General features: G+C 37.0%; 1 protein-coding gene across 1 annotated transcript; it reads left to right on the plus strand.

The window, feature by feature from the left end:
* The first annotated feature begins 452 nt into the window (after positions 1-452).
* On the plus strand, positions 453-32,714 carry LOC5566097 (peroxisomal carnitine O-octanoyltransferase). Its single transcript, XM_001650405.2, has 4 exons — positions 453-1,116; positions 30,788-31,714; positions 31,785-32,212; positions 32,352-32,714. The coding sequence occupies exons 1-4, from the start codon at positions 865-867 to the stop codon at positions 32,599-32,601; spliced, it is 1,857 nt and encodes a 618-aa protein (XP_001650455.1). The 5' UTR covers positions 453-864; the 3' UTR covers positions 32,602-32,714.
* The last annotated feature ends 39,375 nt before the right edge of the window (positions 32,715-72,089 follow it).

Below are 72,089 nucleotides of genomic sequence, written 5' to 3' on the forward strand. Positions count from 1 at the left end.
CAACGAACAAGCAAATGGTGATTGAGTGTGTAGCTAACCGAATAAAGACTTTTGGTAAAGACTCATATTGCGAGCGATGTTTACACGGTCGGCAACTTGCAAAGAACTTGAATATTTATTTTACTGATGCTTCAGTAACTCTGTTTACGGATCGGTAAATAATTTGTTACTGAAATCTGTATTTCAAGTTGTTTAAAGTTTCGTAAAATTAAAGTATATTACGAAATTCGGCAACTTTTCTTAAATTTTACTGATAAATATTAAGCTTTACAGGCATAAACCAGTAAAAAATATTGAGCTGAAACTTTGGATTCAAGTGTGTGAGTATCTTGCACGAATTTCAAGACGAGCATAGTTTCGGCGAGATGTATTTTCTTACTCTCTACCGCACATGTGAACATTTTTGGCAACCCTGATGTTATTTCGTCGTTTGTTTTGTTTTCATTGTACGTAACAGCTCTGACTGCTGGAATTGATTGTACTGAACATTGTACCGAACAGGTAGCATTAAAAGTTGAAGTTGTCCACATTTAGGACGGCGTTTATTTGAATACCATTTTCTTTTGATACATGTATTTGATTCTGTAATGTACAGTTGAAACTCTTAGCCGATCAATTACTGGTTTTGTCGTTGTACCTAGGTCAAACTTCCATTACTGAAAATCGAAAAGTCATTGAGGGTCACATCGATAAAAAGTGTATTGTGTGTGTCGACGCGTTGTTTTTTTATTGCTGAGTAAATTCCAAAGTCCACTGATTCCTTCAATCAAAGACTGAACGCTACTTCACATTGGTTGTTAAGTTTTGATCATTCTACTACAACTGGTTGCCTGTATTGATTTTAAAAATAGTGTTGCTTCTGAAATGAATCGTGATACCATTTATCATTTGCAAGAAGGAAGTAAGGAATCTACTTTCTGCTACGATGAATCGCTGCCTGCTCTTCCGTTGCCGAAACTGGAGGATACTCTCAAACGGTACTTTGAATCATTGAAACCATTCGGAACTGCTGAGGAACTTAAGCACACAGCGAATATTATCGAAAAGTTCAAAAATGGCATTGGCGCCGAACTACATCGTTGCCTTGAAGAGAAATCCAAACACGAGAAGAACTGGGTAAGTGAATGACCATATGATTCAATGCGTAGATATGTAATATATTTTAGGAAAATGATAGCTTTAAGATTAAAATGGTTTAGCATTCAAACTGGCAACTTATTTTGGTGGTACAGTCAAACCTCCATGAGGAAATAAAATAGAAATGGAATAGAAATGCTATGGAAAGCTGATTGAGGGAACCGTCATAGTAACCGATATCGATATCGAGTCATGGAATATCGACTCATGGAGGGTTCACTGTATTATTTTTTGGTGCTTATTTTACACTTCATAAAAGCCCTAAATTGCATCCACTGATAAATCTATCAAACATGATCAGAAAAAAAAAACAATCGAGTTTAACATTTTGATGGGACTGGGCAGGGGGGTCACCTAAGAGTGGATCTTTTTTCTCCATGGCTTATTTAAAAAAACAAGTAAGCTACAATGAAAACCGGTTGAAGGACCAGTATGGTAGAAAAGGCGTTTTGACGAGCAATTTTCAAATCATGACCCATCTCGTCCCGTATTTTTTGCACGAGGAAAGATGGGTGAGCCCACATAAATTTATTTTTTTCTCTAGTAAAAAAATCATTCATTCATCATATTCTTCAAGATTGATAAACGCGAATAAAATATGGTACAGAAACAATTTACAATAAATTTATTATAAAACCTACACTGAAATGAATTTTATTGTAGAAACTACTGAATCCATGGTAAAATTAAGAACAGCACCAACGATTTTCAACCGATTACATTAATCTGTTAACTCTACCAAAACATAGTCAACATCACTACACAAGAAAATATATTCTGTTAATTTAACCAGAGTTGTTGTATTTATGACTAGTAACATTGTAGATTTGACAAGTTTGGCATTATACTTTTGATCACACTGTGTTGTACGGTGGGTGTCACGGATTGAAATACAATGCTTTGTAGTCAAGGTTACTATGGACATTAGAGTGATGCAAATTTTGAAATGTTTGCTCCCCTATGCTTAAACGATTTTAATGATGGTAAATAGCATCCTCTCAAAGTTTGAAGTGATTCGAAAGAAATTTGATTGTGCACACGCCATTTGAAGTTTATATGGAGATTACTATGGAAAACGCCAAACTTGTGTGTTCAGCCCTCTATCTCTTCGTCATAATATTTTATGGAAAAGTGAACACATTCTTCTAATGTGAAATCCTCTCAGCTACAACTTTGCCGAAGACCACTTTTTGATTGGACCTCAGGATAAATTGTTATTCATCATCATAAAGTTGGTTTGCTTGTAGTATGCTTCACCAACTGTTCGGCAGGCAACAGTGGTGCTCCTGGCGGGAAGAATAGATCAAAGTAATCCAGACTACTATGTTCTACAGCAAAAAGCAGTGTTGCTCTGAAAGTAATTGAATGATCATCTCAGCATGATCTAGACTTTGTTACCGAAAATAACAAATTATCCTTACGTCCCATCGTAATGTGGTCTTCGGCAAAGTTGTAGCTGGGAAGTTTTCACATGAGATGAGTGTGTTCACTTTTCCATAGATTATTATGGCGAGCAGTTAGAGGACTGAACACAAAATGTGTGCCTTTTCCATAGTAATTTCCTTATAAACTTCAAATATCGTGTGCACAACCAAATTTCTTCCGAATCGCTTCAAATTTTGGGAGGATCATTTTCATCATAATTGACATCGTTTAAGCATAGGGGAGCAAAACCTTCAAAATTTGCATCAGTCTAATGGACATAGTCAAATTTATTGCACTGTTCAGTGATTTTCACCAGATTATAGTAATTTTAACAGATTTTTGTAACGATAAACGAGCTTGAATACATAGGTAGATAGTTAGGGATTTGTATAATTATTATTATCCCCCTTTTCAATTTTTGACCAAGACATGATAGGTATACTCCGGTCGAAAAAAATTTTTCCTATGTAGTTTGATTGTGTAGGTACTTATCTGGTGTTAGTATTTAAGGTAGAGAGATGTGACGATTTCTTCAGTGGATACGAGTAACTGACACTGAAGAAGACTGCAAGTGGTAGTCGAAATACGCGTATCTGTCAAAGATAAGCATTTAGGAGCGGAATTAAAAGGTACACGGTACTCCATCTACTTTAAAGTTTCTCTATTTGAGATTCTGCTCAGAGGATTCGAACATTCATTAAAGAGATTTTTGTAGTCGGTTGAAAATCGTCGGTGCAGTTCTTAATTCTACCATAGATTCGGTAGATTATACAACACAATTTGTTTGCGTGTACAAACTTTTTATTATGATACCGTTCAGCCCCGCTAATTTGAAGGGTACCTCATGCAAACCATCGGGGTCCATTTTTAATACGAACATCTGAGTTGTGTACACCACGATTTCGTTTACCGTACCATGCTTTGACAGCATGTTTACAAATTATAGTCAACATAATCTCCTAATTATTGACAAAACATAATGGCAAATACTAAGAGACGATTATTTTACAAGTTTTTTTTTCTAAGAACATTAATACGTTTTAAAACAAGTTCAAAGGTTGCATCTCTATATAGAATAAGATAAAAACAGGTAATTGCTAATGTTCATAGTCAAACAGTGTGATTTGCTCGTCTTAAACTGGGGGAAAAGTGGCATCCGTAGAAGCAAACAGTTATTATCATAAAAACACAAGCCCGCGTACAATAATCATGCTGTGTGGATTAAATTATTGAGTTATTACTGTTCACAAAACATCTCTTCTGTGTCGATATCTCAAAAAGTGATATTCAAATTATTGCGATCAACGAAATTCTTGGTAGCCAGAAGCGAGAGCGTCCGGAAGAGCAAATTATCTCATTGGGCTAGGACTTTCAAACTTGAATTTTGCGGCGCCCTAACCTTTCGTTGATCCTCTTTTTTTTTTTTTCGTTCGCCTTTCATTTGCAGGGACTCGGATCAACAAGAGCACCATGTCCACGCTCAACGCGCATAGCTATTCGATATTGAAACAAATTGTTTGTTTTCCGATATGAACTGCTCACGGGACCTGATTTTTTTTGCCATCAAGATATCCTCGGAACCAATGGCAAAAAATTATCAACCACCGATCCAAAGTGCTTGCCGGGTGCTGATTTTCAATTTATTTATCTGACAATCTGTAAACATTTTAATTTCGAAATAATGACTGACAAATAAAATGTTATAGAAAGGGTAAATAAGCTATTTTCTTGATCATTTTCTAAAGTAAACAATACTGAAGCTGATGGTTTATAGCATTCAACTATGCAAATAGTAACTAAAACTGTTTGGATTGTGCTGTGTACTACATTTTGTACCATGCACATAGTAACAGATACTATAAAACGTGGTTTGAAAACACAATGCAAATTTAAATAAAAGCGACATGGTAAAATAAACCCTTGTCAATATAGATTTAATAACATATTATTTTCAGTTGAAATCAAGTGGTAAAAGTGTTTTAATTTCACCCTTGATGTAGTTACTGTTACCATATGATTTTTATCAGTGTAGATACGTGCTTCTGGTTAGCTCTTTTACTGTTTTGTTTTGATTCTGCGTTCCGTTCCACGGCGTTCCATGAGCTAAATGACGTTTGAGCCATTTTTAATCTGAACGACGTGCAAATTAGCGGTGTACAGATTAAAAAGTGTTCAGATTAAATGTGGTCAAACCAACGGGGGTACCCGGTAGTAATAGGGGGAGATCCCCTAGCACCGCACACTTAAGCCTCTTAATTAATATTTTAAAAATTCTGTTACCCATTTATGATAAATATTATCATTTTTGTAGCGTACCGAAATAAATTTGAAAATATAAATATGAATTTTGACTTTACATTTTTACGATGTATTTTAGTACCGAAATGGCTAATCATAAAAGTGACTCCCATTATCGGACAAAATCTGGAAATGGCTCGATATCTGTAAATTTGTACATCATCGAATGTTTTTACTTCAGGGATAGTATTTCATTGCCAATTTAATGAATTTGCAACATTTACAAGAAAAATTTGAGTTTTACTTAGTCTGCAAGATGTCCATAAATGAACCTTTAGCATATATGACGAAAAATAACACTCTTTAAAATGTTGTTCTAAATGTTCAATCTTATTTTTATTGCATGTTTGATGCTGGTGTAAAATTCACAAAGATAGCACATAACAAAGTAAGTTGTCCTAAAATAAGCCACAGCTTGTAGCTTGTCCACATTTAGTTTAACCCGTATAGACCTGAGTGAAAGGAAAATAACTAAAACTCTCACCGCTCAGCGAATACTTACCGGATTTCAATTATTTTTTTGTTAGTATACTAGTACACATATCTAGTTTCGAAAAGTGATCAAAGGATCTTGGGAATCTTACTGTGGCGGGAGTTATTCCGGTCACTGGGTCAGGTCGGGTGCCAAGGGTTCTGTGCTTCTGTGCCCCTGGAGGTAGGCAAATTTCAAGTCACAGATTATTTCAGGAATCGGCTATAATGTAATGTAGTCACTATATCAAGGAGCTTTAAGAAAAACGCTTCAGCGTAGACCTTTTGAGAAACTAATGAATTGAATAACCATGTGTTCTGCATTTGATTTATCATACAAATGGCCATTAGCGGATCTACGGAATGCCTCAAATTTATGATAAAGTGACCCATTTGTGTCTTAACATATTCGTCAAGCTTATGGGAACGCATTATAGTGAATAATTGTTTTTGATCTCTACTTTTAGATAATTGAAACGGTCTTGTATCCAACAAATCTAGAGCCGATTCTTCAGGACACTAAGTCCGAGTGGCCACATCCAGTACATTCTAAAAGGTGCAGAATGTAATGTTTAATGGGTTTAAGGGAAATCTGTCATTTGGTTTGGAAGCTTTTTCAGAGTTTCGGATTTCAACGTAAAACACTTTAAAAAGGATTTGATTTGATTATGATGTTTGAATGACAGTGAAGTTTGAGTATGCGTATAGTGAAAGATTTGTCATGTGTATGAATTTGTAAGTGTACACCCGATTCTGTTTTTGCACGGATTTTTTTTTACACGGCCGTGCAAAAAAAGTTTCCATACATTTTTTCTGCCAAAACCTTATTTTTGCATGAAACGTCGAAAAATTGTGTTACTTGTTTTGCACGGTTTTTGAAATTTTGAACTGAAAACTTTTTTTGCACGGTACGCATCCCTTCTGGCTCCAGCTGTAGTTCGACAAACTCCTCCAGTAGATTATATGTTTGGTAACTCGGGTGCTTCGATCATGATAATCGATAGAATCGGTCTATGGTAAGAAAAGTATGAACAATATCGACTGAACTCTACACTTATATTTTAATTAACGTTAAATCAATACAAGAACCACCTAATGTGGTCACTTCATTTGGACGATTTCTTCTTCTTCTTGGCATTTACGTCCTCACTGGGACAGAGCCTACTTCTCAGTATAGTGTTCTTATGAGCACTTTCTAAAGTTATTGACTGAGAGCTTTCTTTGCCAAAGTTGCCATTTTCGCATTCGTATACCGTGTATCGATTATACTCTATGCCCAGGGAAGTTAAGGAAATTTCTAGTACGAAACGATCCTGGACCGACCGGGAATCGAACTCGGGAATTAAACTTTTATAAATTTTTGCTGGCTTAACGAAATTCCTTGATTAGCAATCAAAAGACAAGGTATATAAGGGTCATGTCGTTTAATTACTGAATCCAACATTCCTGCTCAAATAGTTTAATAACTGTTTTAAAAGAGAACGTTGATTTCAAGCAAATCTATAAATAGGGGTACTAGAGAAAACTTGACGTTATTTGCTTTCCGCTTGGATCGCATCTCAGCTGGCAACAAATCGGCTTTCTCTGATCGGGCGTGCTTCTCAGGCACAGACATCGATATCGAAGAACCCCCCCCTGTCGTGTCTTGCTTCGCTCAAATCAAACTGACCGCCGTTCGACCGAGAGAAGATGCCGTCCGAAGCCAAAGCCACCACCACTGCCGCCGCCAAGAAAAAGAAGAGGAAGCAATCCACAGGACAATGAAATGGTTTGTGGCCGCCATCGCAGTCCTAAACTGTGATTGTGGCTGGCATTCGAGAAGAAGTAGGAGAAAAAGAAGGCAGTTTCTAAGCAAAACCCCACCAAGTTTCAAAGACCGCCGTGATGAAGAAGACCCCAAAGAAGCCGCCACCGCAAACCTCAGCAGGCGAGGAGGATTTTAACCAGTGCGTCGTCAAAATGTGTCCATGTTACTCGAATTCAACAATTCAATTTCAGGGCAAACAAGTGTGTACTAAAGAGTTGTTTGTGTAATATTTCCTAATGTGTAAATTACTACTTGCTATAATCTCTTAATTCATCTCGTAGCATCATCCAATATCTGATTTATTACGAATAATCGACAATACGGCAATTTGAGGATGTTTCCGATGACGTGCCGTCGGGATGCAATAACAGCATAATGTTCATCTTGTATATTCCTTGACAAGACATCAATTTTATACAGCTTATTTCCTATATAGCCTATTTCTTCGCTTTCTGATCTGGGAAATAAGCTGTATGAAAACCACAGGGATTAAGTCGGAATCCGGAAACGTAACTCAATCTTGACCGATTCCACATACCCGAAGATTGGCAGCTTTTCGGATCAGCCGATCATGAGGCTTCTTGTAATGGTGCCTAACCGGATTGTATCTTGACTTTACTGCCCATAACTGCATGTTTGTCACATTCGACATTTTTGACAATTTCAGGGCTGGTAGCAAAAAGTGGTACCGAAAAAAGTTATTTTAGTGACCAGATTTGAGAAATAAGTGACTAAAAAGTGACTTTCGATTCTCGAAAAAGTGACTAAAAGTGACTTGAAAATCAAACCATAATCAGTTTTATTTCAATTCTATTACACTGTTTTACGATCAATATCCAATATGATAGGTAATATTCAAAATGATCTACTGCAGGTAGTATAGGTCTAGTTGAGTATCAAATTTGGACATTTTTATTGTACTTCCAAAATTTCAAGATATTGCCTAAATTGTTTTCAAACAGGAAAATTAACATTTAGGTACGTAAACAATCCTTTTTTAGAAGATTTTCGTTCTTTTCAAAATCGTATGTCTTTTACATCACCCAAGTATTTTATTTCGCAAATTTCAATAAGAATTTGGAAAATTTGTGAAAACAAATTTTTTATCATTTGGAAATGTAGGGGAACTTACGTATTCTCGGCAGCTTAAGCCTATGCCGTGCTTCTTTTGTTATTTTCTCGGACATCAGCAGACAAATTCCGTGTTTGTCTATTTACATTTATGCGTTGCTCAATCCTCTATAGATTCACACCTACAGACTTGTCAAAATGCTTTTGGAAACGTTTTTAGAACGCTGCGAACATCCCTTGTCATTGTGACTATTGTCGGCAGCCTCAATCTCTTCGGCAACTTTCCCATAACAACTGCTGGTGAATCTCTTCGGCAGCTCCAAATCAGTCGCATTTTGTGGCGTGCTCATTTGAATTGATGACATCTCCGGCGATATCGTTTGTTTTGTCTCGGAAATCTCGCCAGCGGGAAGCGGGCAGAACAAAGAATTATCTGAATGTTTCCACTGATGTGTTTTGATAGAAAAATACTGTATATTTGGCGTTTGAAATTTGGTTGCCGATAATAGTTGAAAGGTGCCGAAGCCGTAAGTCTCCCTACATCCAAACTCGCATAAAAAATACATCTTAAAAACCGCTAAAATTGAAACTGTGTAGATCCCAAAACTTTTCTATGACTTCAAGTCGATAAGAATTTAAGATTCAGTTTAGAAACATTATAAGCGTATAGATGAAGTTCCGTCAAATGTAATATTCAGAGAAGAATTCTTTCTATTTAGCTTATTATATTCTTCTTTAACGCTTCTACCAAGTATGGTCAATAGCGTCGGTCATTCAAAGTTGATTTTCTATAATGATAAAAAATCAGGTAAAAGGAAAGGTATGGGGTTTTAATGTTACACTTTTTTATTAAATTTAGGGGAGGGATTATAAGAGTATGTTTAAAACTACTAATTGAACTTTAACACTTTACTTTTTGCAAAAAATAAAAATACTAATTACTAGTGATTTTATTATATTATTTTATTTTTTTTTGCAAAAAATGAAATGATAAAGTTTAATTAGTAGTTTTAATGTTAATGTACAAGAGTTTATGTGGACACTTTCAGTGACGAACTGTTCATATTTCGATAAACTAATTCATTTAAGTAACCTGTCCACCGTTGTCATGAAAAAATGCATATCAGAATATATTGTATATTTAAAATAAAAGCATGGAACGAGCTCACCAAATTGATCATCCATCCCTGATTGAGCAGCTGTTTATTCAGCATGCTCATTTCACAAAAGTAAAATATCACTCCGGCGACGCGAAAACCTGAACTCGTTTGCACTCAGAGCGCTTGCAAACAAAAACGAGAAAAAAAAAATTCGGCGCGCGACGACACAAAAAAAGTTTTTTTTTCTGGTGAAGATGAAACGAAGCCATAACACAAGCCCTCAAGAGCACAAAACTAGAGAACCAGACAGCGGTTCAAGCTGAAAACCTGATCGATAGATCATTACTCATCAAGCTCTCAGCCCGATCCGCTGTTCACCTCTCCAGACCCGTGCTCCTGAAAATTTGGGGTTTAGTATCGATGCATCTTCACCTTCTGCTTGGGCTTTGATGAAGCACTGCCCAGCAGAACGCGTGCTGAATTGACTTTAAAACGAAGTGATCGATAATGGAAGATAAACGTCTAATTATCCACCACAAGGTACAAAAATACTATCAAAAGGAAATGCACGAGCTACTAAAAAAACTAAACATTTAAACCTTTACTTTTATGACAATGAACTTACACCATACTAATAATAACATAGAAACTATTACAAATTACGTGGAACTCTATGGAAGGTTAACTTTATTCCAAGCTTTTTTCACAGAAAAACCATGACCAAAATTCTGATACTGACATGAAATTTATTTGACCTTACTTAAAGCATAGCCTAAATTAAAAAAAAAAGATTTATAATTTTCTTATGAAAATGTAGCTTAAAATAGTTGAAAAAAGTGACTTTTTGACAAAAAAAGTGACTTTAGTTGAAACGACTTAAAAAAAGAGACTTTAAAGTGACTGGCTTAAAAAAAGTGACCAAGTCACTAAAAAGTGACTCGCTACCAGCCTTGCAATTTCGAGTTAATACCCGGGAGAGTCATCAAATGACTAATACTTTCGATCAACTTACTGAAATCTGTGAGATTGTCTAGGAAATTCGATAAAAATACCAAGTTTTTTTGTCACATTGGCATTTGTAACCGCATAACAGTCACATTGAGATTAAACATGTGCGTCATAATGCAGTAGCAACGAAATTTCTATCAGAATTATTTTCTGACTATTCACCCAACATGCGATATGAGTTGTACAAAATTTCAGCCTCAAATAAGGACTTATGAATTCTCAGTGATTTTTTGAAATTTTACTGCCCATAACTGCATATTTGTAACATCCGACAAAAGTAGGCATTGAGTAAATGGAATACCAAGTGTGCATTTTATGGCAGTATGGGAGGAAACTAAAATTTCTAAAAATTACCAGGAACTCAAAAGTGCTTATTTGAGGCTGAAATTTTGTACAACTCAAATCGCATACTAGGTGAACAGTCAGAAAATAATTCTGATAGAAATTTAATTGCCATTACATAACGAGGCTCATTTATAATCTCAATGTGTCTGTTATGCGGTTATAATTACCAATGTGACAAAACAACTTGGTATTTTTTTCGAATTTTCTAGAACAATCCCACAGATTTCAGTAAGTTGATCGAAAGTATTTATCATTTGATGACTCTCCATGGTATTAACTCCAATTTGTCAAAAATGTCGTGCAGTTATGGGCAGTTTAGTTCCCTCCCATACTGCCATAAAATGCAAACTTGGTATCCCATTTACTCAATGCCTACTTTTGTCAAATGTTACAAATATGCAGTTATGGGCAGTGTACCGATGCTGCGATTATCACGAGGAGCTCTTACTAGCTCGAAAGTTTAAATGAAATGAACCGAATCAGTCGAAAGTAGTATGTTTTACACAATTTGAATAGCAGACGATGTTCCTCCCTTTCGTATTCTTTGCCTTCTTCTGATCGACCAATCTGGGACATAAGGTATATGATGTTGATGTCTTGGTTAGGGATTTACATATGTTTGAAAATTCATGGACGCGTTCAGATGGACAATTAAACATTATTTCAATACTTTACTATAAATGGAAAAACACGAATATTATGCCTTTGAGCAAATTTTAAATATTTCTTATCAATGTGTGTAAAAGTTATGGAAATCGGAATTCGAAACCCAATACAAGTGATAATAAGACATTTGCAATGGATTTCTTTATTGAAACTAACATGTAGATCAATAGATGCTTATTACAACTGGTCAAGAATCAGTTTAGTGAAAAGTAGTTGCAATTTTAATACATTTCCCAATTTCCGTACTCAGGAATTTAGGAAGTGTTCCCCCTTTTATATAATAAATCAACGATGCTGTTAGAAATGCCATAGAATGATGAGTACTATGATGTCATTACGGTCCGACGGCGCTGCAGCGGCGTCCACGAGTAAATTCTCAAATTTAATGAGATCATATGGGATAAATTATGTGAACCAAATCAAGTTTTGTAAAATACCGCTAGATTTAGATCATGATAGATAAATCAGGAAATATTATTCAATAAACCCTTGTAACAACGTTTGATGGCCCTGAAAAGCCGATTGAGCTTATATGCTGTCACAGATGAACAGCACTACGGGATGTTATCTGTTGATTGCCATGGTTGAACAGGGAAACCCCAACGAAAGTGTATATGTGAATAAGTTCTCTGTTTATACGACAAACCCGCTGAGTATTTCATGAGTGCACAACAGCAACATGGTAGCGGATCACAGGGATTTAGTTGAAATCTGGAAAGGTAGCTCAATCTTGAAATCTTGAGCGATTTCATGAGCCAGACGCTCTATAAGCAGCTCCTCGGATCAGCCACTCAGGGAGCTTTGGTATTGGTGCCTAGCGGGCTTGTCTCTTGGGGGCGATCCATTAATTACGTAAGGGTTTATGGGGGGAGGGAGGGTTTGAGATTTCTTACGCGGCATACAATTTATTTTTAATTTTCATACAAAAAATCTTATCATGGGGGGAGGGGGGGTCGAAAAATCCCGAAAATTGTCTTACGTAATAAATGGACCGCCCCTTGACTGCATTACCGATGCTGAGTTTAGCACCAGTCGAAATCTGGAAGCGCAGATCGGTCAACCTAGAAATCTGGAGCGATTTCACAAACCAGAAGCTGGATTGGCAGTTTGAAGATTAACAGCTCAGCAGGTTTCTACACACCAAAAAAATCTTAGATTTACACGTAACGTTATTTTAGTTTCAATCATGTAAAGCCATCTCTCATGTATTATTCAATGATAAAACCTATAAACACATCTATTATATACAACATTGCACAGTGGTTTAGGAATCACTTTTACGCGGAAAGATGCATTTTGAGCTTTAGAATGAAACATTAGACAAAAACGGTCTTCTACAAAGTTGTTTGTATTAGTAAGGTCGTTTGTTTGGTGTTATTGAAAAATAGGGTGGACCACTTTTTCGTAGAAATTGTGTAACTAACTTTCTTATTTGTAGAAATTATATTATACATGCTTCAGAAAAGTCGTAAACCATTCAATTTCAAGCAACTTTGCCAAAAAAAGTTTTTTTGTATCTCTTAAATTGACCGATTTAGAGCTATTTTCCTATGGTGACATAGGGTGGTCCGAACAAAACTGGTTTTCTGGCTCTAGAGTTTTCAATTCAAATTTCTCATCAAAGTAGTCTATGAAACACTTTTAGAGCTCTAAAAAATGCGTAATTTGGTGAGTGAAGAAACTCGCTATCTCCTTCCGTTTGGGAGTTATTGTTGTTTTTCTCTCAAAAACATGCCTAATTTGATTGTGAATATCTCTGATTGGGGCCAATATAAAAAATATCTTTTGACGGCATTGAAAAGGCAAAATAAAATTGTATATTATATCAAAAAATTACAGATGTGTTATTTTTGTAACTCTAATAAAATGCCCTGAAAAACGAAGGATTTTTATCACATAAACTTTAATAATTTTTGAACTAAAATAGATATCATCAATATTTTTGCATGAAAATTTGCGTTTTGTTAAGTTCTTAAAGTCGTTCATAGACCGCTTTGACGAGAAATCTGTAATAAGAAAGATAGGGCTCTAAAACTATTTTGAAGATTTTCATGGTATGTATTTCTTCATTATTTTGCATTTTGAACATGAAAATAAAATTTTAGACAAAAATGATCTTCTACAAAATTGTTTCTAAAAATGTTAGCTTTCATACTGTGTCATTTAAAACTAGGGTGGCCCACAATATCACACAAATCATATATTCAACTTTTTTATTTGCAAAAATACTGGTATATACTCTAAGGCAAAGCGGTAGAACTTGAAATTTTGACCAACTTTGCCAAAAAAAGTTTTTCTGTAGCTCGAAATTTGTAGAATCTTGAGCATTTTTTCCTAATCATCGCAGGGAGGTCCAACAAAAAAAAGTTTTTCAACTCTAGTTTTTTTAATATTAGTTTCTCGTCAAAGTAGTCTATGAACGACTTTTGAAACTTAACAAAAATTTTCATGCAAAAAGATTGATGATATCTATTTTAGTTCAAAAGTTATCAAAGTTTTTGTGATAAAAAATATTTGTTTTTAAAGACATTTTATAAGAGTTACAAAAATAACACATCTGTAATTTTTTAATATAATATACAATTTTATTTTGTCTTTTGAATGCTGTCAAAAGATATTTTTTATGTTTGCCCCAATCAGAGATATTCTCAATCAAAGTAGGCATGTTTTTGAGAGAAAAACAACAATAACTCCCAAACGGAAGGAGATAGCGAGTTTCTTCACTCACCAAATTACGCATTTTTTAGAGCTCTAAAAGTGTTGCATAGACTACTTTGATGAGAAATTTGAATTGAAAACTCTAGAGCCAGAAAACCAGTTTTGTTCGGACCACCCTATGTCACCGTAGAAAAATAGCTCTAAATCAGTCAATTTAAGAGATACAAAAAAACTTTTTTTGGCAAAGTTGCTTGAAATTGAATGGTTTACAACTCTGCTGAAGCATGTATAATATAATTTCTACAAATAAGAAAGTTAGTTACACAATTTCTATGAAAATGTGGTCCACCCTAATTTTCAATAACACCGAACAAAGGACCTTACTAATACAAACAACTTTGTAGAAGACCGTTTTTGTCTAATGTTTCATTCTAAAGCTCAAAATGCATCTTTCCGCGTAAAACTGATTCCTGGACCATAGTGCATTGTTACCAAATTCCTTAATATTGAACGCGAAACGCCTTCTCTCAAAAAATGTTGCTTGCAAAACGGCTCGATTTACATGATTTTCCCGCTGAAAATTCAATCATAAATAATGCACATGGAATGACACGCCGTCGATCCATCCATGTGCATTATTTTTGGCAGAACATTCAACGTGGAATCATGTAAACTGAGCGATCTTGTTTTCAATTTCACTTTCAAGATGCAAGAAATTATGCAACATTGGCGAATGTTGGATGCAAGATCATGAAATGTTTCAGTTTCACTCAAGTTTGCAAACATTCCTGAACGCGATGAGGCAGTTTACATTATATATCGTTTAATGTCAAATGATAATTCGATTCACATGATAATCATGAAAGTTTACGTGACATGTAAATTTAAGATTTTTTTGCTGTGTAGCAGCGAGGTACTTCTCGCTAAGCAAGTTCGGAGGAGCTCTTACCAGCTCGAAAGCGGAAATGGAATGAAACTGAATCATGTTTTATAACCTTAGAAAAGCAGATGATGCTTCTCCCTTTTGTGCTCTTCGCTTTCTGATCGACCAATCTGGGAAATGGGTATGTGCCAATAATGTGTTGGGCTTAGAATTACTTGAAAATTGCGGAGAATTCTAATGCGTGAGAAATTGATCAATCATGAATTGTTGGAAGGGTTTACATCGACTAAATATTCAATACGAGCTATTGATAATCAATAGTTTTCTTTATTATGAAGGTAAATTTCTGATCCATGGGTGCCAAAATTATTACAATTGTTCAATGAGAACGTCTTTTCAAAAGCATTCGAAAGATGTCGCAATTTTGTTACATGTGATAATTTTCCTAATCAAAGTGTTTCCACAAAATATGGAACATCAAAGACGCTGTTGGAAATGCCACTCTAGTTTACAATCGTTGTGAAATGCTGAGCACTCACCCCGACAGCACTGCAGCAGCGTCCGCGAGTACAACCTCAAATTGTTGAGTAGGCCGTCCCTTATTTTTCGAAAATGCGAAATGTTATAAGTTCGTCATTGTAAAGTGCTCGTTTCTGTAAGAAAAAAATTAGGTAAAAATTTTAAGTCCGTATGTGGACGCTAAGTGGTCCCCCAACGACCCTAAAGGTATTGGGTGTAAATGATCCCCGTGCGCCAAATCGAGCTCGCTGCTCTAGTGTACGCAACATGAGTACGAAAAGCCACTAGTAACAGATTGATAATCAGCATAGAATTTTAAGATAATCAATATTTTATACTGTGGATATCTTCATAACACTGCATGCTGACATAAAATCATAACTACTAAGGATCGTTCAAATATTACGCAACGCAACAGAGGGAGGGAGGGGGTCTTCCATAATGTTATGGTCCATACAAAAATTTTAATTATTTTCATACAAAAGCTGTTATGTGGGGGAGGTAGGGGCTCTAAAATTGTCAAATTTTGAGTTACGTAATATTTGAATCATCCCAAAGAAAACAAACTACTATGCTGACTATCAATGCGCGCAGGACAATTTGTTACTGGTGGCTCTTTGTATTCATGCTGTGTGCACTAGAGCAGCGAGCTCGATTTTGCGCATGGGGTTTTCTACGCCTAATACCTTCAGGGCCTTTGGGGGAGACCACTTAGCGTCCACGTACGGACTTAAAATTTTTATCTGATTTTTTTTCTTACCAAAACGAGCACTTTACAATGACGAACTTCTAACATTTCGCATTTTCGAAAAATAAGGGACGGCCTATTGTTGAGTCATAAATTATTCATGACAAATGAAATTTTGTATGAAGCTGTGAAATTGATTCAGGAATATAAGAAGTCATAAATGAAGTCGGAAGTATTTCTCTCTTAACTCTTTTTCACTTATTTGATGGCCCTGAAAAGGGCCGATGGCCGATGCTTTTACAGATAAATAACACTGCGGGATGTTATCAGTCGATTGCCAAGGTCAGACGGGGAATCTTTAACTCAAATGTATAAATTTGAGCAAATTATTTGCTTATACGACGAACCAGGTGAATGTTTCGTGGCGTGAATGGCGCACAACAGAGACGGGTAGTGGATCACCGGGCTCAAGTCGAAATCTGGAAACGTTGCTCTCTCTTGAAATCTTGAGAGTTTTCACTAGTCCAACGCTCGCTTAGCAGCTCCTCGGTATTTGTTCCTAACGGGATTGCTTCTTGACCACCAAAGCTGAATTTATCACGAGTCGAAATCTTGAAGCGCGGGTCAACAGCTCCTCGGCCGATGAAATTTGCGGCGGCAATGACGATGGCTGGGTGCACGCAAACAAGCGGTGAACCACAAAGTGAGAATGATTCACCCGACCGCGTTCACAGTTCGACCGCAAATTCTCCTGTGCACTGCTTCCTCTTCTTCTCCTTGGCGGCGGCAGCGATGATAGCTTTGGCTTCGGACGGCATCTTCTCTCGCTCGCTTGACAGTTTGGTTTGAGCGAAGCAAGACAAACGGGGGTCCTTCGCTATCGATGTCTGTGCCTGAGAAGCACGACCGGTCAGAGCAAGCCGATCTGTTACCTGCTGAGATGCGATCCAAGCGGAGAGTGAAAAGCAAATGACGTTAACTTTTCTCTAGCACTCCTAATTATAGATTTGCTTAAAATCAACGTTCTCCTTTAAAACAGTTATTAAACTATTTGGACAGGTATGTGGGATTCAGTAAGTTAACGACATGAACCTTTGATGTCTTGTCTTTCGATTAAGGTGCTAATCAAGGGATATCGTTAAGCCAACAAAAAGTTATAAACGTTTAAAATATTTCATGCCGTAACGTAACGTTCTTGGTTTTGAAATTCCAATTTCACTCCTGTCAGAGGGGAAAGACGTAGTTCTACGTCAAAATCGGAGTGTATACCCAGAATTAAGTATATAGTCCATGGATTATAGTGAAATAGTACGCCAGCTCAGTCTTTGTCGTACCATACTAAACCACATATTGAGAATGTTTAAGGTCAACTCAACTCAAGTCCCACAAGTTAAGTACATTGATGTTGGTACTCCATTTGTAAGTAAGAAAATTGCGTAGCTCATCGATCATTGTCACCCGATTTTATTAAGAACACTAAGCTGGCATTGGGCTCTACCTCAGGAACGAAAGAAATACCAGCCTTGTGCTCAACATACGTTTTTTGTCAGTGTGTCTTCTATAAGTGTTATACAACTTGAACAAGAACTCAATGAAAGACTGAATGGATATAGGAACTCTATTATCAGCTTTTCTTTCGCCAACGAATAGATAACAGACTAAAAACAAGTATGCAATTAAGATAAATGAATTACTAACGTTGTGCTAGGATACCAGCCAATAGAAATCAGTCTGCAAATAAAACTACAACATGTTGTCTGTCTTAGGAGTGATTTCAGTCAACATGATTTCTATTATATTCGCTACAGAAATAGAGTCTCCTTTTATAATCGATGTTATTCATCAATCATTTCCCGAGGAGATTAACAACCAATTCATAGAAGAAGTTCATCAAAATAGTCAGTTTTTATCCTTATCAGCTGACCTAGAGAGAAAAATACAGAATCATGTGTCGTCAGTACGACACTATCTTCCAACTACAACAGCCGTTGATAACTTTTTGAAGCAATTCCATTCAAGTCAGCTAACCGAAGTGCAGAACGCATTGAGAGAAGCTCTAACTATTGGGTTGACAGAAGCAAATAAAGAAAAACCAGCTGTTAGCAAACCGATACCGTCACCTCCAATCAGCCCTCAACGCTTGCAGCAGATACTACCGGAAAAGCTTCAGCGGGAAATATTGGTGGAATTATTCCTGCGAGGTGGCCTGGATCACCTATCGCCGAACCTTCGCAGAAAAGTTCATGCGGAATTGGAACAACTCCGAAATGCGTATACTCCGCCACCAGACAGCAAAATTGAAGAATTCATTCAACATTTCCCATCCAACATAAGGCAAGACATTCGTGACGTAGTAGCAGAAGCCAAATCTTCGGGACATTTACCCCATTCCAACGATAATCTAAAATTAGAGATTAAAAACTTTCTACAAGGCAATGAATTATCAAATGAAAAGATGTAAGTTGTTCCATGTTCATGTAAAATAAAAAATTATATTAGGCAGAGTTTGATTTTGTTTGAAATTTGAGATAAGTTATTCAAATTGTACACTGTGTTCGCAACATTGCAAAAAACAACATAACTGACCAATTTATTGGAATCCTTCTCGTATTGAAGATATATCTTCTTGAAGACAAAAAATAAAGAGCCTTTGGTTGATTTGGGAATATTATACTTTGAGTTTAGGAAGGAAGCATGAGGAAAAATGTTCCATTGTTGCAAGTACAAAGCTAGGACAGGACGTGACAGCTCAATTAGGACTGCCCCGTTGTTTTTCAGTCGATAACCTTGACGATACAAAAGCCAGTGTTACCAGTATCCATTTTAAGCAAATCGTGTTAACAAATTCAAAAATCAAGGTTCATAATTTGATTTTTGCGTGCACGCTTCACTCATTTAGTGCAATAGAGGATGCTATATTTTTAAAACTCAGGTTAAAATTCAAAACCAGCAATATTTTTAGAGAGATTTGGCCCAAATTCCATCATATTGGTCTCAATTAGCTATTTTTTATTTATTTTCACATTGTAGGAGCACATGCTTTGAACATAACATCGAATATAAATTGATTTGAAACTAAAAGATTTAATGAAAAATTTCTAAACTTTTGATAGATACTCTAATTTATAAACTAGCAACACGGCCGGACTAGCAACAAAGTGCCCTGTTGCAATCAAACTCAACGATGTGAAAGTAGGCCTTTGACAAAACGACCAATGAGAAGTGGTCTTTTTGACAGGCAAATGGTTTCATTTTTGTACTTTGACCTGTCACGTCTTGTCTTAGGTACAAAGAAAACATAACTAAACATTTTTGCAATCTACTACAAATGACACGTAGGCTTCGTTTCTTAGCGAAGAAGGCCTGTGTCACCCGAAAATAATTTTTTTGGATACCCGAACATCTCTTTCAATGCCATAATTTTCATAAACAGAAACTTTTGAAAACAGTTTACCTTCAGTTCAATAGTAAACTGCGTGAATATCTAAATTTTCTGGCAACTCATTCATTTAACTGATCACTCACGACATCCGGCATTTATTTCCAACAGAGATAGAAGATCATTGGTTTACACTAGAAGTCATATATTTAGCACAGTTGTTTTACAATTATTCCTCATCACGAGAAACATCATTATCAGCGTTTGGAAGCTGATATCATGCTGCAAGGTTTTCATAGATTATACAATTCAATACCTTTTTTTGGTATCTTAAAAAAATCACTGTGACTAATGAACTGAAATTGAACAATGCACCATGAGATAAGTTATACATATATTATAATTCATCTTCCGAATCAGTGATAGATAACAAGTAATGGTATATATATTGCCCCGGTTCCACAAGTCCAGTAGTCAGTTTCAAGGCTCGAGTTTAACAATGAAGTTCATTGCGGTATTCCTGTTGGCTCTAGTGGCTGTAGGTAGCTGCGGCTCCGTCCGGAATCGTTCCACCCGTTCGGTGTCGCAAGAGACACTGGACATGGTGTTTGACGCATTTGTGTACACCTACCGTACGATCGTTGAAAACTATCCAGCAGATCTACTTCAAGAAATTGTCCATGAAGTGCTGGAAAATGATGGTGCATTCAACTTTTCCCCGGAACTTCGTGCCAAACTTGATGACAAACGCGTTGAACTGAGCACTAAACTGAAGGTTGTCATGGTGGAAATTGCTGCTAATGGAGAAGCCCTTCCGGACGAGATCATGGACAAACTGCACGAATACTTCGACTACGGTGTAGACTACATGATCTCTTTGACTCCGTTTGATTTGATGGAAGAAATCACCAAGGAGGTTTTGGCTAACGGAGGTGCATTCGACTTCAGTCCGAAGGTTCTAAGTATGCTCGAAGACACCAAAGTAGTGTACAAAGACGGCAGCAAGAAGCTGTTGGACTACGAGTTTGAAGTGTTCGAAGGTTTGATCGACCTGGAAGACGAATTCCGTCAAAAAATCTACTCAGCCATGGATTACATGGTTGATCGTTTCTTCGATGCCATTCCATGGGATCTTCTAGAAGATACCGTTTACTTCGTTCTTAGCAACGATGGTTCCGTTGACCTCTCGGACGAGCTGTGGGAACGGATTGAATCCACTAAAGATGACCTTCGCGAGCAACTGCGTGAAGCTTTGGATTATGTTGAAGAGCTTCTTGGAGGTGAAATGAAGCGTGTACTACTGAAGTAATGAAGTAATGTGACATCACGTTCTATTTATATGTATAAATTGGAATAAAAACTTTTTGCATCTAAAAATGGTTATTATTTTACCTATGTTGTGTGTTTTTATTTTAAAGTTATTTTTTCAGGAGCCTATTGAAAACTAGTTGTTTGGTCATACGTTGTATTACCAAGAAATATGTGATTGTAATTTTATGATTAAAGTCACTGTAAGTGTAACAACTATTATTCAAGTTAACGAAGTAGTAACTTTTGGTTCAAACAAACACATCAGAACACAACATTAACATAACTGTGGATAAATGTCAACCCAATGATCGGTTTTCGAGTAAAATGTTTCTTAACAATATTTCCTGAGATATCTACGTGATCTATTGGTATGATTGTATTAGTAACTGTTAATGAAATAGTAAAGAAATGAGTGTTCGCTGCCAACTTATCCAGTGTGGACACATTGCAGACTGGTGTAGAAAGCTTCGTACTTCGTACCCGTCGCATTATGGTCTGTGAATAAGATTGACGAGGCAATACGCTTTACGGTAGGGGGTCGTCCATTTATTCACAGCTCGAACAAAAAGTCGATCTGAATCCATAGAGACGGGACACCCCGGGCTTGAAAGTATAAAAAACATAATGGCGTTTTCAGAATGTTCGTGTCTGCCCAGGTCGTTTTAAAGATATACAGAATTCATGTGCCATATTATGTTTTAAACTTGACATTCAATATGAAGAGTTGTACAAAGATTGGCATGGACTCCCCCCTTTTTTGTACCCTCCTCATTTTTAAAGTATCGCAAATGATGGATTATTTGATATAAATGGTTGAAATAAGCAATTTTAGTGATACTACAACCCACCAGCTATCTCTCCAGAAATATCATGGTTTGTAAAAAACCCCTTGACCATACTGTGGAGCCGTCCATAAATTGCGTGTTCATTTTAGGAGGGGAGGGTATTTTCAAAGGTTACGGTTCACATGAATAAAAATAAAAAATTGATGAGTCCACAAGGGGAAGGGGGATGAAAAATACCAAACACATAACCACGTGATTTATGGAGGATCCCTTGCAGGTTATTTTGTTCCTTGTTTACTATAATGAATTTAAGATCTAACAGACTGACGAACTAAATTCTTTTGTTCTTTTGACTTTTACTGTGCGCCGTATGATGGTGCTGTCTCGCTCACGAATCTATGACAAAAGGTCGAAAGACAAACGGTCGAAAGGACAGAAGGTCGAAAGAAAAATGGACGAAAGGACAAAAGGTCGAAGAACAAAAAAGAAGGGACAAAAGGTCGAAAATCTTTTTTAAAAGAAGGAAAAATTTCCCACCATGGAAATCAGTTTCGACCTTTTGTCCTTTCGACGTTTTGTCTTTCGACCTTTTGTCCTTTCGACGTTTTGTCTTTCGACCTTCTGTCCATAAACCCTCACTCACGGGCTACGTGAAAACAGAGCGCACAGTAAAAGTCAAACGTTTTATAGCATACATAGGCTCATGACAATACTTCATTTGGTCACAAAAAGTGCATTTATTTATTCTTCACGGAGATCTACAATTCATTGAGGTAATGGTAAAATTAATTTGCAGCTATATTATCTTCTGCTTAATTTTTTGTACATCACCTTTTTATACTTTTGCTACAATGTAAGTTTAAATTTCGGATTGAAAAAAATGAAATGGTTCATGATATCTACTTTTTATTGACTTTTTTTTCTACATGTATTGAAAAACGAAATGTTTTCGATCGTTGTTCGATGTCCTTAAAATCTTGATGTGCTCGCTCGCCTTGCTCGTCTGAAAAATTTCCAAGATTTGAAGGAAATCTTTCAAGGTGACAAATCAAAAAATGCATTTTCAATATAACATGAATGTCTAGCTTGTTATAGCTTGCCTACATGTTACTTAAAAGTTATTTGTACTTATGACGACAAAACTGAACGTTTGTCGTCATAAGTAGTCTTGAGACCTTTCTCAAGTGACTATAAATCCCCTGAAGAGATCAATCATTATGAAAAAGAAAATCTGGAGGAAATTACCAAAACCCCACTCAGTGCCGTGTGCCAAAAGTGGGGTCATGGTACAAAAATTGCCGCATGGATGCTAAATGCACGATTTGCTGAGGTTCTCCTCACGCTAAGGACGTCTGTCCAGTGAAGGAAGATACCGAAAAGTTTATATGCGCAAATTGCGGGGCAATCATAAGTAAAATTTTTGGGCTAGCCCTTCGCGTAGGCGAGTCGTCGAGGCTCGTGCCTGGCAGATGAAAGATAATATCCGTTTCGATGACGGTCTTTTCCGGAATTTCCCTGGTAGAGTTTCAAACAATGCTCATTTTTCAGTTAACGATCGCTTGATTAGGAATCATACCCATCAGGAAGATTATAATCATGCTCATTCACAAACTAATATAAATCCGTCGGGTAGCCGTTCGAATCTTTTATTTCGAATGTATCTACCCAAGGAAAATCCTTTGCCAATATCGTAGCAGGTAATTTGATCCCCATACCATAAGTACCCATTCTAATTGTTTCAAATCAAATGAAAAAAAAAACCCTGTCGCCACAGGAAACTTCTACTCCGCCTCTTCGTCTACCGAAAATTCTAACGGAAAATCATCAGATAATGTGCCCACTTCAAGTGATATGTCTGCCTCTGATTTTAATCTTCTAACTGAACAATTGAATCTACTAATTGATGCAATGTTCAAAGCCACCACTATGACTGAAGCAGTCCAAGTAGGTGTAAAATTTACAAATCAAATTGTTATTGGATTACGTTTTTCTAATGGATCCAAATAATAATTTAATTATTTTAAATTGGAATGCTCGTTCTCTGAATGGTAAAGAGGACGAGCTGTTTAATTTTCTTACAGCTAATAACGTGCATATAGCAGTTATAACTGAAAAGTATTTGAAACCTGGATCTAAACTCAAAAGAGATCCTAACTTTTTTGTTTATCGTAATGATCGACTTGATGGGGCATGTGGGGGAGTTGCAATCATCATTCATAGGCGTATAAAACATCAACTGTTTTCGTCATTTGAAACTAAATTTTTTAAAACTTTAGGTGTTTCAGTTGAAACACAGCTTGGTAAATATACTTTCATAGCTGCCTATTTGCCTTTTAAGTGCTCTGGACAGCAAGTTAATTTGCTCCAAACTAACATGCGAAAATTGACTCGCAATAAGTCAAAATTTTTTGTCATTGGTGACTTTAATGCCAAACATCGGTCATGGAATAATTCTGAAAGTAATTCCAAGGGCAGAATTTTATTTGATGGGTGCTCTTCAGGATATTTCTCAATTCAATACCCTGATAGCCCTACATGTTTTTCCTCTTCTAGAAATCTTTCTACGATTGATTTGGTCTTAACCGACTCTAGTCATCTTTGTAGCCAACTGATTACTCATGCTGATTTTGATTCTGATCATGTCCCTGTTACGTTTCAAATATACCATGAAGCGATTCTCAATCCTATCAGCTCCACTTTCAATTATTTTCGAGCCGACTGGAATATATATGAAACATATATTGATTCTAATCTTGATGTTAACATTTTTTTACAAACAAAACTTGATATTGACAATGCTCTTGAAACTTTAACAAATTCCATTGTTGAAGCCAGGAGCATTGCAATTCCAAAATGTGAAATTTGAATCCGTGATTATAGACGATGATTTCAAACTCTTGATCCGCCTTAAAAATGTGAGGAGAAGGCAATTTCAACGCACTCGCGATCCTGCTATGAAAATTATATGGCAGGATTTGCAGAAAAGAATCAAGAAACGTTTTGCACAATTAAGAAACAAAAATTTTGAAAATAAGATTTCTCAATTGGACCCTGGCTCTAAGCCCTTTTGGAAATTGTCTAAAATTTTGAAAAAACCTCAGAAACCAATACCGGCATTGAAAGACGAAAACAAATTATTACTAACTAATTGCGAAAAAGCTCAAAAACTTGCTATGCAGTTTGAAAGTGCGCACAATGTTAATTTAGGACTTACTAGTCCAATCGAAAATCAAGTTACTCAGAACTTCGAAAACATTCTCAATCAAGAGAACGTTTTCGAAAATGCCTGTGAGACTGATTTGGAAGAAGTGAGAACTATTATTAAAAAATTCAAAAATATGAAAGCTCCTGGCGATGATGGAATTTTCTACATCCTCATCAAGAAACTTCCAGAAAGTAGCTTATCATTTTTAGTTTATATATTCAACAAATGTTTTCAATTAGGGAAATTGTACCAGTTATGGCTATAGTGGTTCCCTATTTGGCCATATGTGTTTTCTCGAAAATATTCAAATTTTGAAAATTTTTGAATGTTTAAACATCAAGATTCATTTGATATTAAACTACTAAAACACACAGAATGATTAAAAATTTGAAAATAATCAAATTATCACGTATGGCGAAATAGGAAACCATTATGTCCATAACTGGTACACCTACCCTAGCATATTTTCCTGACAAATGGAAAAATGCTAAGGTTGTTCCAATTTTAAAACCAGACAAAAATCCTGCAGAAGCTTCTAGCTATCGTCCAATCAGTTTGCTTTCCTCCATCAGTAAACTTTTTGAAAAGGTCATTTTGAACAGAATGATGGCCCACATCAACGAAAATTCAATTTTTGCCAACGAACAGTTCGGATTCCGCCATGGACATTCGACCACTCATCAACTTTTACGTATAAAAAAATTGATCCATTCCAACAAATCTAAAGGCTATTCTACTGGTCTTGTTCTAGCCATAGATAAATCATTCGACAGTGTTTGGCATGAAGGCTTGATCGTTAAATAAAAAAAACTGTAATTTTCCAACATACATTGTTAGAATCATTCAAAGTTATCCGTCAAATCGTACACTTCAGGTTAATTATCAGAACTCCAGGTCTGAAAGACTTCCTGTAAGAGCTGGTGTTCCTCAAGGCAGCATTTTGGGACCAATGTTATACAATATTTTCACATCTGACTTACCTGAGTTACCTCAGGTATGTCAAAAATCCTTGTTTGCGGATGACACAGGCCTCTCCGCCAAAGGACGAAGCCTGCGTGTCATCTGTAGTCGATTGCAAAAAAGTTTGGATATTTTTTCTTGATAATAAACCTTCGAGCTGTTTAGTGGAATACTTATAAGTAGATGAAAAAACCGAATTTAGTATTATACCATTTAATTCCACTATAGTTTGTATCTTTTAACAGATACGCGTATTTCCACCTCAACTGTAAGGCCGTCTCCAGTGTCGTGTACTAGACTCGACTTCAGAAGTCGTTGACATTTCAGTTTATTTTGATGCTCCAAATATATGCATGAAATAGTTATTTATGCAACAAGTTGCAAAATGATGATTTTTACAGCACGAGTTGTACGTTTATCCAACGAGGCTCGCCGAGTTGAATAAATACAACGAGTGCTGAAAAAATCGAGTTTTGCAACGAGTTGCATACAACATTTTTTGCTATTTCGAAAAATGCTATTGAACTGAATGAACTCTAAGCATGAACAAATATTTAAAGAGAACCCACATGGGCATACAGCCATGCGTAGTTTCAATTCAGTATTTTTCAATCACGTAGGCTGTGAAAGAGTAGTACCCATGAATGTCTCATATTGTCTCACTCCCCATAGGTATCATGCAGAGCTATACTTCCTATTGGATGAATGAACAGGTAAGACATCGAGGACAGTAGCTGACTACAAATGCTGGACGATCCGATCCCACATCCCACCTGTGTCGGAACTAGATCGCACAACGGGCTTAGACTCTAGTGAAGTGACTCGCCGTGTAAACCAAATGGACAATCACTTCACTCGAGTCGGAAATTGTCACCTCGCTATATGATACCGCCGTGCGGGGTGACATTGGGCCTAGGGGGTGACTTTGACCGCCTCTTTCGATGCATCTCATGGCTAGTAGAAACTTCGTAAAACTAATCTATGACCATCTATTAGTGATTTAGATTGTATTCTTGAAGCTTGACACATTGTTTTCATTATTCTAACATTAGCTTGCTGTAAAAATATTGGCCCAAAGTCACCCTTATGGCCCAATGTCACCCCGCTCGACGGTACCGACAATTCTCACCTCACGCCGATTCTACGACCGGCGCACAGTGCGTTGCTGCATAGACAAAAATCAAATTTCAAATTATTTTATCCGACAATATTAAGTATCCACAAGTGTTTATAGATAGCATCTGTTATTGAAACATGTATTTATAAGCTATACAATGCACTAAAACTACCACAACAAGCGTCGAAAGTGACAGTTGTCGGAGTAGCAGAAAAACTAGATTTTGTCGCATGTTTTCAGCAATCTTTCAACTAGCATGGAGAGTGTTGAAACCAATATATTCATTCAAAATCTAAAAGAGAACATGACTGAAGGGTGGTAAAGTATATTTGATGTGATAAGAATACCAGTTTTTACTTAGAATATGAGAAATCGACACGTTGAGTTGGCTATGAAATCAAACTTATAGTATTTCATGTAACTTGTCTTATCGATTCAAAAAAAGTTCCACCGAGTTCCACCCCAAATCATGCACAGACATGTTTCTTAGAGTGTCCTCTAAGAGGTCTGAAAGATACAGCTGCAACTCCCTGCAACTCTTTGAGATTTTTATCCATATTTAGGTATACTCCTTAACCAGCACAAGTATGAAAATGAGTTGCTTGTGATAAAAATCCTAAAATCTTGCAACATTTTGTGGTCTCGACTCAATCAGACATTACACCAGAGCAAGTTTATGCTTAAATAATTTATTTCAAATGTGATTTCGAAGATTTTATTCAAATTTTATATTAAAACTGAATAATTGAAAAAAATAAATCGACCTTTTTTACTTGGAGGCGTATAAGTCACTTTTGCAGCTACGAGTGAGAAGTGACATATTTGCAAATAATTTCTTACATCATTATGAGCAATAATAGTACAAATTGCTAGGTTTTCCTTGGAAAATAATGAATTTGGCGCTTGGGACAGTTTTGCGATTATATGTCATTTATGCAAATTGTAGCTTTTTTGAGCAGAAACAACTTTCCATTACATACCAAGGTGCTCAAATGGCTTGATCTTCCAGTTTTGATTTTTGTCCCGCATCTTCATACATTCAACGCACTGTGCGGCGACCCCAAGAATCAGATACAATTGTGCTTATTCAGTGCGGCATGGCGAGATGAGTCGGTGAGGTGTCGACTCGCTTCAATTTGATTAACATTAGTTGCCTCACGTCACCCGAGGTGAGAACGACTCATCTCGACTCACACGCAGCGCAGAATAAGCATGGCATGAAGAGACTGGGTTATTAGGTAGACGCCTACCAAAACAGTACTGAAAAGAGCTACTTTTCAGCACCAAAAATAGTGCTGAAAAGTAGCACTTTTCAGCACTGTTTCTTTCGGTAGGAAAAGTAGGCCGTTATGTTGATCAACTCAACTTAAGGGGCCCAGATAGCCGTAGCGGTAAACGCGCAGCTATTCAGCAAGACCAAGCTGAGGGTCGTGGGTTCGAATCCCACCGGTCGAGGATCTTTTCGGGTTGGAAATTTTCTCGACTTCCCAGGGCATAGAGTATCTTCGTACCTGCCACACGATATACACATGCAAAAATGGTCATTGGCATAGTAAGCTCTCAGTTAATAACTGTGGAAGTGCTCATTAGAACACTAAGCTGAGAAGCAGGCTCTGTCCCAGTGGGGTCGTAACGCCAGAAAGAATAAGAAGATGTTGATCAACTTCTCAATGAAAGGTTGATTGATTTGCAACGGAATCGCAAAAATACACTCAAATTTACAACATATTTTTAGCTGTGTAGGCAACAGTGTGACGATTGACGGGACTCGTTCAAGGTGGTCGGATCCATGTTGAAGGCTGATAATAACGTAAGTCGTGAAATACGAATGCGATCGTTTAGCCAACTACGGCTTCAGAAGATTCAGCTTTCAACAATTGTTCACTCCCACATCAAATGTACCATATACAAGACGCTTATGAGACCGATAGTCCTCTAAGGGCATGCAAAGTTCACCATGTTGGAGGAGGACCAGTACTGCCCATAACTGCGTAACAGTCACATTCGACATTTTTGACAAATTGGAGTTAATACCATGGAGAATCATCAAATGATAAATACTTTCGATCAACTTACTGAAATCTGTGGGTTTGTTCTAGAAAATTTGAAAAAAATACCAAGTTGTTTTGTCACATGGGTAATTATAATCGCATAACAGACACATTGAGATTTTAAAAGAGCCTCATAATGTAATAGCAATAACATTTCTATCAGAATTATTTTCTGACTATTCACCTAGTATGCGATATGAGTTGTATTCACCTAGTATGCGATATCAGCCTCAAATAAGCACTTTTGAGTTCCTGGTAATTTTGAGAAATTTTAGTTTCCTCCCATACTGCTATAAAATGCACACTTGGTATTCCATTTACTCAATGCCTACTTTTTTCGAATGTTACAAATATGCAGTTATGGGCAGTGTATGCTTCGGAGGTTTTCGAACGCTGAATTCTTAGGACAATTTTTGGTGGCGCACAGAAGAACGATGGGTAGCGGCGAGAGATGAACTATGAACTTGCCCAACTCTACGACAAAGTCAGCATTCAGGTGGGGAAAGCTGGAAGAATACGATGGGCAATGCATGTTCAAAGAATGTTGAACAGAAACCTTGCAAAAATGTTATTCGCTTTGCATCGATATGTACAACATTTGTCGAGCGTGGGGCAAAACCGAGGATAAAGTGATTGTTGATTCAGTGTTATCTGTTAGATGTTAAATAAATTAATAAAATGAAGAAATATATGGGTTGCATGAGGACGTTGGTAAAAGAATGTAAAAGGAATGAAGATTTGTAGTGCTTATTTTGTGGGACTTAACATCTAATTTTTGGTGAATGATGCAGAAATATTTGTGAATTAAAATTTCTTTATTTCATTTAGTAGTTTATAATTTGCATTATTTCACTGCTCATATCTATGATTAATTCGTGTTTTCAATATGATTGTCTGGGGTGACCATATTCTTTGGGAGGTTCTTCATTAACTGCTGTAAGTCTTCCCACACTTCTGGGTGTGCCGAAAGAAATTCATACATTTGTTTTACAATGACGTTTCGTTTGGTATCCACTGCTTGTATCCATGGCTTTAAAATATCTGGCTTGGGCTTAGTATCAACTGGCATGGAACTATCGTCTCCCTCTGGTATTTCCGATTGCTGCGGCAATTGACCGATTAGCTCTTGAATCCTATCCCAGAAAACTGTTCCGTCCAATGATGGTGCAAAGTTGTCGTAGTGTTGATGTATCGAGTTCTCGATGTCGGCTTTCACTTCAACGTTCACCGTAACTATGTCACCAACTGTATTGCCCGAGATGGTTTGATCGCCTTGAACTAGTGCCAATAAGAGGCAAGACAAAATTGCAATTAAAGAGTTCATTTTGATTGAATGCTTACCATTATAACTTTTTCCTCATTTATATACGGTACTTTGCAACTATGTGCATTAGGGTGGGTCAATTTCACATCAATATTTTTTAGTTATAGTCGGTCATGTAAATGGTGCCACATTTTGGGGACGAGTGGTTTTCTGGTCGATCCTAGCATAGAGCAAAATTGTAAAACTTACCTGCAAAAAAAAAAATCGTTGTTTTAGTTTCAGGCATTTGTGGTCTTCAAAAAATCAGGAGAACAAAACGGTCATCTGCGCTGAAAGCACTAGCGCATGTCCAATCGACCAAATTTGCACCAAACGCTTAGTTCTTCAGATTTTTGCTACTAGAAATTAAAGATGAGGATTCGTTCTACATTCAATAGTTGTTATTATCATCATGAAAAATTAAATATATAATGTCATGCTTTGATTGCTGATGGTTTCAACTTTTGTATAACAGGTGACCCACCCTATGCACATAATTGATGTGATAATCAAAATAATGCTGAAATGATGGCTCGATTGTTTATTATCATTTATCTGAGATTGATTGATTATTTTACTCTCCATCTATTTTTGATCCAGGTTGACAAATGGTGGGAGGATTACGCCTATCTAACCTTGCGCATGCCACTGATGCCGTATTGTGTAATGGCACAACCTTTGATATTCGAAGCCGTAGGACTTGACCCTATTCCGGAGAATTTTTTGAAAAGTGCTGCCATATGCTGTTCCATCAATATGCGTTTCTGGAAACTGCTACGAACGGAAAAACTGCGCCCTATTGTTAGCGTCGATAAGAAGACGAAATTTTCTTCAGATCTTTATAAACGATTATTCAATACGGTACGAACACCGGGCCTAGAAATGGATAAAATAGTAAGCTACTTCAAAACAGAGAAGGAAGGCCATTGCCCTTCGCATATATTGGTAATCTACAAAGGAAGAATGTTCAAAATTGAAGGTCTTTTCGAAAATGGTGAAATTTTGGCGCCACAAGACTTCCTTTTATGTTTCCAGCAAATCCAATATCGTGTAGACAGTGAGAATGTCAACGATGCAGATGTACCTGTATTAACTAACGACGATAGAACATCATGGGCTCGCAACAGAACTCACCTGCTGGAATTGTCCGAGAACAATCGAAACGTCATGAAGGACGTAGAGAGTGCCATTTCTTTATTTTCATTGGACACAAATTGTCCCGACAACCATTCAGAAGTGGCTGCCATTACATTAGCAGGCGATTTACATTCCAGGTGGGCGGATAAAAGTTGTGCTACAGTGTGTTTCAAGAATGGTAGAATGGGTTGTATTGGCGAGCACTCCTGCTACGATGGAACGATTTCCGTTTCAATGAGCCTTTACGCTATGCTCAGCGTATTCGAAGATGGCATTCCAGATTGGACAGTACCCCCGAGAAAATTGGTTCAGCCCGTAGAACTAGTATTTGATTTGGATGACCAAATTCGAACAGAAATTGTTCGAATGAAAGACGTTTCTGATAAAGTGGTAACATTCAAGATTGAATTTGGAATGATGATGTGAAATGCTAATCCATTTTTTTAAAACAACATTTTAGCAAAACTGTGTTGCAGTTACCGTAGATCAATTCGTTGGGTATGGAAAAGAGTACATGAAATCACAGAAAATCCACCCGGATTCCTGGATCCAGACTGCTCTATTGTTGGCTTATTATAGGCTTCATGGAACCTTTGCTCCGACATATGAGACGGCAATGATGCGGCAGTACTATAAAGGAAGGACCGAAACTTGTCGCTCATGTAGCATGGATTCTGTGAATTTTATAAAAGCCATGGAAAACCCACATGAAAAAGCTAGTAATAAAGCGAAGCTTTTCCGTACTGCCGCCAATCGTCAGATGGGGCTCATGAATGAAGCTAGAAAGGGGAATGGTATTGATAGACATCTTTTTGGACTGTGGTGTGTTGCTTACGATCAAGGTCTTCCTGTACATGAGCTGTACGATGACCCATTGTATAGCAAAAGGTAAGTTTTGTGCATTTATTAACGGCACTTAAACCTTAATAAGCCTTTCGTTTCGTACAACTTATTACCAGCAATATTTCATTATAATTGGACATTGTTAATTAATGATTCCATATTGTGATTTTTCCTCCTATTTCAGCGGCGGCGGTGGAAATTTTATCTTATCCACGAGTACTTTGGGATTCACAATTAACTGCGGCTTTGTGGCTCCCATGTGCATGGATGGCTACGGTTGCTTTTATTCGATGCTCAGTGACAATATATGGTCCATAATCACCGCTTACAAAGATTCGGAAGTCACAAGCTGTCACAAAATGCGTGCTGCGCTCCATCAGGTGTTGGAGGACATCAGAAACGTCCTGGATACGGATGCTAAAGCCAATCTTTAAACGAAATAAAGTGATTTTTCATTCAGGGGCATTGAACAATTCCAGCGGTATTAGGTATTTTTTTTGTATAGTAAATAAATCGGTGAAATGCTTTTTATCACTTTTTAAAAATACTGATTCTGTTCATGTGTTTTAGGATATAGAGGGTTTGAGAATGCCAATAGATGTACACTATTCACTCGTCCCAATCATAATATTAATTAGCCCTCACGTTAGTAGCGTAACTAAGATACGGTTCTATATGAATTTTATTGATGCTTCTCGAAACAGCAATCAAATTTTTATACCTACAGCAACTAATAGTGATTAAACTCAAAAAATAGATTCCATTCCGCAGAGGGTTGGTTAAAATACAGATGCATAATATATACTAAGTTGGTAAAGTAGAAATAACAAATAGTATATTTAAAATATGATTACGAGTCAAAGGAAAGGAACTCTGGAATGAATGTTCATGAGGTCGGAGTTATTCGGAATTTCAAGAAAAACAGATCTGTGTAAAACGTTCTAAGAATTGGATTACCATGTTTCCTGCATTTGACCTCAACTCAACTATAAAGTGGACGATTTGTGTCTAAACATTCCTATGAAAACGCATTTTTGTGAGGTTTATCGGGAACATAGTTAATAGTGATAATTAACTGGTGGCGTGCCCAAATACCGGGTAAAAGCTGTGGAAAGTGCGATATCTGTCCCATACATCTGTGATGCGTCGAAGAGCAAAATGGGAAATGAACATTGCATAAGATGCAAAACGTGTTTGTCCGTTCCACCGTTAAACGCGGAATCCGAAAAATCGAGTCCTCAGTCGATCGGGTTCTTGTGTCGTTCATTCGAAAGCTCAAACATTGTCGTTCATTCGAAATTAAACATTTTGAAAGACCAAGTGTAAACAGTGGGCCAGTCTCAGCGAGAGTTACTCCGTTGTCCTTTTTCACTAAGCGCACCTCTTTTGAAAGAACTAGATTCCTATCCAAACACAATGCTTTCTATTGTATATGCAATCTCTAGCCAGTGCATAATTTATTAGTTATTGAAAGTTATATAAAGAGTTTGGATGGGCATCTAATTCTTCCGAAAGAGGTTTGCTTTGCGAAAAACGACCACCTGATTATTGAGTTGAAATCGAATTCAGGTTAACTTCTGCGTCCATGAGTCCTCTCGCGGTGTAGGGGTAACGCGCCCTGTCTAGTGACAAGGGAGTCGCGAGCTCAATTCTCACCGTGAAGACGTGTAACTTGTTCGCAAATTTCACATCAATTTGTCCATTTAATCCAATTACGACTCATATGTAATGTAACTTATTTGTATGATGATTTAACTGATCAAAATGACTGTTTTCCACTTTTGTTCAAAATTCCACACATCTTTTATATGTTGCGAAACATTTTGCAATAACAGATAAATAATATTAAAATGAGTATAAATTTACAGTGAGAGGCAAAATAAAGTGCCCACCTTACCAGTTTTCGAATTTCTCTCATTGATTTGGTTCAAATTAAAGTTAACACACCTAAATCTTTTGTGATATTTTATTTTTGATGTTCTTTTAAAGTTGCACTTACGAAATTTTGATAAAAAAAAAGAATTTTACTTAAAGAAAAAGAAAATCAATTTGTATTGAAAAAAAAGTAGTGACAAAAATAAGTGCCCACTTCCTTCTTGGCCCCAGAAAAGATGATTTAAGAAAAATAAAAAGCAATTTAATAGTTAATGTGTCCTCCTTTGGCCTTAAGGACTTGCTGGAGGCTCTTCGGCATGCTTTTCACCAGGTTTTGTAGGTGTTGTGGATCTAGTTCTTCCCAGGCGCGCTCCAAGGCTTCAAAATAATTATTTTTGTTGGTAACACCAGTTTTTTCAACCCTGGCATCGAGAATCGCCCACAAATTCTCGATGGGGTTGAGGTCTGGGCTTTGTGGAGGCCATTCCAGCGGTTTAATCCGACAAGACCGGAAAAAAGACTTGGTCTTCTTTCCAGTATGCTTCGGGTCGTTGTTCTAGAGAAATATGAATTTCTCTTCAAGGCCCGTCTGGATCAGCGAAACCTCCAGATTTTCCAGCAAGATGTTAATGTAGGAATCTGCCATCATTATTCCGTCGATTTTCACGAGGTTTTCTACTCCACTCCATGAAAAACACCCCCAGACCATCACATTTCCTCCTCCATGCTTCACCGTTCCTTGGATGTGGTGCTCTGCATCACACACGAGCCCGCCGCTCTCGGTTAGACAGCTCGAGCTTCAGGAGCGCCACATCCAAGGAACGGTGACGCATGGAAGTGTGATGTGATGAAATGTGATGGTCTGGGGGTGTTTTTCATGGAGTGGAGTAGGAAGCGTCGTGAAAATCGACGGAATAATGACGGCAGATTCCTACATTAACATCTTGCTGGAAAATCTGGAGGTTTCGCTGATCCAGACGGGCCTTGAAGAGAAATTCATATTTCTCTAGAACAACGACCCGAAGCATACTGGAAAGAAGACCAAGTCTTTCTTCCGGTCTTGTCGGATTAAACCGCTGGAATGGCCTCCACAAAGCCCAGACCTCAACCCCATCGAGAATTTGTGGGCGATTCTCGATGCTAGGGTTGAAAAAACTGGTGTTACCAACAAAAATAATTATTTTGAAGCCTTGGAGCGCGCCTGGGAAGAACTAGATCCACAACACCTACAAAACCTGGTGAAAAGCATGCCGAAGAGCCTCCAGCAAGTCCTTAAGGCCAAAGGAGGACACATTAACTATTAAATTGCTTTTTATTTTTCTTAAATCATCTTTTCTGGGGCCAAGAAGGAAGTGGGCACTTATTTTTGTCACTACTTTTTTTTCAATACAAATTGATTTTCTTTTTCTTTAAGTAAAATTCTTTTTTTAATCAAAATTTCGTAAGTGCAACTTTAAAAGAACATCAAAAATAAAATATCACAAAAGATTTAGGTGTGTTAACTTTAATTTGAACCAAATCAATGAGAGAAATTCGAAAACTGGTAAGGTGGGCACTTTATTTTGCCTCTCACTGTAGATCTGATTATTAGATGAATGTAGATGTGATATTTTTGAACCTGAGTTTTTAAGGAATTCCAATTAGAATTTTGTAAGCTTTTCAAATCAATCCCAGATGTATTGAAGCGAAAGTATATAGTATTTCGAACTGATTCCTTTTAAGATTCTGGATTATAATCAATCCAAGAAAGATTCTAAATCTAGAAGTATTCTGATCTGCATCCGGTAAACTAGTTTGCTTACCAAATTCCTAAGAATTTAGACTTGATTTTGGACAAAATCTTTGCAGGCATAGACAAAAATATTTTGAAAACAGAACCAATAGGCCACTCCTTTTAAGTAGTGTGTGGTCTTTCTATTCCGTTGCATGATCCTGTGGAGTGAGCGACGAAATCAAAAGCAATCGGATTCGGTTCATGTTGCACGAGAGTGAAAATATATTCGTGAACAGTCGAGGATGGATTACCAACTGGTGAGCTTGAAAAGGATTCGATTCTACAAAGACCAAAGGTGTATTCAACCATCCTCCCTTTTTATTCCAATTTCCTGATTATAATGGCCCCTAAACCTCCCTTAGCCGAGTGGTTAGAGTCCGCGGCTACAAAACAAAGCCATGCTGAAGGTGTCTGGGTTCGATTCCTGGTTGGTCCAGGATCTTATTGTAATGGAAATTTCCTTGACTTCCCTGGGCATAGAGTATTATCTTACATGCCACACGATATACGAATGCGCAGATGGCAACTTTGGCAAAGAAAGCTCTCAGTTGATAACTGTGGAAGTGCTCATTGAACACTAAGCTGAAAGGCAGGTTCTGTAACAATGTGGACGTAATGCCAAAAAGAAGAAGAGAAGAAATATGTGATTTTTTTAGGGTTTTATATTTTTTCTGAAAAGTTGAAATCTTAAGCTTCCATTCTATAAAAAAAGATTGAAAATCGGTTGAGCTGTTCAAAAGTTATGATTTTTTAAATAAATCTAATGCGCTGAGACCTACATTGTGTGCCGATAAAAAATGACTGATTTTTTATTTTAAAAATAGATCTAAAGAACTAAAAAACATACATCGCTTTAAATTTGACAGTAAACGTAAAATTTTCTGAACTTCCAAGAAAAAATGAGAACAGCTTTAGCCCTTTTGGTCCCAAGGTCTTCAAAACGCGAAAAAACGGAATTTTTTGATTTTTTTTTCATGTAAAGAAACCATTTTTGTAAAATTTTATATTTTTCTTGTCAAACTCAAAGTCAAAATCTTTAGCTTTCTTTTCGTCTGAAAAGATTGAAAGTCGGTCAAGCGGTTCAAAAGTTATGATTTTTTTTAAATAAAAATTTTTCGAAGCCGCGATTTTTCTGGTCATCGTATTTTGGAAATGGTTATTAGGCCGTCCCTTATTTTTCGAAAATGCGAAATGTTATAAGTTCGTCATTGTAAAGTGCTTGTTTTGGTAAGAAAAAATGAGGTAAAAATTTGAAGTCCGTACGTGGACGCACACTGGGGCAAAATCGAAAAAACGCGGAAACAACCTGTATTTCTTCGGAATGAGAGATAGACGTTTGATGTCTTCTGCGAAAATGACCCTTTCAATGAGGCCGATGTTTTGAGATAAGGTCATATTTTTTAGTGTCATTCGCATAAATGACTCAAATGCCATTTCGCTCAAATGGCAGGTTAGGTGTATTATTTCTTCGGCAAAGTTGATCGTTATTTGATGCTGAAAATAATTGCTGAAGATGTCAAATTTCCTAGGCCTAATATTTTTGAAGTATTGACATTTAATTTAAAAAATGTGCTAAAATCCGAAATATTGGAGTTTTGCTTGTAATTTTTCAATTAAATTACCATACATTGCCTATGACTATGTAATTAATTAATAGAAGGCAGGTCTGGTGAAAATTTTATGGTAAAAATAAAATTTTGTTGGATTTTTTAAGTAAAATTTGGATATTGCGTATAGGCTATTCTTGTGATCGGTCAAGTTCGGGCAGACGTTTTCACCGCCATCTACTTACGAAAGGTCAGAGCATTCATGTCTAATTTTTCCAAGGATATTAGATTTAATAATAGCTCAAATTTTGGGAGGGTACACAGAATTTGAGCGGCCAATCAAAGAATGAAATGCTTTTAAATTTTTCAAAAAAAATTTTGTTGCCTGTTTTCTCCACCTAAATGAAGACGAAATTTTCAACCAAAAATGTTATCTTAAAATAATTGATACAATAAAACGTTCAAACATTCAACATATCTTTTCAACATTTTTTTTTTTCTGAAAAACACGATTCTATTAATTTTGCAAAGTTAGAGCTTTTAATTAGAATTTAAACCTTTAAAAGAAAAACAGGTAAAGGAATGATTTTATGAAATTTATTACAAGACAGTTCCGTTTGTTCAACAGAACCATAAATAAAAACTTTTTGCGCTTCTCTTAGCATAACTTGTTATAATGTTGAATACGAAATGACCTTCAGTATCTAAAGTTGCCGTTAACTTAAGTGTTTTTTTGTCAAATAAACTAGAAAATTAAGGTTTGTTGAATTATAATTATTATTAGCTTTATAAAAGCCACTTTATTTTCACCCTCGGCAAGAATACCCTTAAGGTTTATATGATGCTGTTACATTTTGTTTGCTTTATCGTTACTTTTCTTAATGGATTTATATAATTTTCTCAGCAAATGATTTAATTATCAGTATTTTTCAAAACATTTTGTTTCATTTGATAGAAAAAAATCTAGTATGGAAAAAACTTTGGAATGACCTCCTTTTTTAAAACCAGTAAAGCAAAATTTCTGAAATTTATTTCTGGTAAGCCTAGTTGTGATAGAGCAGTATTCCCTTAGGGGACCTATTTCATTTTTTAACCTAACACATGCGAAAATGGTTACCGCACTGCGCTGATGCTTTGCATGAAAAACGAAGTTTTTCCATATGTGTTGTACAAAATACAACAACGCGGCTACTGAAGTGCTAATAAATGAGAAAGCGCTGATAAGAACATTAAGCTGAGAAGCATACTCTGTCTCAGCTGGGATGTAACACCAGAAACAGAAGAAAAATGTTCAAAATAGCAGACTATAATAGGTATGTCGGTGATTTTATTTGAAACCAAAAGATAAGGCCTAAATTTTAGTTCTGATCACTATCTCGTTGTTAGTATGATTCGAGCTCGGTTTTCAACAGTAAGGAATGAATACAGCGACATAAGCGATTCAATATCCTGTGTTTCCAGCAGAAAGTGTTGCGGATGACTAACGTCGCGCCAAATTCAAACGCGTCGGAAGGTTGATGAGCTGATAAGGAAAATCATTGCAGACGGTAATCTTAACAATATGTGGGATCCAATCCACGAAGAGGTGAGTACGGTAGCATAAAATTTGATAGGTATTGCGCAAACGACACTGAATCGGTGGTGAGGATTGTCAGAACAATGTTATCAGAAGCCGGAAGTTGATGTCTGGTTGTACTCAGAGCAGACAGCAGTACAAGGAAGGAAGTACTGAATGAAACTGTTCGCGAAAAGACTAAGATTAACAACACATTTTTTTTTCACGAAAATTGCTTTATTGCTTTAGTTACATGAATTGTTTCTTTTTTATAATTGCTAATATTGTAATTATACAAGCGATAATATTCATTTTTTTATAATCCGTTAAATTAATCCACTTTGTTTTCAATATCAGCTGTCATAGGCATAGATGGAAATTTAAATTCAGGTTGTGGCATGTTCGGCAAACTTGGCGATGATGATTCAGGGGAAGGTGGTTGAGAATCTTTTATTACATCAACTATTTTCAGAATCTGCTCGGGACTGATTTGCATCGTTTGTGAAAGGCTTCGCATCGCTTTAGAAAAGCCTTCCCACGAGTCATCACCTTTAATTACGTTCGAAATGCGAGCTCCGATTTGTTTTCCAAAAATTGGCCATTGCTCAGCTTGAGGCAGAGGACTTCCCAGAGTAGCAACGAAAACACCTATAAAAATTAAAACGAGCTTCATGTCTGCGGTCAAAGCAAATACTGTACCTTAAGCACCATCGGTTTATTCCATTTATATCGTTCTTTTGGTTATCAGTTGGTGATAAATCTAGCTTAATTTATAAATGCTTTCAGGCAGGTAGGAGCCTCTCACAATATGATGGTGCGAATAAACACATTTGATTGATAGTCATTAAACGAAACGCATTTTTTATTTAAGATCACAGGCCAATGAATTGAAGCTGCACGTGTAGACCAATTTCAAAGCCAAAGTTTGATCACCTCGTTATCTATCAATTGTCAAAAAAGCTGTATATAAATTGAGACGAAAAAAAAATACTTTCATCGTAGACTTAGATCTTGCATCATCCAAACTGACCAAACTTTGATGATAATTATCAGAATGAGTCAAAATAGAGGGAACATAGCATGGCTTCGTGTGTTACCTCTACATGACACTAATCTTTTGGTGAATCTATGGTCAAAAAGACAGAAGTCGAAAAACAAAAGGTCGAAAGGACAAAAGATCAAAGAACAAAAAAGAAGAGACAAAAGTCGAAAATCTTTTTTCAAAGGAAGAAAAATTTCTCACCAAACAAACCATTTTCGGCCTTTTTTCCTTTCGACCTTTTGTCTTTTCAACGTTTTGTCCTTCGATCTTTTGTCCATAAATCTCTTTTAGCACAATGATTATGATATATAAAAGTGTTTGATCCGGTCTTCATTAAAACTAACTGAGATATTGTTTTTTAATAAAACACATTTCAACTTTTTAGGTTACTTAACTGAAGTGCAAAGCCATTTTCGCACACGATTTTTGATGTGGCAGTTAGTACGATACTTAATAGCTTAAGAAGTTATGATGTTTCCAACTCCAAGAGATTCTGGACCATACCTGGAATCTAACCTATCCAATATGAATTTGCTTTAAAAGTTTGATTTTATAACGAATGAACGAGTCCTGACCTTCAGCAGCTTAAGCGCCACTCTCCGAAGGGAGAGACTGCTGAGGCTGTTTGGGGGCCCGGCAGAGGCTCTTCAAATAGGGCGAGTTAATAGATCGCTTAAACACTCGAAATCATTCCAACGAATCCCAAACGTAGCCAAAAGTTGTCAACTAATAACTTCAAGAACACAAAATGATATTGGAAAATGGAAAACTAAACAAACTAAGAACCCAAAATTAGAATAATAGCCTAAAATTTAAGTAAGATTCAAAATTGAACAAGTACCGTTTCGTTCGTCAACCTTCCTAGACGAAATCCAAGCTTGCTTTCAAAATCGTGTATTTAAAATCAATTCATAACTGTACAGAGGCCTATCAGCAAGCTATTCGAAAGGTGACGTCACTCTAAACTAACTCTTTTTCTGCTTATAAACTATAATCTGCTTAAAACTATCCTTACAATTACTAGCTGACCTTCTTTTGCTGAGAATCGACGGGAACAAACCTTCCGACGAAATGCCTCGCAGCAATCCGATCGGCTTCGAATTCAAATATCTTCTCCCCACGCAATATCGATTATTCTGCCAAGATCGCCCAATGCAGTTATGCGATCGCTTCGTATGCTCGCTTATGCTCGTTGAGACGGAGACGAAAAACATGCACCCAACACCGCACTATTCCCAAAACGGTAGCACGGACACCAATCGTGGTTCGTGGCTTCGCACAACGGTGTAATGCCGGTGGTGTATCAGCACGATTCCAATACTATGACTGTGGCGGTGACGGAGCTAACGATGTCACGCCGGTGGTTGTTGTTGTTGCACCACGGGAGTAGGGCAAGCACCATGCGACACGGGGCGGTGGGTGGTGGTTTGGTGGTGAAGGTCTCGTTGGCTGTGAGAGAGCCGCTCACTAGTCGAGCACGCGGGCTTCTCCGCAGAGTACGCTGAGTTCCAAACCTAGGGAAAAATACCCACATTGATCAGCGAGTATTCTGATCAATGGGTTTCCGACTAATTAGCCCACATTCAAATATGAGTGACTTCCGTTGGGCTTACCGTCTCTTGTCCGAGAATCAACTATCGGACAGTCTTAACTAGGTTATTCGATTCCACTTTACGGAAGAATACTAAGGAAAAAACTCACAATTCACAAATTCGTTTCGAACAAAGTCAACGTATAACAATTTTAGAACTTACAATTCACTTTTCAATGTGCCTTGAGGAATAACTTTCCACTAACTTGAAACTATTTTGGCACGGATATAGACTTTGCCTAATGTGGATAAACGTCTGTTCTTGTCGACGAGTCGTACTGAACTTGTTCAACAATTGCGAACAATAATCGCAGGAACTAAATAGGAATATGCTATCTATTTTGTTGGGAACACAATTTCCTTTTGTGATTCTTCCAATCGTGCATCCTTATCGCGCCCACACAATATTGTTTTAATTTGTGTATTTAATTTGCATACGCCTTGCACTACGCATTCTCGAACTTGCAGTTAACTCATTTTGCCGGTTTGTGGAATTTAACCAAAATGAGATCTTGAGTGGAGGCACTCACAAAATTCAAATTCGCGAAAGCTTCAGTGGTCTCATCATTTTCTGTAAGAGTTCGCTCTTTTAGCTTTTGGTCAGATAATTACACCTAAAACGATGGTGTACATACATTTTGTTACAATTTGACTAATCGATGTTCTCTGCATAAATATTCCATTTTCGAAGAAATCAGCCCAGTTCTGAATCTTGATTTGATTTAAACTCACATGAGTTCTTCAATATGTGCAAGTTTTTATTCTAAAAGATACCTATCAGTAAGCCAAGTATTATTTTTCTTACTTGGTTATGTGTAAAACGAGAAAAATCGCAATTCAACGATATTCGCCACATTTTGTCACCTGATATATTATTCTTTAAAACGACCCTTGACGACACAAATAATAGATTTGAGGTTTTCTCATCATATTTCTCTGTCAGCAAAGCTTCACTTACAGAATGAACTGTCTCACTTTAAATATGCACTTCCTCCGATATGCAGAAGGATCCTAAAATGGTATGATGTAACATTTTGTCATTTGTCAGGGCTATGGATGTCATAAATTTTGTTCATGTAGTCATAGGAATAAGTGTCTTGATGTGCCAACGAAAATGACTATCTTGTATATATTTCACCTTTAGCACACGAATATTATTGAATCAAATTTCAACAGTTTGTAAAATTTCAGCTCAATGCTCATTTACCAAGTGGTCAGTCATTTAATTGAACAGACTGTAGCCTAACACTAGACAACGGACAAGCATGCTCCAGTGGCACAGTCGAGAAATAAGGACTGTGGTAAGCTATACTTGGAAAATATGAAGTGCTGTATCTTTTTTCTTAGCTTTAGTTCCACCCTTGAATTGTTACTGAAGTTTGAGTATTTGTTTCAACATTTTTGTATCATGAGTGAGAGTTATGTGCACTTACTATTCATTTATTTTACTGAACATCGTAAAAATTTCTGCCAAAAAATTCTCAACTTGATTTTGTGACTGGTAAAATTTAATTTGCAACAACAATAAAAGAAAATCTCCCAAACTTTCATCATCTTTACGATGATTTCACTTACCGTAACCCATTCCAATGTGCCAAAAAATGTGGGATAAGAGTGACATCCATGTTATGAGCATAAACTGTATTTATTCACATTTAAAAATATATCATGTTTTTTTTTAACAAAAAATCAACTTTGAATAAATTATGTGCTCTGTTACTTTAAGTCTTTTTTCCTTTTGCGTATTTCGGGTTTTTGAATTATTGCTTTTGTGGTTCTGTATGGTTTTGCTACATATTTCATAGAGAACTCTGGAAGCTTAGCAATTGGCAAAGGAACCTTTTTCTCCACGCCTGCTAGGACTCCAAAATGTAAAAAGATCAAACACTTTCTGTTGATTAACATAATTTGAAAAAATCGGTATAAATGAAAATTAACAACAATATTTTTCAAATTTTCCTCTCTAAAACAATGTGAGTGCTTGAAATTTTCTATCAATTTAACGAAATGATTTTTAACGCTCTTTTCAATCTATTGACACAGAGAAACAGAGATAAAAGGAGCTTTATTTTCACGCTTGCCATATTTTTGAGACTATAACTTATTAAATTAAACAAACCTGAAGTCTATTGATGCATTGGTTTCAAAGTTATCAATGTTTAAATTTCACAAATTAAGTTCGCACTGTCCTTAAATATTCTTCACTCAAAGTTTCAACTGCTGAAGTGGAAATCAAACCCCCAGAATAATGAAAGTAATATTGTAAATTTAAGTGCCGGAAAATGCATTACATTGAAAATCTAATACTGTAAAATGTTTTTTTTAATTAGGAAAACTAAGGATACGTTTACAAATGTAAACGAGCGGTTGCTTTTGGCAATGTTTTAAAGAAATTCTGTGAAAAAATCTGTACATGTAAATAATGTTTACTGAAATTTGGTGAAATTTTACTGATAAAAAGAAATTATAGAACGGTGATGACTACTTAGCTTATAAATCCCGTGGCCGATTATGATGAGATGTGAACACTCTCATAAAAATATGCTTGAAATGGTCGTATATTTGTGTAGAATCTGCTCTTACTCTGAGGGACATTTGGAATCAGTACCTTGTCTTGGAATGCATTTCGGACTATTCATATAATTACACTGTCATTTGTTTATAATATATTTAAGTTAAGGTTCACTTATTCCCACCTTGGATTGGTAGTTGAGCAATGCTTTTCGAACATCTCTCATTGTAATTCCATAATTTCCAAAGTTGTTTAACGCTGCTACTAGTACATTAACAAATTCTAGATTGATGTTTGACTGAACGGCTCCATTAATATTGATAGTGATGTTGATAATGTCTCCCACGGTACTTTCACTGATGCTGATTGGACCATTCGCCGACAGTCGATCACCTCCTAGTAGTGTCTGATCGAAAAGATTACTTAGTGGAAGAGTATCCGCTGGCAGAGTTTGTATCGAGCCATTAAAGACTAATAACATTGCAACGATCGACAGAGCAACCGATTTCAACATTTTTACTGGAGGAGCAAGTGACGGAGTGACTGCTTAAATCACTGTTTCTGACGTTACTAAATATTAAATGAATATTGAACCGCGCGATTCTGAGGCCTTCGATTTAACTTATCTTGTTCAAAAGATTACCGCTCGGCTGCTGATAAAAGCGGTCAGATTGACACTTCCACAACAGTGTTATGAATCATGAAAAGGGAAAATTTGGTTGGTAGTGATTTGCAAAAAAAGTACATATTCATGGTGGTTGATTAACACAGCTTTTCAAAAGAACCATGTAATTGTGAAGAACCTCTTAGTTTTTAAATGATTTATGTAGAACACTTTTTTATCACGGGTGTATCCAATTGATTTTTTTCTGCATTTACGAGATTTTTAGCCCTGAGCTAGTTCTTCTCAGGACTAACGATGGGATTCAATTTCAGATCTTCGGTGTAGTAAAATGAACAGCTCAAGGACTGAGCCGTAGCGTGGTATCCTGGTGGCCTTGGCAAAGACTCCGTCAAGGGCCCCCTCCCTCGGCTTTGTATCACCTATATGTTTTTGAATGATAATTAAAAAATCATGTTTTGTGTTTATTGAAATTTTATTTATATTCCATACTTGACATGATTATTTTTATTTTAACTTTATTAGAGATATTTTCAGCCAAACGCTGGTTCATCTTAGAGGCACATACTTAACAACCTAAAACTAAACTCTAAAGACGTCACACTCTCATCATTGTCCATCGACCACCTTTTTAACGGTAGATTCAAAAATATTGTAAGTGGCCAATCCGCCACCTGTAGCGCTCGCGTCGTTTTTGTTCGTGTTTGACGTTTACACACTACCGCCATCTGTTGGCCTATCGGCCAAACACACCGATTTTAGCATTGGGCGTATATGTCATCGTGACTATGATTTTGATCGAGATTCGTTCTAAGTGTTACGTCTTTACGCTAAACTTTACACGCTTTCACACTTGTGAACTCGGTAACAAGGGTATCCAAATCCATTCTAGACAAAATTTAATTTTCAATCGATATTATAGCAAGGTTGAAAAGCCGTTCCTGATTCATAGCTGTTTTCAAATTGGTTTTAATAATGTTGAGCTTACTGAAACTTCGCTCGCAAGGTACCACTGTTACGGGTAGTGTTACAAAAATTCTCAAACTTGTCCGAATATAACGGATACAAATCACTTAGGGTCGATTTCTTCACCTTCGCTTAAGCCGTGAACCAGGCCTAAGCGGGGGTGAAGAAATCGGCCCTTAGAGAGTATTGCTGAATACACTTGAGTAAATCATAAGGAGATTGCTTTTCAATATCACTCAAAAGTAGCGGAATTTGAGTGTTGAACACTTCTAATTTCGATATGAGCTCGGCACCATCAACATCCATAGTGTATTTTGGAGCAAAATGAGTCGCACATATCTCTATATCGTTCCATTTCATTGATTTCGAGTTATTTCCGAGAAAAAAAGAAAAATCTTTGGAAATCTGTGTAAGTCCTTCATACCTGCTAAATATTGAGTTCTTCGATTATTTTGTCGAAGACGTTGTTAGTTCCCACGGCAAATTGTTCCTCTAAAGAAGTGTGTTTTATTGCTGCCTCTTTAGTTTCATCTGCAAAACACTTCTTTCGTCGATTCCGTTGTTCCGGAAAGTAATTCTCGATACCCATGTTGCAGCAAGCAGATTTTGCTACGGTGGTTACTTCATCCATTACATTTTCACGCATTGCGATCAGCGTGGACAATAGCCCCTGGGTTAATTTGTGTGCAGTATCGATAGGCTAATATCGCGTCTCCAGTTGAAAGCCGGAATCATCGACACGCGAAAACTGATTTTTCTCCAACTCTATGCGTTGAACCCAACGTCGGGCATAGTGCGCTGGCCAGCGGATGTGGCGTGATACGCAGCGCACCTTGCCCGACATACACTACCCGTCATAAATACGGACTCACTAAAATAAGTATTGTAACACTCAGTTGAACATTGAATCACCCCCCAAAAAGTTAAGCATCAGCTCAAAACAGGTTAATCTCGAGATTCTTACGACCAATGTTGCTGAACAACGATCGAAAACGCGAGGCACGATGAATTTTCGTACACTGAGGAAAGCAAACGTAAGACTGTCATAAGATTTGCTTATGGAATTTCGACACAAGAAAAATCTTTGAAATTCATAAGACCATCGTATGGTTTTTGGCAGATGTTGTTTCCATAATACACCTCGAAGGAATTTCGTAAGATGATCTTATGAACCAGCATTGACTTGATAACAAAATCCATAGATAGTCTTATGAATTACGTTCTAATCCATTCTTGGTTCCATAAGACTGTCTTGTGTAATTTGAGCTTTAGATTATAAATTTCAATGAATGAATAATACTAATCTGCGTTGAAAAAAATAGGTTACCCAACTTGGGAAAATCAAATTTTCTTCCATTTTGTCACGATTAAAGCACTTTACTGTAAGCATTAGAATCGATTTGCGATACGACAAAATGGATGAAAATTCGATTTTCTCTAGTTGGCTAACCTATTTTGAACGCGAAGAAGTATATCATAGCAGCGGAACATTATTGAGAAAAGTTGTGAAGAACGCCTGAATTGGTGCAGGTTTACGTTAGGGGTGGATTAATGGATGAGGGGGGTTTGTGATTTCTTACGCGTCATACAAATTGTTTTGAATTTCCATTCAAAAATCTTATTGTTCGGATCCAATTCCTAAATCTGATCGAAAGAAAGTGTTGATTACAGCGGAATTGATGATAAATAGAAAATATTTACCCTTTGATGCATTAGAAACGAAGTCAGCCAGCGAAAAATCAGCAAACACGTCCCTTTCGGAAGCCATATTGAATTTCTGTTAATGAAATGGCTGTACCGAGAAAATTTGCCTCACGTGGTTCTTCACAATGATGAGCAATGGGGTTCATAAGCGTTCTTATGATATTGACAATAAGGCTATCCATGAGGACTTTTCGTGATAGGACTGACAGCTAAAAGTGTGAATACAACCGAAATGAAAGAGTAAACAAATCATGCGAGTGTTATCGGAGCTTTACATTTTCCTTTGTAATCGAAAAGTCACTCCGATCGCGAAACGTCAAAAGCACATGGTAAACAAAAAAACCAGCTGATCGCAGCTGTCTCATGGATTGCCTTATTGATTGTTATGAAAAAATTACACTTGTCTTATGAATCTCAATCTCGTCGAATGAAACACACAAGTGTCTTATGAACCAACAAAAAAATAATAAAAAACGCGTTCATAAGTGTGATCTTATGAAAATCATGCGAGATTTTTGCCTCAGTGTAGGCATCAAAACAGAATCTGCGAATAAACACAAACAACCGTTCGGGCGCTTCATTCGTTCGTGTTTCATTTCTCCTCGGATCGCTGTTTCTCCCGACGCTATCATCGGGTGATTTTCCATCGCTTGGTAATGTGAACGGTACGATCCACACTGCCTGCTCTTCGCGAAGAGCAGGAAAATATTCATTTCGATCATCTTCATGCACACACCAAATTTTTATTGCTGGTAACCAGCAAAATTTTGCTGATTTTTTTTGTGCTGTAAATTCAGCAATCCATTCAGCAAAATAAAATTTGCTGATCGTTCAGCAATCTGGATTGCCAGAAAAATGACAGCTCTTATGCTGAACGTTCAGCAATGCGTAAACGCATTTGCTGATCAACCAGTAATTAAAATATTTTCAGTCATTCGTGAATTCGATTAAATAAATCAAATGTTTTATGATTCCACGCTAAGGTAATACTTTATAGTGTCACATGTTTTAATTGTACAATAATAGTTATTTAGGCAACAAGTTGCAAAATGATGATTTTTTCAGCACGAGTTGTACATTTATCCAACGAGGCTCGCCGAGTTGGATAAATACAACGAGTGCTGAAAAAATCGAGTTTTGCAACGAGTTGCATACAACATTTTTTGCTATTTCGAAAAATGTCATTTCAAATGGATGAACTCTAAAAGCACAAACAAACATTTCAAGAAAACCCACATGGGCACACATCCATGCCTAGTATCAATTCAGTATTTTTCAATCACGTAGGCTGTGATACAGTAGTACCTACCCATGAATGTCACAAGTTTTCACGCTTCCATTGAAATCAGGTAAGACAGCACAAACAGTTGCTGACTACAAATGTTGGACTATTCGATTCCAAATCAGAATCACGTGGTCATTTATGGGGAGAGGGAGCGTCTGGCCAATGATCACGGTCCATACAAATTTTATAAATTTGTGTATGGACAAATGACCACGAGGGGGGAGGGGGTTGGCCAGGAGTCCCAAAAAACTGATCACGTAGTTAATGGACAGCCCCTGTCGGAATCAGATCGCACAACGGATCTAGAATCAAATGCAATTACGCTTATTCTGCGCGGCATGTGAGGCGAGACGAGTCGAATGTGGGACAATTGTCGACTCGCTCCCATTGGATTAACATTAGTCGCTTCACATCACCCGAGGTGAGAAGGACTCGTCTCGACTCACACGTCGCGCAAATAAGCACACATGGCATGAAGAGACTGGGTTGTTCGGTTGATGCCTACCAAAACAGTACTGAAAAGTGCTACTTTTCAGCACCGAAAAGAGTGCTGAAAAGTAGCACTTTTCAGCATTGTTTTTTCAGTAGGAAAAGTAGGCCGTTATGTTGATCAACTTCTCAATGAAAAGTTGATTGATTTGCAACGGAATTGCAAAAATGTAATTTTATCACTCTATTTGCCACCAAGCGTTGCTCTATGAAAGACTTCGTGATCATTTGTTTCCAATAGATTCTACGAGTTGGCGAAGACTCTTTCGGTGTTATTCTGTAGCAATCTGATTCTTCCTCCGGTTTAACGAATGGATTTTATAACAATATCTGAAAACAGAAACAAACGTAAAATGATTCTATATTTTGAAAAGATTTTTAATACTTACAAACGCCTGTTATAGAATGGAAGAACCATCTTTTTGGTGACAAGAAAAACTACAAGTTTTTGACAGATGTCTTGCTGATTGTTTCAGTAAACTCCAAGTTTACTGAATATGCAGCAATCAAAGTTTTACTTTACTGAATTATCAGCAAAATATGCATTGCTGAATCCATTCCAGCATTTCATTTTGCTGAAGGCAAACTTAAATAAAGTTTACTTTACTGAATTATCAGCAAAATATGCATTGCTGAATCCATTCCAGCATTTCATTTTGCTGAAAGGCAAACTTAAAATTTGGTGTGCAGGCTCGAAACAATCACGCTAAACTTGCTCCGCTCAAAAATGAGTGCCGAGCGCACATAACTGGCCTCTCTTCGTGCAGTTTTGTGCAAACGGTGGTAAATATAACTGAATGAGTGAAATGCGCACAGAGGAAGGAACGCTTGGAGAGCGGAATTCGCTTCCATTTTTGTTTTGCTTCTGAAAACATAAAAAAACACTCCAATTTTAAAGTTTTTCAGAGATTTTTTCATTTGAATAGCCGAAGCGGAAGCAAATGGGGAAAAAACTTTCGCATTTGCGACCATCTTCCGGTTTTTCGCTAGAAAACAACTCAGAAAACTCCCCCAGAAAACAGCCAACTGTTTGCTGCCGCGCGAGAGATCATTGACAGTTCCGTTTCCATCGATCCCCGCACAGCCGAAGGCCAACACGTCGGCAACGCACAGAATGAGTGCGACCTACACAGAATTTTCACTCAGTCAACCAGTTCTGCATTGGTTGCCTGATTCTGTGTAGTTTTAACACATGCGCTGCGAGGAGCTGGCTTAGCGTGTAGTGCATGCTTGACTTTACGAGAAGAAGCAACCTTGCAATGAATCACGAGAATGAACAGCGCATGGATAAATGAATCCTACGAGTGGATTCTAACTCAGTTTGTAACGTAGAATCAGAATATGTAAAAAACAGGATACCCCTAAACAAGCCAATTTCTTTCAAACGCGCTTGCACTCTGTGGTAGAGCGTATGTTATAGGGAAAACACATATTCACGAACCTTGCATTCGACTGGCTTACACCATCCTCAATGCCCAGTCAGGCAGTCTCACTTCGGTTTTGCTAGATAATAGTGCGTTCACCGCGCGCACGTCTTAATTAAATCCGTGCTCGGAGTCGTTACCACAAGATGGCGACGAGGATGTAGAATCCTTGTATTTATTATCGATATTCTATTTTTGATTGTGTAATGTGATGGTTTAACGAATAACATATTGAAAAGAAAAAAAAACGTGCAAAAATATGTTACTGCGAGAAACATTTTCTGGTGCGGATAGCCAGAAAAAAAGTGGAATAATCGGGGAGAGTGTGTAGTGATTGATTGTGTAATTTTTTAAAGTGATGATAATTTGAAATGAAACAGAACAGAAAATAAGCCAAATAACGTTGTGTTAATCCCGGAAGAACAATGCGAAGGTGACCTTATTTTTTGCCCTGCTTTTGTTTCTGCTGTCGCTGGCGCACGGTCAAGGTCAAGGTCATGCATTGTGTTGTGTTCGAGGTGTACAATGTGCTGTTTCTGCAGAAGCGAACCAAGGCCGCGCTTGGGTTAGGAAATGTGAAAATTTTACGCGATGGTGATTTAATTTATTTCAGTTTTGCGTAATTGTTAATGCTTGGTTAACACTGCAGTGGTGAACAATGGTAGAAAAAACTTCGCTTATTGTGAACAGCACAATCGTGGTGGTTCTAGAGATTGCAAATCGTGCGACAGCCGGTAAGTTAATAGGCTGCAATCCAAGGTAAGCTCTTATAAAAGCATGTACCATATGTATGATATGATTACCGTAAAATTGAGGAAATTCACAGAGGACATAAGTCCGATAGGCGACTGGAATAGAAATGATCAAAATTATCAGATCAATAATAGGTTCGAGGAAAACATAAAATAAAAGTTATGCCGTTGTATCATTGTGCCTTTTTCGCCACACGTTTAACCAATGACCAAGAAAAGGGAAGAATCCATATCCCTTTGAGAACGAAAGGTAAAAACCTCTATCGTCATGCTAAATGAAAACGCTCCAGAATGAATTATATTTTCATGAAACATTTATGTTACTTATTGGCTCTGGAGATTTGAAGAAGGGGGGAAGTATGGGTGACTCCACCCTTAATGAGACGCTCAGAAAAAAAAATGTCCGGCACTGTTTCATCCCGAAAGGGATATGCATGAGATTTATCTCATAGGTTCTGAGAACACAAAGCATGTTTTAGGATGGTGAATATAAATGTATTAGCTTAATGAAAAATGAAATGGCTCGTATTAAATGAAAATATGAAAAACAAAATCAAATAATTGTAGGTATATGCACGATGCTCAGAAATTGAAAGAATTATGCTCTTATTTGGTTAGTGCGAAAGTAGGTCGCTATAAGAAGATACGACAAAATAAATTGCAAAAAGGGAGATCGCTCTTGAATGATGTAGTACAGACAATGGTCCTTCTTGAACAACGCAAAATGACGGTCGTTCATAGATGTTGCGAAAAGTATGTGGAAAAGCGAAGAAAAAAAAATTGCTACTCTAAGCATCCGATAAAAGTCAAATGACCAGATTAAACAAATGGATTAAACGTAAAATAAAATGACTGGTCTTGAATGAAAAAAAAATGTAATAATCGCTCTTGAATGATGCGAAAAAAGAGAATGAAAGCTCGAATAGTCTGATAATCGCTCTTGGATGATGCGAAATAACCAGATGATAACAAATGAAAGATAAGAAAAGTTATTATCGCCAATGAATGATAAGTAGAAGAATATTAGCGCTCTTAAATGATGCGAAAAAGAAAAAGAAGGCTCTTGAATGATGCGAAAATTCTGATGATCGCTCTTGAATTATGCGAAAAAAGAAAATGAAAGCTTTTGGATGATGTGAAATGTCGGATGATCGCTCTTGGATGATGCGAAATAACCAGATAATAATAAATGAAAGATGAGAAAAGCGATGATCCCCAATAAATGATAAGTAGAAGAATATTACCGCTCTTGAATGATGCAAAAAAGAAAACAAAAGCTCTTGGATGATGCAAACATTCTGATGATCGCTCTTGAATGATGCAAAAAGAAAATAACAGCTTTGGATGATGCGAAAAGTCTGATGATCGCTCTTGGATGATGCGAAATAAGCAAATGATCACCAATGAAAGATGAGAAAAGTCTGATGTTGCTTTTGGATGATGCAAAGTAACCAAATGATTGCCAATGAATAATAAGTAGAAGAATATTACCACTCTTGAATGATGCAAAAAAAGGATCGCTCTTGGATGATGCGAAAAACTAAATGATCACTCTGCGGAAAAAAAATAATTGCCACTTAGATGATGCAAAAAGTCTGAAGATCGCTCTTGAGTGATACGATAAACGGGATTGTGCTACTTTTCCCCGAATGTTGTTTCCCCGAATGTCGGTTCCCCGAACGCCAGTTCCCCGAATGACCCGTTTCCCCGAATGCCATTTCCCCGAATGACCCATTTCCCCGAAAAGTGTAGCAGTTCAAATAGGTGCTATTATAGATTTCAGTGACAGGGGGTGAATTAGAAAGAACGATAATCAATTAAAAGAAGGAGGTATTTTGATCATTCTCGACTATACACATGTTGCCAAAAAATGCTGAGGACGGTAAAACTTGTATGAACCGCCAATCAAATGAAGAAGGGTGCATATCAGATGACCAGTACGTTCACTCCCTTGAAGTGTATAAAGTTATGACAAATATGAGCGCCAAAAACTTTTCGGGGAAGTGGGCTATTTGGGGAAACGGAATATTCGGGGAACTGGCATTCGGGGAACTGGCGTTCGGGGAAACGACATTCGGGGAACCGACATTCGGGGAAAAGTAGCACAACCGATAAACGGAATAATCGCTCTTGAATGTTGAAAAAAAAAAAAAAATAATAACCGCTCTAGAAAATACACAAGATACAAATAATCGATGTTTTATTATGCAAGAAGTCCTATGAGTCCTAAAGAGTTGTGTTTGATCCTTCGACCTTGACGCTTGCTCCTGCGGGGGCCGGCGATGGGGGCAGGATCAAACATGTCGCGCATCGGTCGAGTGAAAGTGAAAAAAAACCGCGATCGCTCAGTTGTGTTTGATCTTCCGACCTTTACGCTTGCTCCTGCGGGGGCCGGCGATGAGGGCAGGATCAAACATGTCGCGCGTCGGTCAAGTAAAAGTGAAAAAAAAAAAACGCGATTGCTTAGTTGTGTTTGATCTTCCGACCTTGACGCTTGCTCCTGCGGGGGCCGGCGATGAGGGCAGGATCAAACATGTCGCGCGTCGGTCAAGTAAAAGTGAAAAAGTGGCGTGATCCGTTAGTTGTGTTTGATCCTTCGACCTTGACGCTTGCTCCTGCGGGGGCCGGCGATGAGGGCAGGATCAAACATGTCGCGCATCGGTCGAGTGAAAGTGAAAAAAAACCGCGATCGCTCAGTTGTGTTTGATCTTCCGACCTTGACGCTTGCTCCTGTGGGGGCCGGCGATGAGGGCAGGATCAAACATGTCGCGCGTCGGTCAAGTAAAAGTGAAAAAGTGGCGTGATCCGTTAGTTGTGTTTGATCCTTCGACCTTGACGCTTGCTCCTGCGGGGGCCGGCGATGGAGGCAGGATCAAACATGTCGCGCGTCGGTCAAGTAAAAGTGAAAAAAAAACCGCGATTGCTTAGTTGTGTTTGATCTTCCGACCTTGACGCTTGCTCCTGCGGGGGCCGGCGATGAGGGCAGGATCAAACATGTCGCGCGTCGGTCAAGTAAAAGTGAAAAAAAACCGCGATCGCTTAGTTGTGTTTGATCTTCCGACCTTGACGCTTGCCCCTGCGCGGGCCGGCGATGAGGGCAGGATCAAACATGTCGCGCGTCGATCGAGTAAAGCGAAAAAGTGCCGCTTTCGATTAGTTCTTTATGATCTTCCAACATTGACGCTTGATCCTGGGCAGTGCTTCAAGAAAGCCCGAGTAGTCGTCAGTTGTTTTCCATCACGGGTCGCGCGCCTATTTTCTCTGAGTGCTTTTATATAGCCGAGCAAACGACTGAAGCTGAAAGTGGATTGTTGCTGCTCAATGATGACGCATCAATTGGTGAGCTCATTTCATGCTACTGTTCCTATTCTATAGAATATGTATGACTGAACCGTTAATCGTTACAACGGTGAGATGTAAATATGATGTTTCAAAAAAATATGAATGGTTCGTCACTGTGAGTGTCGACATAAACTCTGATTCATAAATTATTTATGTCTAAATTTTTTTTATTCAATACACCTTCTTCTTTTTACCTTTATTTTTGTAATCAAAAATAAAACTTTGAATGGTTCGACACTTCAAGTGTAGACTTCCGAAAGGTTCACTTTATTCAATAAACTTTGAAAGGTTCGTCACCTCAAGTGTCGGCATAATTTTTCTCTACATAGATATTGTTCATATCAAATGAAAATATTATATTTACATATAAGCATGTTTATATCTCACAAAAAATTATTTATTATGGTCTAATCGCTGATCAAAGTGAATCCTGTGACCCAACGATCCTTCCCATTAACAAACATCCCTCCAAGTAACCTTTGTGGAGATGCAGAGGCAAACACGGTCTCCAAATAGCAAAGGTTACATACTAACATTCCTTCCCCCAATCCCACCTGACTGCAAGGACGTGGCCGGCGCCGTTATTGACCATGTATAAATAGAGGCACTGAATTATGCACACTGAAGAAGATTATGGCCAATCCCAGCCGAACTTCTAGTTGATTCTTTGTGCATTTTCACTGACTTCGGTCAATCACGGAATAGCAACCATTGATATGTGTAGTCAGTCTAAGCTAAGCTAAGCTAAGCTAAGCAAGAAGTCCTATGAGTCCTAAAGTGATGAGAAGATGAAATGAAAGATCGCTTTTGGATGATGAGAAAAATCAAATGATGACGAGAAAAGTTATCGCACTCAAATGATACGAAACATGAAATGGACGTTTTTGTATAATTCTAAAAATCAAATGATCACTGGACGAGGTTGGTGGTCTGATGGCTACCGCTTCTGCTTCATATGCAGAAGGTCATGGGTTCAATCCCAGGCCCGTCCCTTTCCTCGTACTTTGTAGTTGTATATCTCTCACTTGCTTCTATCTTCCATTCTAAATATATCACACTCAAACTATTCGTTCATAGCAAACGCTAGAACCAGAGACGGACAAGAAACCGTTTCCCTAACGCTTCCTACTTCCACGCGCACGCCTTTCTTACGCCTGATACATAGGCAGTCTGCTAACCACAAAAGCAAACCTTTCTGCCATGCCTTTCCCCCCAATCCATGCACTCCCGCATGAACTGACGTGGATGCAGTGGAATATACGGTCTACGTGGGAGTCAGTTCAATGCATCATCAATTCCTCCCCCTTCCCCTCATTGGTCTGCATTCTGACGTGGCAGGTGCCATTGTTGCCTAAAAATAGAAGATCACCAGCACTTATACACTGAGGATGCCTGTTAGTCCCAAGCAGTCATTCGGTTGGTTCCTTGTGTAAGTGCAGCTGATCTGGCGATACTGGAGTGCATCCACGGGTGGCCAATCAAGCTCAAGCTCAAGCTCAATTCTAAAAATCAAATGATCACTCTTGGATGATTGATGCGAAAACATATGCTCTTGGATAAACGCAAAAAAAAAACAGAATCGGGTGTATACTGTTTGAACATTCTACTATGGAATAAAATAGTTAGCTCTAAGCTGATATGAGAAATCTGGTGTACGCTCTTCAATGATGCGAAATCTCGCTCCATTTGTTTTAAAGGTGTGAATTCCGATATAGAATGGCGTGGAAGTGAGTAATAATGTCTCAAGACAAATATGCATTCAATGAATACGTCAAGTAATAACATGTAACAAACGTTGTTCAGAGAAAGATGCTTACAAGAATCATCAGTTGATCAGATAAAAGCAGTCAAAATGATATTGATGCACAATTGAAAGATAAATGAAAAGGTATGATTAATATTTGTTGACTTTTAAGGTACATATAGGAATCTTTAAATTGGATTGCTCTAAATATTCGAATTGTGATGCTTGTGTTCAACTACCGGACATAGTGTACGCACCACATGAAAATAACGCATGATGAAGACAGCAAGTGCAGGTGGTGTTGCTTCAGTTACCATTGCTCTTGGGTTACAAGCCTGTTTTATTTGTTGAAAATACTATAAGATATTATATTGTCTTTAATAAAGACACTGAATCCGCCTATACCTTGATAAACATGTTCACGAGGTATTTTCGTTCGGCTGATTGTATATCTCTTGAGTGCGGCAGTATTTCATGGCAAATGATCCTAGTTTTTCCATGTTTTATCACAAAAAAAATGTAGTGAGTGCGACACTCGGAACCACATTTCTAGACTATTTTGTGTTACGGAGTTATGGTGCAATTCATCATTAGTAAGAAGCTGTTTTGCTTTGCTCGTATGATACCTTCCACGAAGTGTGTGTTAGCAAACTAAGAGTATAAGTTTATCGTGTATACATATATGTTATGACAATTTGCCTGAGAACAATGTTTGAGAGATTGGTACACTGTATTGGAAGTGTTAAGTTGAATCAAAAACACATTTCGCACCTTTTGGAAAACTATGTAAAAATATGCCACTGGGTCAACAATGTTTCGAGAAGTTCCGCTAATGAGGGTACCATTGATTTTAATAAAATAATTGTGTGTCTAAGCTACAGATGGTTTACAGGAGAAGTGTAGTTGAAATTATTTTGAATTCGTACAGCACTATAGTGAAGAAGACACTAATGCTTGAGCTAGCATAAACATACTGTCCGTCCAGATACGATTATCAGTGAATAAAACTTTACAAGGATATTACAGATCAATAAATCACCTAGTTTTCGATAGCGTTTGGGACAATACTCATATCTGAACAAGCCATAATTAATTCTTTTGTGAAAAGAAATACGAAACATAACCCCTAGAAAATAAATCAGATTGTACATTTTGGTTACTTTATTTGTATTTAAATTGAATGATTTATAATTCTAGAAAAAAGGATTCAGAAGTCCCAATCTGCAAAATTTCAAATGAAAGAACAGTGAGACAGTACACTATATATTAAACGAAATGGATTGATATAGAAATCTGGTTGTATTTCTGAGGTTTCATCCCACAAAAAAAAAATATGAGTGATCAACTACGCTAAAACATGGAAAATAGTTAGAGTATAAAATTCGTTCTTTTCTTCGTTCTGACGGAAAAAAAAATTGCAATACTGTATCAAAATTTTCAAAGTCATAAATCTTACAAGTTAGCAACAAACAATAGTACAAATTTTCGATTTGTAGACTAGCAGAAAAATAAGAATAATGAAAATGAAAATAAATTGATTTATTGTTTCTTTTGTTTGGTGTCTTCGAAAACGTATGTAAAAGCACAAGTCGACAAACGTGACAGTCATTATTGGAATACCAGACGTTTCACCTTGGATAATTAGTGGATTGATTGATTAGTGCGCCCATCTACAGTTTGAGCAGCCTCACTATCTAGTCTACTAATGTGGCAATTTTATGGGAGAAAAATTCAGAATTAGTTTCTCAGAGAACCAAACATAGGAGCAAAGATAAAATACAAAGTCCCAGGGATTATCTTACGTTAGCTATGCAAGACAATTTGTTGATGTTATTAAACGATTGTAATAAAATATGTAATGTTCTACAATTGACCGTTTTACTGCAATTGACCATACCAATATAACCAAAAATCATGTGAACGAAAACTAGTCTATTATGATCGGCTCCATAGGAATTGTTATCGCTAAATAGATCCTCGGCTGTATGAGATAACTGGGGAAGTTACGTATTTTATACATTAGACTCAAAAATCATTAGTATTCATTATTGTAGGACATGTCTGCACAAATACCAGATAGATTCTCATCGCTACCGACATTTATTTACATTTGAAAGTGGCAAATATATATAATGAAAAGTACAGTACAGTGAGGTAACAGTTTACTTTTGTTGTGAAAGGATGCTTCGATTTTTGAATTCATAGGATCGACGTAGACGCAACATACAGTAGGGAGTACTCCGTTGTGGATATACTCTGGTTGTGGTTATGGGTTTCGTTTAAAGAATCGAGAAGGATTATGGGTACTTACTTCAAAGATTTCTATGTTCGCAATGTCAACAGAGTATCGAAACTGTATGCAAAATTTATGTATTGTAGTATACATCTTTGTTGGATATGTTAGATATTGTAGGCTACATGAAATGGTTTCGTTTCACCATGTTATGCGTTAATTACATAATATTCCTTCGTTCAGATGAGTGAATGTTAATAGTTAGAAACTCATGAAAACAAAATAAACTGTAATCTACTTTTTCCAGGAAAAAGGGGATGTGGTAGAGCGTATGTTATAGGGAGAACACATATTCACGAACCTTGCATTCGACTGGCTTACACCATCCTCAATGCCCAGTCAGGCAGTCTCACTTCGGTTTTGCTAGATAATAGTGCGTTCACCGCGCGCACGTCTTAATTAAATCCGTGCTCGGAGTCGTTACCACACACTCCGCTGCGCTTCCCGAGCAGAAAAAAAAATAACTTCTGAATACCAAATTGAGGTATTCCATACCAGATAATTTCCAATACTTACAACCTGAATGAGGTATGAATGAGCCCTGCATAAGAGGTCAAATAATACCTTCTGCATATTCTACAAATACCTAGCTGATAATTGGATCAGGTATTGTAATACCTAAATAATACATAATGGATTTTCATATAAAAGTGAAATTTTTCAATAGTAGTTCAATACCTCCAGCAGTCCTCAATATCTATCGAATACCAAAATAAAGTATTTTTAATTGTTTTAATCATTTTTTTCAAATACCATTACAATACCAAAATGAGATATTGACAACTGAATAATACCTCGCAATAGGGGATTTTTTTTTATTACCGTACGGGTTTGGGCCGAAGGGTCTCAGATTTTCATGAAACTTTTTCCACAGGCAGGGCTCATGGATATATGAATAAAAAAATATTGAGGAAAATTCAGGGTCGCCCATTTTTCCGGAAAACTCAGGTGGAAATTTTTTGTTTTCCCTTGACACTACTTACTTTGAAAAATCATAACTCAAGAACGAAGCATCGTAGAAACAAAGTTTTTATATGAAAATTTGAGCAAATTTTCTCAAAAATCTAAAAAAATATGAACTGGAAAAAGTTTTCCACAAAATTTTCCACCGTTGGGAAAATTCGTAAAGAAAAGCCGGAAAAACTATGCCCGAACTCGTGGAAAATTTTCAAAAAAATAATTTCGAGAAGGTAATTTAATAAGTTTTAATCACTGAAATTTTTGGAATGCACTTTTTTTCGTTATTGAGTTATGGCCAATTTTGTGAAAAATGACCAGATGTGCCATATAAGACTTTTATTTGAAAAATCATAACTCAAGAACGAAACATTGTAGAAACAAAGTTTTTATATGAAAATTTAAGCAAATTTTCTCAGAAATCCAATTAAAATATGAACTGGAAAAAGTTTTCCACAAAATTTTCCACTGTTGGGGAAATTCATAAAGAAAAGCTGGAAAACCTATGCCCGAGCTCGCGGAAATTTTTTAATAAAATATTTTTAAGAAAGAAACTTTATAAACTTCAATTCTGGTAACTTTTAGGATGTACTTTTCTTTAGTTCCTGATCTATGGTCAATTTTGTAAAAAATGCAAAGATTTGCCATACATGCCTTTTCGTTTAAAAATCATGACTCAAGACTCATCATGACTTGTCGAACCGGATTCAAATTATCTCAAAAATATGAAATTTTTGAAATGGGATCAGTTTCCCAGGACATTTTTCACTGTTTATGAAAACAAATAATGAAAACCCGATTAGCTATTCCAGCTTTCAAACAAAGTATATTTGAAAAGAGCGATCAATAAAATCCAATCCTACAATATTTTTCAATACGCTCATTTTTCGTTCCTAAAACATGATCAAATATTGCTAGGATGAGCTGTTTGAACCATATATTTACAAATTTATAAGTTCATAAACAACATTTCTTAAGAACGAAACTACATAGAAACAAAGTTTTCTTCAATCAGAATGTAGGCAATTTTTTCCTGTTGGGTAACTACAAAATTTACAGTTAAATAAATGGGTAGACAAAATGACAAATAGGTATTTACCAATTCAAGTTTAAAGCGTTGAAATGGCTTGAGAATCATAAGTTTACCAAAAACTAACAAAGAGCAGTGAGAAAGTGCAAGTATTGTCTATCAGCTGTATATTCCTCGTTATTAATTTTTGGAAAGTGAAAAAAGTTTTCCCGAAGCTGTTGAAATGGACAAAGTTCAATATTACGAATACAATTCTTTATGCTGTAACCCCTTCGGACTGGACGGCCACAAATCAGTAAGTACAAATCTACGATCGATCAGCCAAGGCCTCATCAGTAAGCTTCATTCGAATGGAGTTCGGTGGATTACGGAAAAGATGAAAATTTGCGTGAAGTGCTCCATTACCGGTGACCAGAAGGCTCTCGTAACGGATCTTCCAGAAGCAATGGCGTTTGAGGAACAAGTTTCACCACTATCTTCGTTGGCGTCGCCAAAGGAAACTCCTTCCTCGGGCGAGTCAGTTGGTTCTATAAATAATGTACAAAAAATACAAGAGCTTGCTAAATTCTTGGAAATTTCTTTTCAACTAAAATCTTCACGTTTGGATGCTTCTAGTAGTAACTATCACAATGCTTCTATGGACGAAATGTTCAATCAAATTTTGAGTAAAATAAAAACTTGGTTTTCGCCTAACATTGTCGATGTTACAGAGGATTTTAATTCCGTTTTATTAAATTTGAACTCAGCTGTTACAAAAGCCGAACCTGACAAGCAAATTGAACTTGTAAAATTACTTCCTAGGAATTGGTCATATGCCAAAGTTAAAGCTCATTTTGACGTGTCTCAACACGTTATAACTGAATCAAAAAAATATAATTTAGGGATTCAACCACTTTCAAAAGTAGGACGACCCTCGCATGGATCAGATGTCCAAGACATAGTTTCAAATTTTTACCTAAGGGATGATATCAGTCGGCCATTTCCTGGCTTGAAAGATACCATATCTATTAAGTTACCGAATGGAGTGCGCCAAAATGTTCAAAAACGCCTTTTGCTTGACCCTTTGGATACTTTATTTAAACAATATTTGGAAACCTGTAAGAGTGAACAGGAATGTGTCTCATTCACATCGTTCTGGAAACTTAAACCAAAACAATGTGTTTATACAAAGGATTCATCGGCCATGAATGTTTGTGTTTGCATGATACATGAGAATATGAAATTCATGGTTAATGCATTGAAAAAAACTAATTGCTTTGAAGTTCATAATACAGAAAAAAAACTTAACACCTTTTTGACTAGTCAAATGATATGTCCAGATAGTACAGATGATTGTTACTTGAGGTCCTGTGAGGATTATAAATTAAAGAAATTAGATTTTGTTGCCAATCGCTTAGATGAAACCAACGTTGAAGAAGTTAAGTATTGTTTTTGGATTATTTCTCTTCGTTGTGAAATTATCAACAAAGAGGAAAATGTAAATGATTTTATAGAAAACTTGAAAAATCTCACAGAGAAGTTTCTTGTGCATCAATTCAAAGTAGATAAATAAAATAAATTTATAAGAGCTAAAAAGGAATCACTAGTTGAAAACAAAGAAATAATGTGCCAGATGGATTTCGCGGAAAATTATTCGTGCGTGATACAAGATTCCATTCAAAGCCATTACTTTGTACGACCTCAAGTAACAATACATCCATTTGTAATTATTACAAAGAAAAATCTTCGATCAAAGTCTTAAATTTTGTTGTAATTGCTGACATAAAAAAGCATAACACGACATCAGTTTATGCTTTTCAAACAAAACTAATTTTAAGATTGAAAAATAAATTTCCTGAGCTTGAAAAAAATCATTTATCTTTCTGATGGTTGCGGAGAGCAGTACAAAAATAAATCAAATTTCAAAAATGTATGCAACCATGAAAATGATTTTAAAATTAGAGCAGAATGGCACTTTTTCCCAACCTCACATGGAAAAGGTCCATGTGATGGTATCGGTGGCAATATTAAGCGAATGGCTAGAGATGCTAGTATTAGTAAGTCAGCGGAAATTAATAACGCCAAACAATTTTTTGACTGGGCTGTGTCGCAAAAGGTGAAAGACCAATTTAAAAAAGATTGGAAATTCATCTATGCAACTGAAAATGACTATTCAGAGGCTGATAAAAAACCTTGTTGTTCTGATGCTTCGATTGAAATATGGATTTTCAAAGAAAAGGCTTATATGGCCATTTTTCACAAAATTGACCATAACTCAGGAACAAAAAAAAGTACATCCTAAAAGTTACTAGAATTGAAGTTTATAAAGTTCCCTTCTCAAAAATATTTTAATAAAAATTTTCCGCGAGTTCGGGCATAGATTTGCCAGCTTTTCTTTATGAATTTCCCTAACGGTGGAAAATTTTGTGGAAAACTTTTTCCAGTTCATATTTTTTTTGGATTTTTGAGAAAATTTGCTTAAATTTTCATATAAAAACTTTGTTTCTACGATGCTTCGTTCTTGAGTTATTTTTTTTTTCCTTACTTAAAACGTGTTTATTTCCATTATTTTGTGATTTGTTACATGATTACAATTTTCTGTTTTACACAACAAGCACGTGATCGTGTATTCTTCTACTTATATATTAACCTATATATTGCAATTCATAATGAATTTCAATTCTTCTACAGATACATCTTCTCTATCATTTGCAATAGCATACCTTAAAAATTCTAAAAACATTTTCGATGCGATCTTTCTTTCTAACTGATTGTATGTTCTCAAAACTGGAAATTTAAAATCATCAAAACTAATATTTCTAAATTTACGCCTGTTTAACAATTTAATTTGTGTTACAGTAAACCACCAACAGTTTCTAATTTTGGGGCATGTAGAAAACCTATGCTTCAAATCCTCAATTTCTTGAGGACAATAAACACAGTTTGGTGATACTCGACTGCCAAACCGAAACTGTTTTTCAGCACAAATGATTTTCTCATTGATTAAGAGAAACCATGTTACTTGATGGTCTGAAGAAATCTGTCTATTGAATACATTCTTCCAAATAATGTCCCATCTAAATTGTGGATATTTCTCCGTTATATGTGGTTTAGGTAAGTTAGAACAGAAATGATTATAAATGCTTTGAGATGTTGGATAATTTTTTATGTTTTCGGAAATATACGCTAGTTCTAAATAAACAGTTTTGAGAAAATGTGCATTGCACGGTAAACCTTTCATGTTTGAAGGATTTTCAATTCGATCAGTATAATTATGTAAGAAAGGTGAAGATTGACGCAGTCGAAGAAATCTGTTGATTAGCAACGATTTACATTTATGTTCTGGTGAAATGAGACCTAAACCTCCTCTTTTCCTTGGCAAACACAGTTGATTGAAAGAAATTCTTAAAGAACAACGATACCACAAAAAATTTCCAAAGAGCGATTTTATTTTTGTTAGAGTTTTCTTATGGACCGAAACCGTTGATGCCGTATACACACATACGCGATGACGCATAAGTGTTCAGGAAAATGATTTTTTGAATTAAATTTAAATTTCTGAATTGACTATTCCAAAGCATATACCTCAAATTTTGTAAAATTTCGTCCCAGTTCTTTTGAATCATCGCATTGCTATTATTATTGAACCAAATTCCCAAAATCTTCAAATACTCTTTGTGCTCCAGCCGATCAGGTAAAATGAAATTATTATTTGATCCTATCCTCATTGCTTTCGTTTTATTGTAATTAACCTTCGCCCCAGCAACTAATTCAAAATTATCGAAAATTTGTTTCACTACACTCAGTTTCCTCACATCAAAAATGATCAGACTTATGTCATCTGCATAACCTACCAGTAAGTCCATTTCATCTTCACAAATATTCTGGATCTTTTGCAAAAGAGGCTCAAGATAAAAGCAAAACAGAATCATTGCCAATGGATCACCCTGTCGTACTGATCTTTCAATTCTAATCGTTTCAGACATATTACCGTTAATAAGAATCCTTGAATACGTGTTATTCTGGCATAACCTCATAAAATCAACAAATCTGTTATTTATTCCCATTTTTGATAAAGTCGCTAAAAGATACTCGTGATTTACCCTATCGAACGCCTTTTCAAGATCGAAAGAAATGAGCAACCCCTTTTTTCTTTTCAAATTTATCTCCACAATTTTATTTCTTATGCCACAAGTGGCTTCAAAGATAGTTCTGGAACCATTGGAACACTTCTGTGTATTTGATAGTAAAGCTTCATTCAGTTTAACTAATCTGTTTTTGAGGATTCTTGAAACTAACTTGTAGTCAAAGTTCAACAATGTTATTGGTCTAAATCCGCTAATGTCATTGTTTGTTTTTTTCTTTCTGATCAATACTATTACTCCTTCTAAAAATTTGGTTGATGTTTTTCCGTTAATCACTTCATTTACCACTAACAGAAGCTCTGTCTTGATGATTTCCCAACATTTAATATAAAAGTTTTTTGTTAATCCATCTTTTCCAGGACATTTTCTTGACTGGCTCGTTTTAATAGCTTGAAACAACTCTTCTTCTGAAATGGGATCCATTAACCTACTATTTGCTGGAAAATTATCTTGTATAGTCTTTTGCGGCTCGAACGAATTTTCGATAACTACATTACTTTTAGTATACAAATTTTTAAAAAATGTGGTGATTTCTTCAGTGACAATCTCAATATCCGCTTCATCTTGACCATTGATACGAAGAGTTTTAATATGAGTTTTTTCTCTACGTTGTTTTTGTTCTCCTAACTGAAAAATCGAAGAATTTTCCCCACTGATGAAGGTTTCAGAACGACCGTAAAAGTTATTTGACATTTCTTTTTGCAGCGCCAGCATCTTCGCTTTAACTTTGTTGATTTCACTCAAAACATCTGGATTAGTCAAATAATCGTTGTATAAAATGTTCAACGCCGAATAAAAAAAACTCCATGGTATCGCTATAACGTCGTTTCAATATACTATATTTCCATTTGAAAAATGACACTGTTTTAATTTTCGCATACTCATTCCACCAGGAAAACCATGAATCGTAATATCGCTTCTGCCTTACCCAATATATCCACTTTTCTCTAAACTCAGCTAGATTTTCATCCGTCAAAGCCAAATCGTTCAAACGCCACAACCCTCGGCCAAATGGTCTACCCAAATTTGGCAACTTAAGCTTCAAAATTACAATTTTATGATCGGAGAATGCACAAACATTTGTCCGCACGGTGCTCACGTACCCTTTCAAATCATCGCTTACATAAATCCTATCAAGCCTCGCTCCTGACCCGCTTCTGATAAAAGTGAAATCAACTGCATTTTTGTGTTTGGCAAATAAAACATCATTTAATTTTAATGATTGCACAACAAACTTCAACGACTGACTAAAATTCGAACCGTGGTTAGCATCTTTTTTATCTATTACCGAATTGAAATCACCTCCAACAATTAACCTTCCGTCTCCATTATTAACGTAGTAGTGAATAGTGTCTGTAAAAAACCGCTCTCTGAGAGATTTTTGAGCCGTTCCGGAAGGTGCATAAATATTACATATGGTTGTGTGATTCTCGATCTTTAAGCTTATTACTCTGGAGTCAATACTTTTCTGTACATGTGAGGTGTTGATATGAGATTTAACTAGTATTGCTGTGCCGCGTTTATTTAAATCAATATTCGAAAAAGTGTCAAAACCGCTGATCGTAATGTGCTCGTGTACTTCCTGCAACATCAAAATATCCAAATCCATCAAATAGATAAACGATCTCAGAGCATTCATTTTGTTTTCATTTGCAATTCCGTTGATGTTTAGAGTACCAATATTATACGAGAGCATATCCATTTTATGATTATTCAGAAGAATCCACCGATAGACCAATCTTCTTTCTAGAAGGTGACTTGCAACCACTTGCATGAGTACCATCCATATCATCATCCGAGATATCGAGACCATCAAAATTGTTCGAAACCTCAATACCAGAGGCGATTGGGTTCACAGCCATTGAACCACGTGCTAGTTTCGATGTGGCAGTTTTGGCAGCCGAGCTTTCTGTGTTTTCGCTGGGCGCTTGAAACTTTGAGTTAGTGTTAGTGTTAGTAGACTTGATCGCTAGTTTTTCGTTTGATTCTACGGTGTTAGTAGTTATTTTCTTTCTATCTTGACCTTGACTTGAACTCTTGTTGAATAATTGTGTTAGGTTGGTGTAGTTCGGGTCTACCCGATTCTTCTCTGCTTCACTGCCAACAGAAATACGAATTTCCTGACTAGTCCCTGTCTGATTAGAAGTTTTCAATACTCCTGCATAATCGACACCTGATGCTCTAAGCCTATCACTGATATTACCTCCATTCAATTGCATTTCCATGTAGCCAGCTTCGATGCATTTCCGCCCCCAATGAACTGGTTTTCCGCAGTGCCTGCACGTTTGTTGTTGGTGTTTGTATGTGACGAGGGTGACTTCTCCATTGATGTTGATGTATGATGGAATCGCTGTATGCAGTCGGATACGAACCGATCTTACACCATTCGGAATACCCTTCAGAACGGCTGGCTCTGTCCACATCTCCTCCTTCAACCAAACAATGTCCCCATATCTTTCCAATTCCTTTTCAATCGATGAATTTTCGGTTTGCGGTGAAATATCGTGTACTCGAACTGTAGTTGCGCCATCCTCCATGAATACGTTGACCTTGTATTTTACATTGTCCACGCTGATCTCATAGTTTCCGTCATTACGCTCGGTAACGGCTATGGCTAGCTCTTCCGTCTCACACTCGATGAAAACCAATGACTTTCCTGTGTTATGCTGTAGCGATTGAATGCTCGAAAACTGAATTCTCAACTTGTCGTGGATGAACTTGGCAATCATTTCCATGTTGATCTTCTTGGCTGGCAAATTTGCAAGATCGATAACCAACGTGTTAACACGTGGTCCGTTCGACGTTAGATGATACGGCGATGAAGCCATTGTTTCGTGTTTGTTCTGTGGTTTATTGTTTGTCGTACCAGCCGAAACTGGAGAAAAAATCACACTCCGCACAATAGAAAGACGTCCTCTCTGAACGATAGCTAAAACGGAACTGTAAAAGTTTTGGCGCCCCTGTACACCATTTTATTATATTTTTAACTAAGTATTATAGAATTATAAAGCCTTATGCCATATGAATTTTTTCAGATAATATTATATAGTGGTTTTCCAAGGTTCCGAATTCTCACTCACTCTCACGATAATGGATTTATCCCTCACAGCAATTTTCAGCGATAAGCTGCCTTGCGATTTTATCCGCCAACAAAATAAAGCGAAAATAGATAATTGCACAATTCCTCAGCTGTGAGAATTTTCTTTTGGGCTTGTTTATATATTTCATAATGCTCAAATTGGCCATTTTGGACACCCACCCACCCCCTCGTGACGCTTTTTGTATTGATAGTCTACTATTTTTATAAAAGTCGTAACAACGTTCGGACACCCACCCGATAAAAGCATTCTCCTTACGTGTGAAAAATCGTAGATTTCACATCATTGATACGAAAATTCAGAACCCTGTGGTTTTCCTATTTAGGTCAGCGTGTAGAACACAACAGACATCAGCGATCATCAGAATTGCGAAATTTATATTTAGCAGGAAATTATGTAAAGGTCGTCAACCTCGAGGGAGACAATGGATACGCTGGTTGTATGGGGTGGAAGAGGACTTGGTGACCCTAAACGTTCGGACCAGCTCTTGGGTCAGCTGGAGAGGTATCAAGACTGACGAAGATGGCGCCCCATAACAAGGCCGGTTAATGGTTTGACGCTACGCTGTTACCTTCAAGGTAGGTAGGCTAGTAAGAAATAGGTGGCTGCATCCTTGGTGAAGGTATTTCAAGACTTTCTGGCAGAGGAACATCTGGAAGATTCCTTGCAGTAATGTTCAAAGACCTTAAATAAGGTAGATGTACCAATAGTGGAGGTATTAAGCACAATTCAATCTTATTTAACAGCTGAAAATCCGATAAGACCATCAAATGTACACATTTTTCTTGTAACTTGAAGTAGGGTAGGTGTACCAATAGTGGAGGTACTAAGCACGATTGAACCTCATTTGACCGCCTAAATTCAAGAAGCGCAATTATTGTTCATGTTAATGTTGTGACTGGGTGTAACGACCATTGACTTAATGAGAAAAATGATTTCATTGCAGTAATCCACGGCATGCCAGTGAAAAATAATACCTCCACCATTGGTACACTGTTCCTTTAGTTGCGGTATATTTTTAATTTGTGTTCCTATAGTTGCGGTATCCGTTGTTTTCTTATGGGACCCTCCACTATAGGAACACTTTAACGCAACTATTGGTACAAGTAAGAAACGTTTTAGCAATTTTAGTGATATTTCATCAATTTTAAAGCAATTTGAACGCTCTTCAACTATTCCGCCTAACAACAAGCCAATACGTAGATTGGCAGTATCGGTTCTACCGCAACTATAGGAACACCCACAACTAAGGGAACACTTACCCTATCGTCGTTTTACTTTACGAGAAAAATAACTTCAGCGCAATAAGCAATTCTCGCTGAGACCGACCCACTATTTACACTTGGTTTTTCAAAATGTTTAAAATTATGCTCATTCAAAAGCTCCTGCAGAGTAACTAGAGGAACTGTATTCGGTTGGTCAAATTGATGGACCCGTCGGTAGTTATAATCAAAACAGTTATTGAGGACCTCTAGATTTTTAACAATTCTTGCCTCACTCTAACGGCCATAACTCGAAAATTTCTTCAACAACCCATAACATAGTTTAAGAAAGAGAAAACCATAGGAGCTTCATTTTGCAAACATAAAAATATTTGGCGGTAATTTGAAATTTGGTAATATTAATATTGGATATTATTGGAAAAACTGAATTTTCATGGTGTGAGCAACCACCGACTTCAAAAGTTTTTCCATCACTGGAAAGCCGAGCTGGTTTTACACAAACTGTGAATAAAATCAGAGGCTAGGTTTTTTTTAACCAAATGTTATGTGCGATTTTGTAGACCATTTCTTATCGCGATAGTGTGATTTGCGGTCATTACCGGTGCGGTAGCAATTTACGCTTGCTGTGATGTATTTGAAATGTGAAAAATTAGGTAGATGTACCAATAGTGGAGGTACTAAGCACGATTGAACTTCATGTAATCGCCTAAATTCAAGAACTGCAATTAATGTACATGTTAATGTCGTAACGGGAAATAACGACCATTGACTTAATGAGAAAAGTGATTTCATCGCAGTGATCCACGGCATGTCAGTGAAAATAATACCTCCACCATTAGTACACAGTTCCTTTAGTTGCGGTATATTTTTAATTTGTGTTCCTATAGTTGCGGTACCCGTTGATTTCTTATGGGATCCTCCACTATAGGAACATTTTACCGCAACTATTGGTACAAGTAAGAAAAGTTTTGGAAATTTTAGTGATATTTCATCAGTTTTAAAGCAATTTAAACGCTCTTTTCAACTATTCCGTGTATCAACAAGCAAATACGTCGATTGGCAGTGTCGGTTCTATGGCTAATGTATTGCGCATTTCTTTCACCACTGGACTATCGCAGATGTTTTTACAAGTGCGGAAACACTAATAAAAGTGCGCAATTGCATGAAATCAGGTAGGTGTCTTCGGGGGACTTTCTTCGTAAATCAAAGAATAAGTGCTCTGAAGACACCAACAGGATTCAATGCATTCCCGCACTTTTATTCACACTTTCGCACTTCGCAGTCCAGTAGTGAATGAAATACACAATAATACTATCAGTGAAAACGGCACTACCGTAGGGGGGTCTGTAGCCTTGAGGTTACGCTTTCGCTTCATAAGCGGAAGGTCATGGGTTCAATTCCCAGCCCCTCCACAAAAAACCCGTCCAGGCACCAGAAGACGCCTCACGGAGGACCGTGCTTTGGGGAGCACATCCATCCTCCGTCAGTATCAGATGGTGACTGAGACAAACTGACCCTCTTCGCAAGCAGCTAGCCTCACTAACAACAGAGCTCTCTCCTACCTGCTCAGTGTGAGAGTAAAAGAGTAGGAGAGAGTGAAAGTTGATGTAAATATAGATAAGTTAAAAATAGATCTGTATCGGTAAAGAAGCTACAGATCACCTGATTCCGGCACAGTAAAGGCCACGAGCACAGAGTGCCTTAAAAAAAAAAAGAAAAAAAAAGGCACTACCGCAACTATAGGAACACCCACTACTAAGGGAACACTTACCCTAACTCCATAATGCTTAAATTGTGATGTTATACGCATTGGTGCTAGAAAGGAGGGGTACAAGGAAAGGGAGGGTGTTAGTATAGGAGAACCCCTCCCCCCTAGTATGGAAATATAGTGTTATCTTGCAATGATCATGCAATTCGGTATCGGGCACACATACCTTGTTGTTCTCAGTCTAGATACTTCATAGGGGTCACACGCAAATCACGCCACGCTCCAAGGGGTGTGAAGATTAGACAGAGCGTGACAAGCGTTTCTGGATTTCAGTCAATAATGGTTTCCTTTTGAAAAGGAGGACATTTTCAGTCCAAAGGAGGACTAAAGGACATATTATCGAAAAGGGGAACATGTCCTCTCGAAGGATACCATCTGGTAAGCCTACATATAACATCATAGAGTCCTATTTCTGGTACATTTCCGCATTATCGTTGGTCAAAGACCGAAAAGGGTCCCATAAGGCTGCAACTGAAACCCCTCAACCCAATCCGCGGAGAGCGTGACCAGACGTGGTCGAAGAGGAAAACAGGTCAGATTGGCGATTCAGAAAGTGGGAGGAAAGTGAGGCAAAGTAGAAGGTAGAAGAAGTAACCAGAAGAAAAGTCTGTTGAAGGTGATAAAGTTGATTTTTGGTAGTGAAGTTATTGTGGGGTTTCCTGCATATCTAGTGCGACAATTCCCTGTCTGCGATAAACTTATGGTGGTGCAGTGGTTTCCAACCTTTTTTATGTTGGCTCCCTTTCAAATTCTACAAACACCCCGCGGACCCCTTAAAATTTATAGACTGAGACTGAGATAGGAGAGAATTAGACAGGAGTCTGTTTAATATTTTGCCAAAAGTTTGTTTAGGAATATCGAAAGGATTTTGCCCAAGTTCTTCAGAAGTTCTTGGGAAGATTCCAACAAAAAATCCCAAAATCGAATCATCAAATTCTTTCGTTAAAAGTTGCCTCAATGACCGTATTAAAAGGTTTTCAAAGTTGGAAAGATTTCTTCTTTTCATAAATCTACCAAAATCTCGTTGCCATGTACATTTCAGTAGATATTGTTAGAAATCAAACAAGAATTTTATGCCCCATTGTAAACCGTAAGTAGAATCCATAAAAAAAATGTCAGCAACTGTGAGTGTAATAAGTCGACCTCGAAGAAATTCATTTGTTTTTTTTTTAAATTTCGCAAAGCTCTAATTGACGAAGATAAAT

This window comes from Aedes aegypti, chromosome 1 (genome assembly GCF_002204515.2).
Source record: "Aedes aegypti strain LVP_AGWG chromosome 1, AaegL5.0 Primary Assembly, whole genome shotgun sequence".
NCBI lineage: Eukaryota > Metazoa > Arthropoda > Insecta > Diptera > Culicidae > Aedes > Aedes aegypti.

Coding starts and splice junctions, on each gene's coding strand:
- LOC5566097 (XM_001650405.2), top strand. CDS start 865: ATGAATCGTGATACCATTTATCATTTGCAAGAAGGAAGTAAGGAATCT. Junction 1,117..30,787: donor CCAAACACGAGAAGAACTGG/GTAAGTGAATGA, acceptor TTTTTGATCCAG/GTTGACAAATGGTGGGAGGA. Junction 32,213..32,351: donor GACCCATTGTATAGCAAAAG/GTAAGTTTTGTG, acceptor CTCCTATTTCAG/CGGCGGCGGTGGAAATTTTA.